Genomic DNA, 72,089 nt, shown 5'->3' on the forward strand with positions numbered 1-72,089 from the left:
GGATCCAGTTGTTCTCTGCCTTGTCTCAGTTTTTCATTAACTTCTTCCACAAACAATAAATGTCTCTGGGCTTTCTTGTTGTGACAAGAGGGGTAGAATTCCAACACTCCCATAGGAGTGCTTTGCTGCCCCACCCTTCACTTAGGCACCCAATCGATGCCCCTCATCTTCCATTCTCCTTAGCTTCATTTCCACTCTGTACCGTCAAAAAGCCTAGAGACCTGGCTGGACTGTGTTATGTTTATCTGATTTGTTTCTGATCTCCCACGAAGACATCTTATACTTCTGTGAGGACCTAAGCAATCACCTGCACCGTAAAGTGTGGTCCATGCAACCTGGTAAGACCTTCCATGTCTGAACTCCCTCCCATAGCTTCTCCACTCAATGGAGAAGGAAGGGAGTGTAACTCTATCTTTGTTCCTCAGTACACAAACAGCTGGAGTGGTCCTACATTCTAGTCCTTCACAACAGTGGTTGTGAATCAATGTGAATACTGTGCATTGCTCATAACCTCACACAGCGGCTGCATCTCACGCAGGAAAAACAGACAGTACCTTAATAAATGTCCTTCAGTAGCTGCTGTGGCATCACCAATTAGCATGCTTTCAGTGCCTGTTCCATTGGTTGACAGACAATGTTGCTTCAGCCGCTGTTTCATACAGGCTATGGGGCTGAGTAATCCTCACAGCCACCGGCCAGTGCTCCACTCCTGGGGCGCTCCTCCTCATGACCCTCCCCATGCGTGGAGGGCTAGCCACCTCTCTTCTAGCCTCTGGTCATTCCTCCTTCTCTTGCCACTGACTAAAAGCATCCAGCAGGACCCGCTGCTTCCTCCATGTGCCCCAGTGATTTACTTGATCCAATGGCACCTCTTCACTGGGACTAGAACAGGGGACCAGGATTGACACTCTGGGTTCTAGTGAGTGGCAGCTACCTGGCTTGCAGCCACTTCCTACCTTCATGCATTGCATAGTTATGATTGTGAAGTACCATTTGGGTAGATAAAAACAAAGTAGCACACACCACACAATCAATATTTTAAGTATTTACAGACTATGCACTACTATCGAGACCCCAAGAAATGATCACTGGTCAAATCATTATCACTTGTTTATAAGCTCCTGCTGGAGCAACATGTTCTGTTGACCCTAACATGGGATGTTGTAGCTGGGGATTCCCATCCAAGAAGTGACATTTGTCCAATCAACTACCCATCTATTATGATTCCCTTATTCTACAAAAGAGTCTATGATTACACATTGATTCTCTGGGCACCAGTAGTAATCCCTGAGGCCATTACTTTAGAAGAACATTCTCTAAGTGCACTCAGATTTCTAGCTTCTGGACTGGCATATTAAAACAAGGTCTGGGGGAAATCTAAATTACCCTGGAGTAATTAGCGTAACTTTGGGAATTTCATGTTACAATTGTCACACGAAGGGGCATATTTACGAGAAAATGGCGCATCACTATGATCATGAGAGGCTCTTTAATGGAATGGTCTAAGAAACTATTGTTCTTTGCAATCACCAAGCACTGGAAAGACGGCTGTCTGCCACCTACTTAGAAATGCTGCAGGCTTTTTTGCAGACCAAGCTCTACCTGGACCCTAATTCAGAATGCATGCCCTGCCAGGACTTTGTACCATGGCTTTTAAGAAATTGACTCTTTTGCTGCTTCAGTGCTGAAACAAATGCTGTATAAATGGATCTGTGCAACTACGCTGGTGCTGTAGTAGTGCTGTAGTATGTTTTTCTGGACAGTCCTCCCCTTTGCAACACAGGCGTGTTTAGCAGTACTATACTTGTTGGATTTCCATTACCCCAACCAGAGTATCGTGCCTAAGGCTATCCACTTGCTCTCTCTGTCCTGTGATGGGAACAACATAGTGGAAATACCATGTGGGACAGAAGGAGTGCCTCTTCTCCGGCCAAACCTTGACAAACTGTAGTGCTTCAGTGTTTGTTTACTTCTGACTGCCCTCCGGTGTGCAGCATGCTCACAGTAAATTGCCGGACCAACCTGGAATGAATTGTGTACGTGGCAATAGAGCTTATGCTAGGTTGCCTACTGGCTGGTCTGGATCCTGCTACATAGCCTATGGCCCATATTTAAGTAAAAGTGGCGCATCAGAGCTGATGCGCAACTTTTCCTTTACCCCTCTACTGGCACCTAATGACACCATGGATGCGCTGTATTTATAATACGGCGCGCCATGGAGGCCGTTAGCACAATAGACTCAAAATGTTATCGTGGCCCTTTGCTACTCAAGGGTCACAAAAATGTTTTGCTAGTGTAACAAAGTGCAATGAGGCCAATAGATTTCTATAGGAGCGTCATTTTGAAAAAATGATGCCAAAAATGGCATAGTGAAATCTGTTGAATTTCACTGTGCCGTATTTGCGGGGCCTCCTAGCGCCGGAACGCCCCCCTTGCATACATTATGTCTGGTGCAGGCATAATTTGGCGCAAGGGTTTACAAAGTGGCGCAATGCATGCATCGTGCCACTTTGTAAATGTAGCGTGTGGAAAAATCCACTTTAGCGCCGCCTTAGCGTAAAAAAAAAATACCGCTATGGCGGCGCTAGGAGCTCTTAAATATGCCTATACATATATATATATATATATATATATATATATAAAAGACCACACGTCATGTTTGGAAGAGTAGAGGAATAGAAGAATGAAGAATAGATGAAGGAGGCCATGTTTGGCTGCAGCTTGCATAGAGAATCTCCTGGCAGCCCCCATCAAGAAGAAAATAATGATCTCGCCCAGTCACCTGTGGCTCTTAAGGAAATTCAGGAGCATGAGGGAAGAGGACCAGAGCACAACCTTGTGCTTGTCTGCCTCAGAGGTGCAGGATCAGGCACCCCCACCCCTGCAAACTCTTGCCACTACCCAACAGGAAAAACAGCAGCGCAGTATTGGGTGTGGCACGTGCAGCACACATTCCTCAGGTAAGATTGGCATGGCACCAGCATCCCCTCCCCCTTGCCGCCACAAGGAGTGTCAGCATTTGTTTGGATACACGACTGTGATGGAAGTGAAAGTAACAAGAATTTGCAATGCAATTGGTCTTGCATTTGCTCGAGTTAGAGCTATTAGTGTTGTAAATTCCTAACTGGACTTTTCTTCCCACATAAATTGAAAATGTAAAGTAAATCAGTTGACATAAGGAAGCCGATTCAAAGCACCACAGCCGCCATGAGCAAGAGCGAGAGACACAAAAGGAAAAAGAAGTTCACTCACAGTCAAACGTGTCAGAAATCAACAGGGTCGATGGCCAAGGCAGCAACAAAACTGCCCCAAAGAGGGACAAACGTAAAGCATTTACCAACGGATTTTATATACTGTAGGCTGTCCCATGAACGAGTGATAGTGTTGGGCGTGCGGTGGACGTGGTTAAAAGCCCACAGATACATTACAACAGGCGAGAGTGCTTGCGCGCTCGACCTAAAAAATGGCTGATGATGTCAAATTTGACAGATTGGACAATCTACACTATAACAATGCCACTTCCGTTTATGAATGCAAAAAACTGCACAGAAGCATGCTAAAAGAATCAGATTTCATATATTTAAGAATAAAAGAATACCAAATAATCTGGTACAAGTTAGTCTATTAACAGTTTCGCAAAGTACCATTTTGTGGACAACGGTGCTCATCGCTACACACTGTATAATAATTAGGAGATCAGGTGAAATACCTCCAATTGGGCGCAAGCATTGGCATCCCGCATAATATGTGTTAAACTATGCTTTTCGCTAGAGTAGAAAACCCTGGCAAATCACCTCCGGAATCTGGAAAAAAGTAAATATTGAAAACAGGAAACCCTAAATATAACGTACTCCCTGACTGCATTCACGTCTCATCTCTACCTCTTTAAATTAATAATTACAGAATGTTTCAGGGGACTAGTACAATCGAGCATACCTCCGTGACATGGATACCATAGGTTGAACGTCTGGGTTTTCACAGAATATATTAACAAACATAATTGAAAGAGATGTATACAATGGCATAAATGGTGGGGGGGGCAGATCTGGTACAGGGGTGTTGGACAGACGGAGTAGAACACTAGAAAACCCACTAAAGCAGGAATAATGGGATCTCTGCTGTGAACTCCCGGGTAGGGTGACTGCCGATTGGAATCTGCGAATTATTCATTTTAAATTTCTACAGCAGGTTTACTATACACGTACACAACTTTTTAAGTATGGCTTGCGGCAGATGGAGGCCTGTGACTGATGTGTCAGGCCAGGGGCAGATTTCATGCATCTAGCCTGGGGCTATAGCAAGATATATCAATACTGGGAATCGATAATGAGGACATTAATGCAAGTTGTATCAGAAACGGTGCAAAGTGAACCCAAGGGACGCCTACTGGGGTATGTCAGCCCTCTGAAGTCGCGAGATGGTAGCAGTTGCCTCGTTACTAGCAAAGAGAAGGGTCGCCATTCACTGGGGGAAAAACAAGTCCGACTATAATGCAATGGGTTCAAGATACAGCTCACTGGAGGGACCAGTTGGAGATATATGCGGAAGAACTCCCCCAGTCTTCCCCACCTAAGAATAATTGGGCCCCCATAACAGCTTATCTTTTGGCGATACCAGATGAGGGGTACGAATGATGACAGTAACGGGCTCCAAAGTATGATTAATGCACGGATAATACATATATATGTTGGGAATTATTATATGAAGAAGAAATGTGTAAAATGGTCATGAGATCCTGGGATGCATTATGGGCAATGGTTGTAAGTTGTGTTAAGATGTTGTAACATGAAAATGTTCAATAAAAAAAAAAACATTATTCAAAGGATACATGCCTTAAACTGTGCTTTTTTATTTTTTAGCATCTGCTGCAGAACTACATATATTCAGGTGACAATACAAGAAGTTTCTGGCATGCAGCAGTGTTTGATGGATTACCTGATAGCCGAGCAGAAGAGAAGATACTGTCAGAATATATTTCCAGGTGCAGGAGGTAATACAAGCAAGCAGGTGTCATTGTTTCAATGATTAAGCTCAGGCAGGGAGCAGATAGGACTTTCAACTTGGTGATGAATACAACCGGGACTTCTTAAACCCAGTAGGGACCCCCAATCATAGATCTTAGAATCTGGCATTTGAAAAATCTCAGCTGGCATTAAAAGTGATGGTTTGCCTCCAGGCCTCCCAGGAATGATTTAAAAATGTAAATTCAACTCTAAAGTGAAACTGAGATTGGAGTACAGACGTGGTATTTATGGTCTATGCTGGCTGGAAGAAGGGATGTCTTGCCTACGCTTTGTCGAATTAAAATCTGTGAAACTAAAAAAGTATCTCCACACATTTGCTGTTCCTGTTTACACCATGGCACACCTTTAAACAGGTATACTGGGCACAAACAGGGACAGGCACCCTATTACAATTACAGTAATGTTCTGCTTTCAGGGCACCAGCGAATCATTCAGTTAAATATGGAGCAGCTGTTTACCAGCCACTCCGTGTTTCAAAATGCATGCGGTAACCCCCCTGCGCTTTAAAAACGGGAGAGAGATCCCCTAGCAGACGGGTGAGGTGAGTGGCTGCAACTGCCAGCAAGGGGATGTTCGGGGGGTCCACAGGACATCTTTTATCCCCTCTAGAGGACTAGCTAAAGAAGGCCCACTGACAGTGAACCATTCTTTTGTGGCACACTGCAAGTGCGCCTCCTCTGCGCCAGCGTCCATAATATGGTGCATGTCCAGCGGCGGGCTGTCTTCCTCATTTGCATAGGGCCACGCCCTCATTCAAACAAGGGAACACCCTCTTAAGATAGCGCTAGTGCTGTGTGTGTGCCAGTGCTAACAGTATTACAGAAGGGGCTGCACAAGCATCTGCGGCACTGTCAGTGAAACCGTAGTCCCTGGTGGCACACAAAGCAGATCCCGGGGCACTATGCGTAATACGGCCCTTGTGGTACTCTTCTACATAACCATAAATGCCTTTGTGAATTGGCCCTAAAATGTCTGGAACAGGGAAAAACGACATATACACTGAATAGTGGTTTGCAAGGGTGCAAATAGAAAGGGCTGCGTCCTCTTTGCACTTTTAGTAATAGGGCTTTGGATATTTTGCAGCAGATTCACAAAGGCATGTAAGAACACGTAAACCAGTACTCCAGTAGTACTACTTCGCATACTCATAAATGTTTTTCTGAATCCGCCCACTCGTTTCTGCTGTACGAGACTCATAAAAACAAAACTAAAACAAGCACATCTGGGAAAGGAAATACTCCTGGTGAACGGGGACAAATATACAGTGCATGTCGTAAACATGTGAAATATATGCAGCACCGCATCACTAATTAGCATTGACTTCAGGGTTCCTAAACACAGTGAAGCTGATTAACAAAAGCAGCGTGACAAAATGGGGAAAATGATGCTACTAAAAGTAAGCAAGCAACCAACACTGGAAAGTAGTCTTGCAGCCCCTCAAACTACATCCTCAGCATGTGTGCCATACGGGTCTTTGATCACAGGTCAGAAACATCTAGGGAACGAAAGGAGTGGGCTGCCAAAGATGAGAATATATATTTTTCTACTGAGTTTTAATACTCGTGACACTTCAATAATCATGCCACTTTCTACTGAGTTGCAATACTCAGAACACTCAAATTTCTCTGTGGTCTGGTTTGTGTTTTCCAAGAAAAAGGAAGTGAGCCCTCACCCGCCACCCTAGGAGGCATGCTTCATCATTGGCTTGCTTGAGTTGAGGAATACTGTGTAAGTATCCAGGCAGAAGACTCTTTTGATAAAGGTGTGACTACAGAGGTCTCCCATGATATTGCCTCTATGGGGCTCCAGTGGAAACCCGCTAGGGAATCCTACATCACAAGCACTATAAACACTGTTGTACCTATAACACTGTTATGAGTGGGCATGCATAGGTATGGGTTTGATTGGGCCTCCTGCACCAACACCCGCCTTGGCCCTATAAAATCTTGATTCACCAACAGGTGTTGAGATGTTCTGGAAGGAAGGCAGGGATCCAGGTCCTTAGGAAAGCCGATAGCCTCAGTATAAGGCCAATGAAACACAGCTGAACATGTCGACTGGGGAGTTGAAGACCACTAATTATCCTCATTATTGAAACTTGCTATGATTTTAATATTATCATAGATCACCCTAATAAAATAATTGAGGGTTTTTTTATACACAGTATTAAATTCTATTGCTGGATCCCCATATTATCAGAAAAGTCCTCCGCCTAAGACCTCCTGCGATCCCAGACCCCACCGGTACCACCAGAGATGTGGCCTGTATGAGGAGCAAAGCAATGATGAAGCGTTCCACCTAGACTGGTCAGAGAGGGTTGGCTTTCTTTTTCTTTGCGAAACACAAATCAGACTGCAGAGAACCTTCAAATTCTTCTAAGCAGTATTGAAACTCAGTAGAAAAATATTTAATTTCATATCCTGATTGTTCATTTTTGTATCTTTATATTTGATCAGAGGAATCTGTTTTTCTGAAAGTTGCCATATTCTCTGGCTATCACTTTTCCCTTATAAAACAACCAAGATTCTATGCAACCATTGGAGCCTCAGGTAGGCATAAGGTGAGCATCCATCAGGCTTTTGCACTGCATTGCAAATCATTAGCTCTGAATCCAGTGCAGTATGCCAGCACCTATGCCAGTTTGCTGCAGGAGACTCTGTGTTAGATTCTGGCTGTTACATTCCTGGTTCTACCAGATAGTCTACTGTACCGGTAACACTAGGACACCTCCCTTCGTTTCATAACGCAGGTTCCGCCAGTTGAGGACATTGCCTGTCACACCAGGGCTATTATCGTAGGACAGATATATAACTTGAGGATGCTGGACAGAATTCCACATGTGCACATCACCTATTTCCCCCACAAAAGACGGATTACTGTAAAAATAAGCCCCGAAAAGGTGCTTTTTCTGCCCAAGTGTAATTTGGAGAGGACCTTCAATGGTGTAGCCCTGGTTCACAACTTTCCTAGCTAATTTTTCTGCATTGAGAAATACTTGCGTCACCCCTGTGTCAGAGTCCCAGGTGACACATATGTGCTGCCTCCTCACTGATCCATACCCTAAGTCCTTGAACTGCAGTCCTTTGCCCCCCACAAAGACAGAGAATGGAAATTCGCCCTGATTCACGGAGAGCTGGATATAGACGCCGTGAGTTGAGTTGTTCACAGAAAAGAGTCCATGGTGGCGCGTGTGCTCCGTGAATGCGCGGAGGCAGACGGTGAAGCTTTTCAAGGGAGCGGTCATTTCTGGCTCCAGAGTCACGTAGGCCGATTCACTTGGGAAGAGGAATAACGAGCCGCCTAAGTCTGGGGAGGAAGGAAACAAGGTATGAAAACTGTGCATAACCATGGGGGGGAGAAAGAGAATACATGTAAGTTATGGGTGTACACAAATTTTTTTATTTATAAAGGGATTCATTCTTGACTTTATATACATTGACAAAGGCAAAAAGACCAGCCCTTGTATGAGGCCTATAGGGCATAGAGATAACACAGCCGAGAGTCTGGGCGCCATTTTGTATGGGTGCAAAGTAACCCCACTTAAAGACATCCTGGCCTTACATGGGCAGGGCCAGCAGCATGGGTGCAGACACACGTCAGCACTAAGCTGCCCAGAGGAGGCAGTGCTGGGAAATGCCGCCCTTCGGCTCAAAAACAGAATGTCTCCTTTGGCCCTTAGCATTTGAAAGGACCAATCAGGGCAACAATCCAAGGTTAAAACGTGCACAATGCCTGCTGCAGGGGACAATGGACCGATGAATCACCCCTGCTGCATGAGTTGAATTCTATTTCCCAGAAGGCCTAGGGCTATTGTCATGAAAATATGTGTACATTTTGGTCAGTTTCCCCGATCTGACCCAAATGTCGCTCTGTTGTATCCCGAACGACCTACGGGGTGGAGGCCTGGATACAAGTTTAGGAAACAAAGGTTGTCCAGTGCTGCACTTGGTCAGCAAAGGCTCTCAGGAAAGTGGGATTCTTTGAGGAGACACCACTTCATCAGTACATCTCACAGCAGATACTGAGATGAATCTTGTTTGTCCTAAAAAGTAGGCATCATCTGTTCCTATCACACTAATCAGTGGACCAGAGGGGGCATCGAAATGCACGAGAAGGTGGCGTTCCCATTGCAGCGTCTTGTACGCCATATGTCGAATCACTGCAAGAGCACTGCACCATCTGCGTTTCTTTTCACTTTTATCACTGTGTTTCATACTGTACTTCACATGATTTGTTGTGGCACGATTGAGACAGGAATCCAGATTTGTTTTCTTTCTTACAATTCAGATGGGATGGAACTGCATTTTTAATTTGTTTTTAGGTTCCTCTTAAGTTCAGGTGAAGCCTCCTTATGCGAATGAGTCCCACATGACTGTTTGGAATATATACTTTGTTCCATATTTAAGAAAAAGTGGCTCATCAGCTCTGATGCGACACTTTTCTTGCGCCCCCCCTTGCTGGCACCTAACGATACCACGGTTGCACCGTATTTACAATTCGGCACACTATGGCAGTTGTTAGTACAATGGCGTCAACATTTTTGATGCTACTGTGGCGCTTTGCTACACTAGCGTAAAAAAAAAATACGCTAGTGCAGCAAAGTGCAAGGAGGCCCACGTGTTACTGTGGGAGCGTCATTTTAACGCCTACTCTGAGCAGGCATTAAAAATGACACCAAAAATGAAGCAGTGACATCTTTTCAATTTCACTGATCCATTTTTGTGGGCCTCCTAGCACCAGAACACCCCCCTTGCATACATAATGCCCCTCATTCTAACTTCGGCAGGCGGCGGGCGCCGCCCGCCGGGCGGGAACCGCCACTTGGCCGCTCCGCGGTCAAAAGACCGCGGGGGCCATTTCGACTTTCCCGCTGGGCCGGCGGGCGACCACCAAAAGGGCGCCCGCCGGCCCAGCGGGAAAGGCCCTGCAACATAGAAGCCGGCTCCGAATGGAGCCGGCGGTGTTGCAGGGGTGCGACGGGTGCAGTTGCATCCGTTGCGATTTTCACTGTCTGCAAAGCAGACAGTGAAAATCCTGCTGGGGCCCTGTTAGGGGGCCCCTGCACTGCCCATGCCAGTGGCATGGGCAGTGCAGGGGCCCCCAGGGGCCCCACGACACCCGTTCCCGCCATCCTGTTTCTGGCGGTGAAAACCGCCAGAAACAGGCTGGCGGGAAGGGGGTCGGAATCCCCATGGCGGCGCTGCATGGAGGATTCCCCCAGCCGGGGGAAATCCGGCGGAAAACCGCCGGGCCCGGCTGGGCAACCGCGGCTTCACAGCCGCGGTCGGAATACAAAATGAAGCACCGCCAGCCTGTTGGCGGTGCTTCAGCCGGCCTCCACCCTGGCGGTCATAGACCGCCAGGGTCAGAATGAGGCCCAATGTCTGGCACAAGCATAATGTGGCGCAAGGGGTTACAAGGTTGCGCAATGCATGCGTTGCGCCCCTTTGTAAATATGGTGCAGCAGAAAAGCGACTCGAGCGCCGCCTTAGCGTAAAAAAAATGACGCTGTGGCGGCGCTACAGTGGAGCTAGGTGCTCTTAAACATGCCCCTTTGTCCCTCTGTCTGGTGGACATCTCATTGTCAAATATTTACAGGTATGGAGAGAAGCCTAATTTACTTTATCAGGTGCTTTGCAAATGTGTCTCCTTTAAAAGGGGGATTTGGCTGACTGTTCCCTATAAGTGTAATGCCTTTGGATAGGCTTATCTTTTTTAAATTCTGAACTTTATGTTACTTTAAGAAACAGAGACAATCTTAGCCCGCTCCTGTGTTGATAACACATGTGATGGTGTCCTCCAACAGATGTGTGTCCCTTCCATAAATACACTTAGGGCAACTTGCTGTAGCAGCAATAGAAAACATTTCAGACAAGGGAAAGTCGCAAAGAGGTGGAAAACCCTTAATTGGGATGGCAGTAACCTAGCAGTCATGCACATTTTAGCCACACCCAGGTCATAAGGATGACCAGAGAAGGCAGCCTTCATCACAGCAAGCTTTGTGATGCCAAACAACAGGGCCAGGTGGAGAAGAGAAAGGAAGGAAATACACCCAAGGATAGAGGTGACACTCACCACCCACTCTTGGTAGGAGGCACGCGAAATAGAGAGTCAATAGCAAGCTAAGCATCAAATCAGTAGATGGTGTCCCCCACCAGGTCTGAGGCCTTTAAGGCTTATAAACGATTATTTGAGAATTACTGAACATTAACAATAAATATTTTGCATAAATGTTTGACTATATTCAAAATATTTTGATAATCGCCATTATGTCCACCTACAAGCGGAACATATCCGTTTTTGTAAATAAAACTGTGGCTGTTGAACTCCAAACACTGTGTGGAATCTTTCAAAATGGAGGCCTGGGTTTAACTGGATGAGTGCCTGAGGTGGTTTAATAGTTGTCGCCAGTCGGTCGCTTCAGATTGCTGCGAATCATAAGAAAGAGCAGAAGGACAGCAAAGAGTGCACATGTTTGGGGCAGAATGAGGAAGTCATGAATGCATGAGAAGATGGGTGCCATGGAAGCAAAGACAGTGTCCAGGGAAGGGAGGAGATTAAATATGGGATATGTGGGAGAGGATTCATGGGCATAAGAAAGTAAAAAGGGGGAGCAAGCATGCAGAATTAATGTAAATAAAGAGCAGAACAGTGAAAAGTAGGTAAAACATGAGGGGGGGAGGACTGAAGCAGATGGGCGAATGGAAGTAGAGATGGAGCGAGCAGAAGAAACATTGAATATAAGAGTTGTTGAAGTCACAAAATTGGGAAGATTAAAGATTAGTAGAGTGAGATGAGGGGGGTACATGACCAATCAAAGTAGAATTCCGGATAATGGGAGCAGAAGGGAACATAAGGACCATGGGAGATACTAAAGTGAAAGTGGGAAGAGGAAAATAGTGATGTAAGAGAAATTTAATTTATGTAGCACTAGCATGTTGCTTTTAGCCACAAGTTATATGAAGTGGGGGGCGTGGCTAAACAGGCCAAGATGGCGGGCGCATAATTCGTCGGCTCCGGAGGGGCCTACCACTAATCCGATGAATCGAGCCCAACCCTGGGGCCACCGGCGAAGGTGCTGCGAGCGGAGGCCGTTGGAGTTGACGGCGGAAAGTGGTGCCTGGTTTCCGGACCTCCGAGGCGATCCCAGGCGATGACGGCGGGGTGGCCCTGACGCGACGGAGGGAGTGGTGGCGACTTCGGACTCGGAGACTCCTGCTGTTGGAAGCACGGGTTGTCTGCTCTGGACCCCGTGGGTGCTGTGGACCCGACCTGCTCCGGTGGCGTGGGCGAGAGAACGCGTGGTGTCCTCCACGCGGCGTTCCCGGAGGGACGGGGTTGCAGGCTGGAGCTTGGACGCGCGGTCGGCGCTGGGCTCGGGGCCCTGGGTTGAACAGCCTTAGCGGCGGAGTGGAGAGGGCCGGGGGCCGTTCCGGTCTCCTTGGTGGTGTGGGGGCACCGCAGGCGGGCAAGGCGGGTCGCCCATCTGCTAGCGGCACCGTTTGCGGGTCCGGATCCCTCACGGAGTCCGGTGTGAGGAGGCTGCTACCACCGGCTGCGCTGGGCTGCCGAGAATACAGCGGCCACCGGTGGTGCCCTGAAGAGAGTCTGAGCCCAATAGCCGACAGACTCGAGGAGCCCCTGGAGGCAGTGCGAGGCCGACTGGCCCTGTGAACTTGGGGGGGGGCCCTGCGGACCCTGATTCATGCCCTGCGGCGCTGAGTGAGACCTCACGTTGATCCCATAACTGGCCTTGGAGGTTAGGCATAGCCAGGCCCAGGCAGTCTTATATAAGCGCAACGGGCACACAAAGAATCTGCTACTCTATGACGGCCGAAGGAATGGGCCGCTAATGGACCAGGACACTGCCGCTCAAACATAGTAACTTAGGCTGGGCGCACTCGAATCTGGGACAGCGGGTGTCTGCGGTGTCGCAGTAAAGGGCCGCAAGCCACATTGACAACCCTGGTATAAAGCCCTCCAGCGCCGATGACCTCCAGGAACCGGCGCAGAGGTAAAGCTATGGATCGCACAATATCTGCCGACCGCAGTGGGGGGGGCCTGCAAGACCTCACGCAGTCTAAAGTCCAGGACACTCTGGACAAAATTTTGGGTGCAATCGAGGATACAAAAGCAACTCTACAGTATGACATTAACCAGGTCGCAGTGGAAGTAGGCCTCCTACGGGCGGACCACCAAAACCTGACGGACAGAGTTAAGGAGGCGGAGGTCACTCTAGCGGATCTCACACCGAAACGAAAGGATCTAGCGGCCACAGTGATGAATCTAACGGATAGAGTGACGCGGCTGGAACAGAGGGCAGAGGATGCGGAGGGGAGAAACCGAAGGAACAATGTACGAGTGGTAGGCCTCCTGCAAGGTGCGGAAGGCACGAATATGGTAGAATTCCTTGAAGAGTGGTTGCATACAGTTGTAGCGTCGGGACGACTGACACCGTTCTTCACACTGGAATGAGCGCATTGAGTGCCCTCAAGACCCCTAGCACCTGGGAGGCCACCCTGAGTGGTGGTAGCCAGGTTACTGCACTACAAGGACAGAGATATCCTGCTCCAGAGGGCTAGAGAGGTGGGTCCCTTTAGAGTGGCGAATGGAGAGGTGACACTGTTTCCGGATTTTACAATCAATGTCCAAATTAAAAGAGCTTCGTTTTTGGCAGTGAAGAGGGCCCTTAGGGACGAAGGGATCCAGTACTTGCTTCTCTTCCCTGCAAGACTGAGAGTGATCGTGGAGGACAAGACCACATTCTTCCAGAACCCTGAGGAGGCATGGGAGTGGTTGGAGGCCCGTGGAGGGCAGGGAGGGCAGAGAGGGCAGCACGCGAGACCAAGCAACACTGAGCGCGGGTTTCACGGGGGCCCAAGGAGGCAGCGGAACAGAACCCGCCCTTGTGCCGAACCAACACATACCCAAAAGGAGTTGGGAAAGATAGAGGCCCTGGAGGCGGAGGCCTCCATGAGTAGAAAGGCATCCCCACTGGAAGGTAATGGGGGAGACTCTGATGGCACAACCGTCTCCTCAGTGCAGGGTTCCGGCTATTCCGGGCCGCCCCCGAGGGTGACTCCGCAGACAGCGGATGAACTGGGATAACTGTGCCCATAAACTGGTCCTGTGTGGATAGTAGGCCCCGACTGGCATGGATCTACCCCCCTACCGGCTTCTCGTCCACTCAGTTAGACTGGCGAGAACTATATTTACTCTGTTGACAAAGTTGCACTGTTGCACTGTTTATTTGGGCAGCCTACTGTTGGCGAGGCGCTCTGCGGATGGGGAGTTGGGTCTTTCTATTCATTTTGAATTTTGATGGTGCTTTGGGTGTTGTGGATTGTTTATTTGAGGCATTTGAAAATGGACAAGGGGGAGTGGGATACAGAGGGAGGTGGTGTGGTCCGCAATTTTCTTGATATATCTATATGACAGATTACAATTTCCTAACATGGAACATACGGGGGATGGGGTCACCAGCTAAAAGACACAGAATATTGTCCCACCTAAAGAGGAGAGGTATACATGTAGCAATGCTGCAGGAGACCCACTTGACCGCAGGTGAGGCAGAGAAACTGAGGCGTAGATGGAGAGGGCAGGTATTCGCCAGTAAGTATTCCGCTTACTCCAGAGGAGCACTGGTCTGGGTTCGTGCTGGAGTCCCTTTTGAGGTAGTATCTACTGACATAGATCAGGAGGGCAGGTTCGTGATAGTGGAGGGGAAACTTCAAGGAGTTCCAATTGTTCTGGGTAGTATTTACGCCCCTAACCAGGATCAGATCCCCTTCCTATAGCGTTTATCGAGCCACCTTACTCGCCAGCAGCATGGGGAGTTGTTAATTGGGGGAGACTTCAATAGCATACTGGATATAGACCTGGACCGCTCTACTCCACCGCTGCCAGGAGCAGTAACGCATAAAGTAGCTAAAAAACTGAGAGAGTGGGTGCACGCCTGGGGCTAGATTGATGTTTGGCGCGAGCAGCACCCTGACAACAAGGACTACTCATATTACTCAGCCCTTGATCGGGTACAAACCAGGATAGACAGGGTGGTATGCTCAGCCAACCTAGCGCAGGGAATGACCCATTCCGAATATTTGGACGCACCTTATCTGATCACAATCCCCTGTTGCTCACCTGGAGGGTGACTGAAGACAGACCCCCCATACCGCTGTGGAGATTGTCACCAGCTGCACTGGAAGACCAGGCATACAGAGAGGCGCTCCTCTTATATCTGACAGACCACATTAATATTAATAAGGGATCTGCCTCCTCCAGATACATGGAGTGGGAAACACTTAAAGTAGCAACGAGAGGTTACAGTATAGGACAGACGGCCGGGACAAGACGCACACTGGAACGGGAGCTGATTAGACTAGAGAAGATCATATACGAGGGGGGAAAGAGAGGGAGCAGTGGGGCGCCAGAACAGGAGGAGTATGAGCAAGCGAGGAGTTCCCACTCTCAGGTTGAAGAACAGCTCCGATGCCATTGCATGCAGAAATACTTAGCCTCGGTGCAGGCTGAGGAGGGCAGGTCTGGTAAGATGTTGGCCTGGTTGGTGAGGCCGGGAGGGGATGGGGCGCCCATTGTGAGTGTACGTGATATGGAAGGGGAGCGCAGATTCAGGCCGGGCCCCATAAATGACGCTTTTAGAGATTACTATACCTTCCTGTATAGGAATCCGGACAAGCACGGGACAGACAGCCTAGATAGTTTTTTACACCCGCTCCCATTGCCTACCCTGACGCACGAGGAAAGGGATAGGCTGGGGTGGGGGGCGGTGACAGTGGAAGAGGTACAGGAAGCCATTTCGCAGCTAGCTCCAGGGAAGACACCGGGTACGGACAGTCTCCCAATGGACTTTTACAAGAAGTATGCAGCGCGGTTAGTCCCCCAGTTGGTGGAACTGTACGCAGAGGCATTACACCGTGGCCTGCTACCAGATCCGCTTAGGGAGGCCTTGGAGGTCCACCTGCCCAAGTTGAAATCGGGTGAAGCATCCGTCACCGATTTTCGTCCACTATCAATGTTGAACAGTGATTTCAAAATTCTCAGCAAGATCCTGGCCAATCGCTTGCTTCAATCTATACACACATTAGTACACACAGACCAAAATGGGTTTGTCCCGAACCGCAGTACTTCGCTGAATCTCAGACGCCTCTTTGCCATCTTACAAATGCCGAGGGCGGAGAGACCCCCATTGGGGATGTTACTTGCAATAGATTTCGAGAAAGCCTTTGACTCGGTTCAATGGGACTACTTGAGGACAGTGATGCTTAGGATGGGTTTGGGGGAAGGATGGGTAACGTGGGTGGACCTGCTATATGCAACCCCACTAGCGAGAGTGAGAACGGGTAGGACGATCTCATAGGCTTACCCTATATGCAGGGGTACCAGGCAGGGATGCCCATTATCACCATTAGTATTCGCCCTGGCTATTGAGCCCCTGGCGGCCCAGCTACGGACAGATGGCGTGGGTAGGGGAGAGGAGTGGGGACAGAATGAACACATTATCTCACTCTATGCTGACAATATTCTAATCTGTCTCAGAGATGGGGAGTCTGGGCTCCCCTGGGCCCTGCAAACTCTAGACTATTTTGGAGGTCTTTCGGGACTACACCTCAATAGGGGCAAGACATTCGTCTTACCCATGACGGTGGGTTGTGACCGCCCCTCCTCGTGCCCGGGGGACGTGGTATGGGCACCGCACACTTTTAAGTACCTGGGTATACAGGTGTTCCATGACATGAACGACCTCCGTGATGGGAACGTCAGTAGAACGCTCTGCTCTCTTCGGGCGTCTGTTGGGTTCTGGCGGTCACTGAAGCTATCCATAATGGACAGAATATCATTGTCTAAAATGATTATGTTACCTTGCCTACTTTATTACTTCGCTAATCTGCCAGTGCTGATCCCCTCGTCGTGGTTCCGAGAGTTGAATACCCTGCTCAGGGACCTTATCTGGGATGGAGGTCGAAGGCGCACAGCGCTCTCAATTCTCCGTAGGCCGACCCTTGAGGGAGGACTTGGTGCCCCAGATTTTGAATTCTATTACCTGGCATGCCAGTTACAATGGACCTCCAGGTGGTTTGCAGGAAAGGGTCACCTGGATAGATGTACTGCCAATTGCGAGAAGAGTAACGATTGGATCATAGCACAAATTATAAACCGGAGGGTGGAACCCCAGGAAAAAAGTGCAATGACAAAGATAGCCTTAGCCTGTTCGAAGAGATGCTCGTGGCAGGTGGGGGTGGGCCTGGCTTACTCCCCTGCCTTACCATTATCGGTACTAACGTTAGATACGGTGGAAAGGAACCTGATGGGCACTGGATTGGGAGTATGGACGAAGGCGGGGTGGAGACAATTGGAGGCCTCTTCTGTGATGGGGTGTTGAGACCTTTTCCCGACCTGATAGACAGTAGCAGGGTTCCACGTGGACAGTTCCTTTTATATCATAGGTTGATACACATTTTAAGGGAACATTGGGACACGGTTAATGCGGAGCCCGCCACACACTGGGTCTTGCACCTCTTGCTAACATCGGGAGAAGATACTCATTTAATCACTAAACTGTACAGGGCTCAAACTGAAGGTATATTAGACCCATTACAATCCCAGAGCGAGAGATGGGAAAAGACACTGGGCAGGGACTTGTCGGACACGGAATGGCGGAAAGTACTAGCATATCCACCGGTGGTCTCGAGGAACACGCAACTACGATACATCCAATACAATTATATCCACAGGACGTACCTCACTCCACATCGTTTGACTCTTATATATGGAGGTGTCCCTAAGGTGTGCCCCAAATGTGATGACATAGATGCAGATTTTGAACACATGATGTGGTGCTGCCCTGAGCTCCAGCGGGGCTGGGTGGCGGTGATGGTCGACCTGAATGGCCTGTTAGGCGTGGAACTGACCTTGGCCCCGGATGTGTGTCTATTGGGTCTGAAAGCGGGATTACCAATTGGGAAGGTAAATGACCGCTTTCTGGATTTAGCCCTAGTGCTATTCAGGAGGTTAATTGCTTTGGGTTGGAGGTCACCCAGGTGCCCTTCTTTGACTGAATGGAGACGAGACGTGTCGAGATGGGCTAGGGCTGAATTGCAAGTGCAAGGAGGCACGGGGCCTGCGCCAGACTCCCATTGCCCTGGCGTGGGAGGAAGTGTTGACAAAATGGGAGCGCATGGTGAGAGGTGAGGGAGCTACTGCAGAGGGGGCGGAATGACATACAAGATAAGGAATGAAGACAGCAGAGGTGTGAAGGCACATTGTATATCATAATGAGCTGCATGGAAGGGAGCAGAGTCCAATATTAAGCGAGTGAAGGGGGTAGTTGGCTACCGGTCTGGGATGTAGGTCCTCGAAGATACTGAACAAGGAGGTGTGGCATAGTGGTAAAGTATCGAACTGAGTGACCTCTGATGCACAAAACAAACTGACAGAGATTGAGCGAGGGACTAGACCCCACCTTGGTAAAGATACATTGAGGCATTCTCCAGCAACTAGAATTTACCCGCTCAAAAGTGCAACATCATGTGAATATGTTGTTTCGAGTTCGACAAAGAGTGTTATGTGCGCAAAAGAATGATAATATGGTATATGACAGACATGATTATGTATGTGCAGCACCAACAAGTACAGTACCGGGGACATACAAACGAGAAATAATGATATAGTAACAATGTGATGTAAATGTTAGATCGAGGAATATGTCCAGAAGTTGTAATCACTGATACCCAAGGGTAAGGTAAGAGTCTGTAATGCCATACATTGATTTGAGTCTGTACAACAGCAAAATGTTAATAAGAACAATTAAAAAAAAAAAGTTATATGAAGTGCTGCAAACAAAAATTGAGAATCTATAGCAGGATTCAGAAAAGGCAAACACAGTCAGTGCCATTGTCATTTCTGTATAGATGATCACTTCCTCTAATGGTACCTTGAAGCACTGCTACGTTGCAGCCAGTCAACCAGGGTCATGCATGAGTGGATGAGGAGGAGGTTGGTTCACGTGCCATGTAAGTACTGCAGAGTGTGTTCTTTGATTGACTTCTGGAAAGATACCTCAATTGCATTGCAAGCAGTGCAGCAGATGCATGTGACTATGACGGTGTGGAGAGCTACCGGATAGCCCGTTTTAGCACAGCACTGAGGAAGGGGTGTGGAGTCTAGTTGCACATAAGTGTGGGTTTTGGAGTTGGGCTTCATGTATGTGATGCATGTCAAGCTCAGGGATCTGTTCTGATCATGGCACACTGTGTGGAATCCAGCTAAGATAGAGGGTGGCTGGTCAGGGTTTACCCATACTAGATCCACATGCCTGAGGACTGTGGAAAAGGGTCTATTGAATGTTGTAGGAGGGTTCTGTGTATTTGAGCCAGAGATATGTGAGGGCAGAATGCACTCTGACTATAACCCAATGAGCCATACTCTGAAAAAAGGCAGCTTGTATCCAGATACATTCCCTTTGTTTAACAAGAGGTCAGATTTGGCTGATCAAAGTCTTGTTACAGTGAGCGTCTCAGGCGCATAAAAACAGCCATCTCTTCTGATTAGGTTCCATTTGTTGTGAGCATCATGCACTTGGGGGAAAGAGGTGGCAATTCACAGGTGGTGTCTGCAGTAGAAGACTACAATCCACATCCATTCTACCCCTCTGCCCACTTATTAAATACCTTCGACCCTACATAGTCTACCGATTCTTCCATCTGGCCTCCCAACTCTTACTTATGATGCCATGCAAAGCCACTTTGCGTGGCTCTGAATGGGCTCACAGATTTGGAGTAAGGCAAGGCAGTCCAAATAGCTGCATTGCATTACTCTAGGCAAAGGATGCATTCTGTGGGCATTGCGGTGGGTGTTCCTAAGCAGCACCCATCAATTTTGATGCTTCCCCAGATTCACCAACCCTAGTAAACCTGAGGATGCACCAAAATGTTACGCCTCCTTCTATGTGTAAATGTTAACCATGGTGCAAGGGTGCCTGTGTTGGTGCTAGGCAGCCCATTGTGCACTAGCACAGGAGGAAAAGACAAGAATGCACTGTGTTCCTTAAATACAACGCATTCTTCCCTTTCCAAGTAACGCAGCGCAGCAAGGTGACTTGTGGTGCTACGCCACTTTTTGTAAATCTGGGTCTATGTCTTCTTGTTTACGTCTCTGTACCTGATATCAATCAATCAATCAGTAATTTGTTAAGCGCGCTACTCACCCGGAAGGGTCTCAAGGCGCATGGGGAGGGGGGTGCTACTGCTCGAAGAGCCAGGTCTTGAGGCGCTTCCTGAAGGTCAGGAGGTCCTGGATCATACGTAGATTGGCGGGGAGGGAGTTCCAGGTTTTGGTGGCAAGGTGGGAGAAGGATCTACCGCCAGTGTGGTACGGTGTATGCGGGGTACCCTTGCGAGGGCGAGGTTGGCAGAGTGGAGCTGGCGTGTCGGAATGTGGAAGTTGAGATGCTCGTTGAGGTATGCCGGTCCGGCGTCCTGGAGAGCTTTGTGAGTGTGGATTAGGAGTTTGAAGACGATCCTTTTGTTGACGGGTAGCCAGTGGAGGTCTCTGAGGTGGGCTGAGATGTGTTTGTGGCAAGGAAGGTTGAGGATGAGTCGAGCTGAGGTGTTCTGGATGCGCTGGAGTTTCTTCTAGAGCTTGGCCGTTGTTCCCGCGTAGAGGGGGTTGCTGTAGTCCAGTCTGCTGATGACAAGGGCGTGGGTGACCGTTCTTCTGGTTTCCACGGGAATATATCTTACAATGTAACAACAGGGTTTTGGCCTATGTTCTTTGATAAAGTGATGTAATTCTGAAGTAACTGATAACATACACCTCCCTTCAACTGATAAAGAGACCCTCTGAATCACAAAGCCATTTCTGCTCCTAATTCTGATTTATAAGTGCAAATAGCAGGATCTTAGCAACAACTGCCTACAATTACACAGTAGTAAACCCCTTTCAGGGGTGTGAAGTGCACATTTCAAGGCGCAGTTTCACTTTTAAGTTTGTGAAGGCCCACATACTTGTGAGTTTTTGAACATTCACAAACTCTTAGGTGGTCTTTTCCCACCCTGGAGACACCTGGAGTTTTAATCCGGCAAACATCTGGAGTAACTCACCTTCTAAGAATAGAAGAGAAATGGATTTCACCCAAATCTGGTGGGGTTCTAGGAAAGGGGTTTTCTGCAGGGGAAACGTTTTTTGCATCTCCCTCTTGATTGAGTAAACCTTCCTTGATGAATTCCTCAATGTGACTTCCATTGAGACCACCATGAACCCTTCAAACTCTAGGGGATGCACTGGAAAAATTGTTGTCTTCTTATAGTTGATGATAAGTCGCAAGTCTTGTAGAGGGTCCACTGCCATTGTGACCTGCTTGGACACCACGTCCTATTAGTGTACTATGAAAAGGATGAAGTGTTGTTATGAACATGTGTTTGGATGTTATTGTTAGTTCATTTTGACAAACTCTTTGTTCATTAGAATTTATCGTTTTATATATAAGATATTTGCTGCCCTTGAATAACTGACTGGGAATGGGTCAAACATTAACCTTAATCCATGGCACTCCTCCTCAAATGTGCTCTATATGTATCAGCTTCCTATTTAAAGGTCCCTAGCGAAGTAAATAACCTAAAATATTAGCACCCATTGCAATCTTGTTTTACGCTACTTTGCTCTTTTATATTTTTACTCTTATAATATTTTAGGACTACAAATTCTGAAGAACCCCTCAAATGCCTCCAATGCTTCCACGATACCCAGTTTTTACTGGTTTATTGTCTCTGCGCACTATACCACTGGTAATCAGTGCTAAAGTGCAAGTGCTCCCTATATAAATTGTACTGTTGATAGGTTCATCCATGATTGGCATATTTGATTTACTGGTAAGTCCCTAGTAAAGTGCACTAGAGTTGCCCAGGGCCTGTAAATCAAATACTACTAGTGGGCCTGCAGCACTAGTTGTGCCACCCACATGAGTAGCCTTGTAACATGGCTCGGACCTACCACTGCAGTCTGTGTGTGCAGTTTTAAACTGCCAATTTGGCCTGGCAAGTGTACCCACTTGCCAGGCCCAAACCTTCCCTTTTATTACATGTAGGGCACCCCTAACGTAGGCCCTAGGTAGCCCCATGGGCAGGGTGCAGTGTATTTAGAAGGTAGGACATGTGCTGGTGTGTTTTACATGTCCTAACAGTGAAATACTGCCAAATTTGTTTTTCACTGTGCAAGGCCTATCTCTCTCATAGGTTAACATGGGGGCTGCCTTTAAATATTATTAAAGTGCAGATTCCCTTTAACAGCAGATAGAGACATGGAGTTTGGGAACTCACAATTTAAAAATACATCTTTTAGTGAAGTTGGTTTTTAGATTGTTAGTTTGAAAATGCCACTTTTAGAAAGTAGGCATTTTCTTGCTTAAACCATTCTGTGACTCTGGCTGTTTGTGGATTCCCCATCTGGGTCAGTTTGGTGGTTGGGCTATTGTGAATTCCCTCTAGACAGTGTGTAGGAAGTTGGCTCTGTATGTGCTATTTCAAAGTAAGGAATAGCATGCACAGAGTCCAAGGGTTCCCCTTAGAGGTAAAATAGTGGTAAAAATAGATAATACTAATGCTCTATTTTGTGGTAGTGTGGTCGAGCAATAGGCTTATCCAAGGAGTAGTGTTAAGCATTTGTTGTACATACACATAGACAATAAATGAGGTACACACACTCAGAGACAAATCCAGCCAATAGGTTTTTATATAGAAAAATATCTTTTCTTAGTTTATTTTAAGAACCACAGGTTCAAATTCTACATGTAATATCTCATTCGAAAGGTATTGCAGGTAAGTACTTTAGGAACTTCAAATCATCAAAATTGCATGTATACTTTTCAAGTTATTCACAAATAGCTGTTTTAAAAGTGGACACAGTGCAATTTTCACAGTTCCTAGGGGAGGTAAGTATTTGTTAGGTTAACCAGGTAAGTAAGACACTTACAGGGCTTAGTTCTTGGTCCAAGGTAGCCCACCATTGGGGGTTCAGAGCAACCCCAAAGTCACCACACCAGCAGCTCAGGGCCGGTCAGGTGCAGAGTTCAAAGTGGTGCCCAAAACGCATAGGCTAGAATGGAGAGAAGGGGGTGCCCCGGTTCCGGTCTGCTTGCAGGTAAGTACCCGCGTCTTCGGAGGGCAGACCAGGGGGGTTTTGTAGGGCACCGGGGGGGACACAAGCCCACACAGAAATTTCACCCTCAGCAGCGCGGGGGCGGCCGGGTGCAGTGTAGAAACAAGCGTCGGGTTTGTAATGGAAGTCAATGGGAGATCTAGGGATCTCTTCAGCGCTGCAGGCAGGCAAGGGGGGGATTCCTCGGGGAAACCTCCACTTGGTCAAGGGAGAGGGACTCCTGGGGGTCACTCCTCCAGTGAAAGTCCGGTCCTTCAGGTCCTGGGGGCTGCGGGTGCAGGGTCTCTCCCAGGTGTCGGGACTTAGGATTCAAAGAGTCGCGGTCAGGGGAAGCCTCGGGATTCCCTCTGCAGGCGGCGCTGTGGGGGCTCAGGGGGGACAGGTTTTTGTACTCACAGTCTTAGAGTAGTCCTGGGGTCCCTCCTGAGGTGTTGGATCGCCACCAGCCGAGTCGGGGTCGCCGGGTGCAGTGTTGCAAGTCTCATGCTTCTTGCGGGGAGCTTGCAGGGTTCTTAAAAGCTGCTGGAAACAAAGTTGCAGCTTTTCTTGGAGCAGGTCCGCTGTCCTCGGGAGTTTCTTGTCTTTTCGAAGCAGGGGCAGTCCTCAGAGGATGTCGAGGTCGCTGGTCCCTTTGGAAGGCGTCGCTGGAGCAGGATCTTTGGAAGGCAGGAGACAGGCCGGTGAGTTTCTGGAGCCAAGGCAGTTGTCGTCTTCTGGTCTTCCTCTGCAGGGGTTTTCAGCTAGGCAGTCCTTCTTCTTGTAGTTGCAGGAATCTAATTTTCTAGGGTTCAGGGTAGCCCTTAAATACTGAATTTAAGGGCGTGTTTAGGTCTGGGGGGTTAGTAGCCAATGGCTACTAGCCCTGAGGGTGGGTACACCCTCTTTGTGCCTCCTCCCAAGGGGAGGGGGTCACAATCCTAACCCTATTGGGGGAATCCTCCATCTGCAAGATGGAGGATTTCTAAAAGTTAGAGTCACTTCAGCTCAGGACACCTTAGGGGCTGTCCTGACTGGCCAGTGACTCCTCCTTGTTGCTTTCTTTGTTCCCTCCAGCCTTGCCGCCAAAAGTGGGGGCCGTGGCCGGAGGGGGCGGGCAACTCCACTAAGCTGGAGTGCCCTGCTGGGCTGTGACAAAGGGGTGAGCCTTTGAGGCTCACCGCCAGGTGTCACAGCTCCTGCCTGGGGGAGGTGTTAGCATCCCCACCCAGTGCAGGCTTTGTTACTGGCCTCAGAGTGACAAAGGCACTCTCCCCATGGGGCCAGCAACATGTCTCTGGTGTGGCAGGCTGCTGGAACTAGTCAGCCTACACAGACAGTCGGTTAAGTTTCAGGGGGCACCTCTAAGGTGCCCTCTGGGGTGTATTTTACAATAAAATGTACACTGGCATCAGTGTGCATTTATTGTGCTGAGAAGTTTGATACCAAACTTCCCAGTTTTCAGTGTAGCCATTATGGTGCTGTGGAGTTCGTGTTTGACAGACTCCCAGACCATATACTCTTATGGCTACCCTGCACTTACAATGTCTAAGGTTTTGCTTAGACACTGTAGGGGTACCATGCTCATGCACTGGTACCCTCACCTATGGTATAGTGCACCCTGCCTTAGGGCTGTAAGGCCTGCTAGAGGGGTGTCTTACCTATACTGCATAGGCAGTGAGAGGCTGGCATGGCACCCTGAGGGGAGTGCCATGTCGACTTACTCGTTTTGTCCTCACTAGCACACACAAGCTGGCAAGCAGTGTGTCTGTGCTGAGTGAGAGGTCTCCAGGGTGGCATAAGACATGCTGCAGCCCTTAGAGACCTTCCTTGGCATCAGGGCCCTTGGTACTAGAAGTACCAGTTACAAGGGACTTATCTGGATGCCAGGGTCTGCCAATTGTGGATACAAAAGTACAGGTTAGGGAAAGAACACTGGTGCTGGGGCCTGGTTAGCAGGCCTCAGCACACTTTCAATTGTAAACATAGCATCAGCAAAGGCAAAAAGTCAGGGGGCAACCATGCCAAGGAGGCATTTCCTTACACAGTGGCACAAAGGGAGCTGGGGTGTAGCTTGCATATCCTGATGAGCCATCTGAGCTAGAGTGGAGGGAGGAGTGGTCACTCACACCTTGAAGGGCGGTGCCTGCCCTCACACAATGCAGTTTCCAACCCCCTGGTGTGTGTCTAGGGCCTGGCTTGGACAAGGAAGGATCTTGCAAACAAGTGAGACTTTCCGTTGAAGTTTGCGAGCTTCAAAGGCAGAAAGATGTATAAGTATTGGACCCAAAACCCTAGACTGTTAGAATCTTTCTGGAATCAAGAGGGACCTCTGCCAAGGAGAAGAACTGAAGAGCTTGAGGAGGGGTTCTGCCCTTTTGCTGTAATGTTTTGCTGGGTTGGCCTGCAGTTGCTGTTTCTGCCTTAAAAGAGAGCAAAGGGTGAACTTTGGTGTGTATCCTGCTTGAGAAAGTTCTCCAAGGGCTTGGAGTAGAGCTTGCCTCTTGTTGGAAGTCTCAGGGATATCAAAGACTTCAGTTTCATCTGTCTACAGCAATGGGAACTGTGTGTTTTGTGCTGTTCAAGGAGAAGAATCACTTTGACGCCGTCAACGATGCCGCTGGCCTGCACCGTGACCTGCCACTGCCACCACCACACAGAGCCACACTGCACCGCTTCGCACCACGACCCTGGTTTCATTGACGCCGTCATTTGACGCTGCCACCGAGCCACTGATTGCACCGTGACCTGTGGACCCCGCATCCCGACATCGCCGTGCTCACACTCACACTGCAGCCTGGGTATCCCAGACAAAGCTGCTCCTGCTGACACCGCTGCCTGAACTGTGGCCTGTGGACACCGCTTGTGAAGAACACAAAGCACCGTCCCATCCTGCTCCACAGCCCCGGCCCACCGACACCAGCACCATCGACTCCAGTGTCGTCAACCGACGTCCCTGTCTGCACCACGACTCATGAACGCTGCACGGAGCCCGTCCCGCGCCGCACCGCCGACTTGGGCCTACTGACGGCAGCGCTTCAGCAATGATGCACCGCTGCCTGCACCGTGACCTAGTGACACCACACGTCTCACGCCCCGCTTCACACCGAAGCCCTGGTCTCACCAACACCGCTAGAACACCGTCACTGAGCCACTGCCTGCACCGTGACGTGTGGGCACTGCACATCACACTGTCCCACTTCGCACGGCAGCCCTGACGCAATCCACACCAGCGCTCCTGACTTCATCAGCCCTGAGTTCAATACGCAACACGTGTGACTTCAAGGGCCCGATGACCCCCGCACTGACTCAGGAACCGACACCGCAACACCAGCAACACCGCTCTCTGGATCTCATTGCGAGGATCACAATGCCCTGCAATTCTATGGTACTGTTTGCAGGTCTTCCCGACATCGTAGTTGGCCTGCGATGACGCGTCCTGCATGAACTGTTGGTTTTGTTGGTCACGACACCATGATAGCACCAGGTGGAGCTATCGACTTCAAGGAACTGCATGTTTAAGTTAATTCTTGCAAAATTCATATCTTTATTACTGTATGTTGAAATTTTCCCCTTTTGGCCTTGTTTTACACAGATAGATATTGGCTATTTTTCTAAAACTGGTGTGGTGTCCTTTTGTAGTGTTTTCACTTTGTTACTGTGTGTTACGTGCAAATGCTTTACACCAAGCTACCAAGGGGGTGAGCAGGGGTTATCTGAGCGGGTATCTCCCTTATCCTGACTAGAGTGAGGGTCCCTACTTAGACAAGGTGCAAACCTACTGCCAACTAAAGACCCCATTTCTAACATTGGTTGTCAGCGGTGAGGATAGGGCTTGCATTTGCACTTGACCTACAGTGATTGGTGTACACTACTACCATATCACAGAACACAACATGCCACATACAGATTTTTGGTTTTGATTTTTCCTCTTGACCTATTTTTGATCTTAAGTTCAAGGCCAACTTCCAACAACATCATGTCTCAGTCAAGAGCATCATCAGTTGCATTCCAGGATTTGGTTTTTGAGGAGGATAGGGTAGAAACCTATACCATGAAGGAACTAAACGCAGTTTGCAAAAACCTCAAAGTCCAGGTCAGGGGCCTCACCAAGAAGGAGGAGCTACAAAAGGCGCTGAGGGCATGCGGAGCAGCCAGAGCTGCCAGTGGGCACTCCGAGGAGCCAATTGGAGTGGCCGTGGAGCCAAGGGAGAATGTGTTGGGGATGCAGGAGCTGCAAGGGGGGGTACCCCCCAGGTCAGACAGCAGTGGTGGTTCTAAGGGCCTGACTCTAGAGGAACTGGAAGACAGGAGAGAAGCCAGGCGGCACCAGATAGAGTTGGAGAGGTTAAAATTGGAGGATCAAAAAGAGAAGCGAGCCATGGAAGAAAGGAAGATGCTTTTAGACCATGAGCTCAGAATGAAGGAGCTGGGTCAGAGGAGCAGATCCAGCAATTATGGTGGCAGCAATACATCACTACAGTCAGAGAGAATAGTACACATTCCTAAGAATGTAGGAAGAGAGTACAAGAAGGGAGACAACATCCAGAGGTGGTTTCAGGGATATGAGACATCCACCCATATGAATGGGGTCCCTGAGAAGAATTGGGGAGCAGGATTGTGGAACCAGTTCACAGAGAATGGAAGGGAGACTTTGCTAGCTTTGGGTAAGGGGTACAACCTCACCTACGCTGACCTCTTCTCACCAGTTGTGGCCTCACTACTGACCAGTACAGGTATCAATTTAGAGGGAGTAAGAAAACTGACTCCTAGACCTAGTTGGAATGTGTAGATTTGCTTTGCGGAGCACTGGATGGTTGGGTGAAGGTCATTAATGTGACAGATTTTCAGGGGATGTACAACTTGATCGCATGGGAGCACTTGTCTAGTCTGTGTTTTGCAGAGCTGCGCCAGCACTTGACTGACCCCAAGAAACGTGCTCTGGAGACGGACCGCTGGGTGAGTATCAGGTCCACAAAAAGGTTTATGGGGGACTCCATCAAAGGTGGGCAGGGTTCCCAGCAGCAGAGTGGGGGGACAAGGGTAAACAAAAGGAGTTCTCCAAAGGGCCCAATCTAGTAACCCGGGTAAAAATTCCCACCCCCCAGGAGATCAGAAGCAATGGGCCTCTTCAGGAAAGCCTGAAGAGGCGGGACCCTGTAAGTGCTTCGCTTGTGACCAGGTGGGTCACATGAAGGGGGATCCCAAATGTCCAGAGTGGACACAACCACAACCAAGGGGCTGGCCAGTGTAGCGCTTGGGGAGGAGTTGGTCCCAGGTGGGTGGGCGCAGCCCATCGAGATGACCCTTGTCTCACTAGGGGATGGTGAGATGGTCCAGTGAAACCTAATGCCTGATAACACTAAGAAATACAGGCAGTGGGTGACCATCAATGGGCAGAGGGTAGAGGCTCTCAGAGATATTGGAGCCAGTGTGACTACGGTCCGGTTTCACCTGGTGTCTGAAGAGCAGATAGTCCCCAGTGCATTCCACCAAGTAGTTGCAGTGGACAACTCGGCGTGCCAGTGTAGGGTGGCACAGCAGGTTCCCTGAGGGTAGCTGTGTATACCGCCATGCCTGTTGACTGTTGGGGAACGACCTGGAGACTTCCGCATGGATGGAGGTGGAGCTTAGGTCAAACTTGGGGATGTTGGGGTTTCCAGAGTGGGCGTGTATGACCCCTCAGTCCATGGCAGCCACTCAGGGTGATCGGACAGACCTGGAGCCTGAAACAGTGACCAAGGTGACTGCCAAGAGAAAGGGCAAGGGGCACGGGAAACCCGCCCCAGGAGGTCCCATGGTCTGGGAAGAGGCTGGCCTTGAGGGGGAAGCCCTGGCACCTACAGGGGAACAAGTGGCCAAACTGGGCGACCTACCTGAGCTGATCCATTGACAGCAAGAAAGGGGTCCCACCAGGGAGGAGTTCTGCACAGAGCAGAAGGTATGTCCTACTCTTGTAGGTCTTAGGACGCAGGCCGAGGACCAGGCAGCTGGCGCTGAGCCCAAGGATCATCTGATCTACTGCGAGAATGGTCTACTGTATAGTGAGCCTAAGGCTGCTGAGCCTGGGGCAGCCTGTGTGCTGGTGGCACCCCAGCGCTTCAGAGCTTTTCTACTGGGTTTGGCTCATGATGTGCCTCTGGCAGGACAGAGCAAAACCTTTTACAGGCTTATAACTCACTTCTATTGGCCCCAAATGAGAAGAAATTCAGATACATTCTGTAGAACCTGTCAGGTTTGCCAAGCAAGTGGCAAATGTGGAGGGAAATGCAAAGCCCCCCCTCCAACACTTTCGAGCGGGTTGACATTGACATAATAGGGCCTCTGGACCCCAAGACAGCCCTAGGCAGCAGGTTCATCCTGGTCTCGGTCGACGATGCCACCCAGTACCCAGAAGCTATCCCACTGAGGACTGTGACGGCACCTGTTGTGGCCCGGGCACTGATAGGGATCTTTACCCAAGTGGGTTTCCCCAAGAAGGTGGGATCTGACCAGGGTACCAACTTTATGTCCGTGTACACAAAAGCAATATGTAAGGAGTATGGTGTCAACTACAAGTTCACCACTCCTTACCACCCCCAAAGTAACAGGTTGGTTGAGAGTTTCACCAGAACCCTTAAAGGCATTATTGGGCATGATTGGGCATCTGTCAGACTCTGTTAGACACAAGTGGGACGTCCTCTTGCCATGCCTTCTGTTTGCTTACCGGGAAGTACCACAGAAGGGGGTTGGCTTTAGCCCCTTTGAGCTGTTGTATGGGCACCCGGTCAGAGGACCTCTGAGTCTGGTGAAAGAGGGCTAGAAGCAAGCTCCTAGGATGTATGTAGCTACATGCTGGCCTTCAGAAACCAGACCTCCCGCTTCAGGAAGCTCGCACAAAGGAACCTAGAGGCAAGCCAGGAATACATGAAATGCTGGGATGACCAGAATACCACTCTGGTTTAGTTTCAGCCTGGCCAGAAAGTGTGGGTCATGGCCCCAGTAGAGCAGTGTGCCCTACAGGACAAATGGACAGGGCCCTTTGAGGAGGAGTGCAAGGGTGATACCACTTACTTAGTGGACTTGCAAACTCCAAGGAACCCCTTGAGGGTCCTACATGTGAACCGCCTCAAGCCCCACTTCGAAAGGTCTGAGTTGACTATGCTTCTGGCTACTGATGATGGGGTGGAAGAGGAGAGTGAACCTCTTCCTGATCTCCTGTTTGTCCAGGAGCAGGATGGGTCAGTAGAAGGTGTGGTCCCCTCCCTTTCTCTGACTCTAGAACAGCAGAGTAACTGTCACCAGTTACTGGGACAGTTTGCAGCTCTATTCTCACTCATCCCAGTTGTCACCCATCTATGCATGCATGATGTGGACACTGGGAACAGCCTGCCTGTGAAACACAATGTTTACAGGTTAGCTGACAGAGTGAAGGCCAGCATCAAGGATGAGGTGTCCAAGATGTTGGCTTTAGGGGTAATTGAGCACTCCAGCAGCCCTTGGTCCAGCCCAGTGGTTTTGGTACCCAAGGCTGCTGCACCTGGTGCCACACCAGAACTCCGTTTCTGCATGGACTACCGAGGGCTCAATGCAGTCACCAAGACTAACCCCCACCCCAACCCCAGAGCAGATGAGCTCATTGATCGGTTGGGGGCTGTCAGGTTCCTCAGTATGTTTGATTTAAAGACTGGGTACTGGCAGATCGCCTTAACCGAGGAGGCCAAGGAGAGGTCCGTGTTCTTAACGCCAGAGGGGCATTTCCAGTTCTGGGTCATGCCCTTTGGATTAAAGAACCCCCCTGCCACCTTCTAGAGGTTGGTCAATCAGGTGCTGGCTGGGCTTGAAAACTTCAGTGCTGCCTACCTTGACGACATTGCTGTTTTCAGTTCCAGTTGGGAGGACCCCCTGCACCACCCCTGGGAAGTGTTGAAGGTGCTGCAAGCCGGAGGCCTCACTATCAAGGCCACTAAGTGCCAGATAGGGCAGGGATCCATGGTGTACTTGGGGCACCACGTACGGAGCGGCAGGGTGGCACCCATACAACCCAAGAACAATGCCATTCGGGCTTGGGCACAACCCAAGACCCAGACAGAGGTGAGAGCCTTCTTGGGCCTCACCGGGTTCTACAGGAGATTTGTCAGGGAAGTTGGCACCATTGCTGCCCCCTTGACAGAGATGACTTCTAAGAAGCATCCTACACAGGTGATCTGGACTGAAGCGTGCCAAATGGTGTTTGACACCCTGAAGGAGGCCATGTGCACGGCGCCCGTACTGCTGGCCCCAGACTTCTCCAAGGAGCTTGTGGTACAGACGGATGCTTCAGAGCATGGTTTGTGAGCAGTACTGTCACAGCTGAACGAAGAGGGCCTACACCAGCCTGTAGGTTTCCTTAGCAGGAGACTACTCCCCAGGGAACAGAGATGGATTGCAATTGAAAGGGAAGCTTTTGCTGTGGTTTGGGCACTGAAGAAGTTAAGACCCTATTGGTTTGGGTCTTACTTCCGAGTTCAGACTGACCACAGGCCCCTCAGATGGTTAATGCAGATGAAGGGTGAGACCCCAAAACTGTTGAGGTGGTCCATTTCCCTAGAGGGGATGGACAATGCATGTGACTTCAAGGGCCCGACGACCCCGGCACTGACTCCTGAACAGACACCACGATGCCAGCGACACCGCTCTCCAGATCTCATCACGAGGATCATGAAGCCCTGAAATTCCAAGGTACTGTTTGTGGGTCTTCCTGACACTGTAGTTGGCCCACGACACCGCAGCCGGCCTGAACTGTTGGTTTTGTTGATCACGACGCCATAATAGCCCCAGGTGGAGCTATTGACTTCAAGGAACTGTATTTTTAAGTTAATTCTTGGAAACTTCTTTTCTTTATTACTGTATGTTGGACTTTCTCGTTTTGGTCTTGTTTCACACATCTAAATATTGGCTATCTTTCTAAAGCTGGTGTGGTGTCCTTTTGTAGTGTTTTCATTGTGTTACTGTGTGTTATGTGCAAATGCTTTACACATTGCTTCTGAGTTAAGCCTGGGGGCTCGTGCCAAGCTACCAAGGGGGTGAGCAGGGGTTATCTGAGTGGATATCTCCCTTATCCTGACTAGAGTGAGGGTCCCTACTTGGACAGGATGCAAACCAACTGCCAATTATAGACCCCATTTTTAACACCCTTCAACTAGATATTGATCCAAGTGCTATGTATTACATTTTGGTCTCAGTTTTAAGTTGGCATCACTGGTTTACAACCTGGGTGTGTTTGTCATAGTGGCCTTGGACTGTTTTACATTTGCATCAGGAGCTATGGCATTGGGCTGGATCATGTCTTTTATAATCAACCGACAGAGGTCAGAGAATGATTTTGCCCCTTAGCCCCCCAACTCAATCTTCTCCTCAGAAAACTATTGGTTGATTTACCAGAAGGTTCTATCAGGTTTCCTATTTAATTTAACTTGAACCTCCTTTCTCTACCGCTTGTGCCCCATTCAGCCATTCAGCTGTTGACTCTAGGGATGTGCCCATGACACATACTTTGACTAGGATGGAACCAAAGGTTTTTGTTTTTTAGATAGTCTCCTAAATATTTACTTTCAGCCATTCATATGTGGATGAAAAACAATCTGGTAGAAGGTCAATCCTACACAGGGTTCCTATTTAAGTAATAGTGGTGAGAAATCTGAGAATCCTTTCTATCTCAAAGAAGTTACTTCAACATCAGTGACCCCCAATTGTAGGTGTCTAAGCTTTCCAGCTCAATATAGTGAAAATTGTTGGGTTGTGTTTTTTTTTCTATCATACCGGGAGTTCCACTGGTCTCAGCAGATTTAATCCCGGTTAGAACAATGTAATGTCAAAAACCTATGGGGGAGATAGGGGACCGTCCCTGATTATATCCCCCTCCTAAACTCACACTACAAACAACAAGATACTCAGGGTAGGGAAAAGAACCCTGACATATTGTAGGTGACCATCTGGAACACAGTGAGGTATTGACTGTCACCAATCGCCAGGGATGGGTGTCACAACTCGGCTATTAAAAAGAAACACCCGCAATCCTCACCCCCCGAAAGGTGGCATGCGTTATCATGTGGCCGCTCTTCATTTGTGACATGATGTGAAAGCATGTGGGGGTCCCATTTCATAGTAAGGGAGCTCTTATAGGTTTGTATCTATTACCTATTAGTTAGTATGTTGATGTTTCTATTGCAAGGATTCCCTTATATCGAGTAATACAACATAAAAAATGAGGGGTGGGCAAAAAAGGTGACTAAAATTAAGCAAACACCTTGAAACAATTTGGTTTTGCGAGTGCGCTAAACAACTGAGTAACTATGTCCCACTGTGTATTTCTTTTTCCTGACATTGCAGATGGATTGATCTATTTATTTAAAAAATAAACAAATCTAAAAGGCCACAGATTGTTCAGTTTTGCTGAGGGTTTCTTGTAGAACAGTTCCTTGTCGGTGTAGTATCCACTAATACCAGTCTACAGTACCTGATGTGACTGGGTCCAGAGGCTAGGGTATGTCATTGGAACATGAAGTTGGACTGTTGTATTTTTGTAATATTTGCCTCTTTACACATAATTACACTTTGAGGTGATATGGTAACTTTCTGACAATTACCCATTTTTTTTCACCAGTTGAGAATCTGGAACTGTAACAGGATCATAACCAGATCATAATAAAATCATAACACATCTGTGCAGGTTACAAGATCTAGATCATAGGGGGTTATTCTAACTTTGGAGGAGGTGTTAATCCGTCCCAAAAGTGACGGAAAAGTGACGGATTTACCACCAGCCGTATTACGAGTCCAATATATCCTATGGAACTCGTAATACGGCTGGTGGTATATCCGTCACTTTACCGTCACTTTTGGGACGGATTAACACTCCTCCAAAGTTAGAATAACCCCCATAGTGTCTTATTTAGAGTTGGGTGGTAATGAAAAATCTTCCAATTTCTTAGGGGAGTGCTAAATCTCCAGAAAAACGCACCAGTGGAATATTCTTCAAAGCATGGTGGTGAAGGAACTTCACTGCTGGTGTCTACTGCTACCAACAGTGGATATTTTACAGGGGGGGGCACGCACGTACACATACACACTCACTCACACTCATGGATTCACACACGCACACATTCACAGCCCATTAACAACACTCACTCACAAATTGATTCATACAAACATGAATGCACGCATCAAATGTATTAAAAAAATACATAAAACGTACCTTTCACTGGAGCTCTCCTAGAGGGAAGCCTGAGAGGTACCAAGAGGGTTAGGACTTCTGCCTTCCCTCATTGGCTGATCTTAGGTCAGTCGATGAGGGAAGGCGGCAGTCCCTCACCTGTCACAGAGTGGGATGGGGTCAGTGAGACTGCTGACCCCACCCCACTCTAAGGAGAGGTGTCACTGATTAACACTCGGCCCTGAGCTCTTTCAGGGCTTAAAACTGAAGTGCCCAGGTCTAAGGAAATCAGTGACACTCCCCTCTGCATGAAGTGGAAGGCCTCAAGGCACTTATGCTAGACTGAGGAGGTCACACCCACAGGGCTGTGAAAGCCTCAGCCTGGCAAAGTTCAGTTCAGACAGTCAAGAGCCTGTTCATTTAGTGCATGTCTAGCTCCTGGCTGCCTGACTTGAAAATGCAGTGTTTGCCAGGCTGACCTTTGTTCAGCCTGAGACACTCTTCTTTCTGGGAAAATGTATGGAGGGGCCACGGCTGGCTGTCACAAGAAATTGGATTGTTTTCCATTGCCACCAACTCCATGCCAGACCTAGATCACTTTACCACTTTACCTAGATCATGCCTTCCCAGGTGCAGCTGTAAATTAGATGCACCATGTATCAAATGGCCTTCGAAACAATGTTCTATGTTTCCACTAAATCACCCTCTGACCACTCTTTCTCACTGGCAACAATCTTAAAGGTAGTTGCTTTGAGTCAAGCATTGAAGGCATGCATTACTTCCACGTACCTACGGCGTGGGTAGCAGCTCCCAGGATACCGATCATGAGAGGAAAGCTCAGCTCCATGGTCCCTTAGGTATCTAAAACATAGAGCACATGAGTAATGAAAAAAGGTCCTTCTTCAGGTGAATTACAGTATGAGCTTGTGCTGGCAGAATGATTTTATCACAGATTCTAAAGAAAGGACATTAGTGAAATTCCTTTATTTGATGCTCTATCGCCCCATAGCCTGCATTGGATCTACAGGTGATGTATGCAATCCTTGTCCATCAGACTTCACAGTCACAGAGAGAAAAACAAGCCTGTTTGATTAAAAGGTAATATGAGAGGATGGAGGAAGCCTACAGGTACTTTCTCCCCTAAGGAAGTTTTGGTGAAAGCAGAGAAAAAGAAAATACAATTTACAGTTGGTGCTTAACTTTAAACATTTTGTTAAATTAAATTTGATTGAGAAAATGCAATAGAATGCAGTGGAATGCTACAGATCCAATACAAATTGTACAGTCTAGTCCTTTCGCAAAATGTATTTCCCAGTATTACATGTTTAGCTTTTATTAAACTGATTTTGCAATCAACTGCGTTGCAGTAAGAAAAATAGTTTCATCACCTTTATTACCAATTGGGGCTCTCATTGTAAGCATTGGTTGGTCCATGGATGGCATATTATAATTGCTTCCTCCAGGAGGCAATAATGGCTGATAATTACCTGCCCTCACAGTATGGCCCTGAGCTTAGGGTGAGGATCCATAAAGAAGAGGCATGTAATTTACAGTTGTCATTGGCCCACTTCTTAGCACAATAGAGATATTAGTGTCTGTGTGCACCAACAAAAACAAAATATGGTGCAGCAATGTAGAAGTAGAAGGGGTATCACTAGAAGCCACAAGGGGAGGCCAGTAAAACAGCGGTTTATGGGAAAAAGGTTACTATAGTGATAGGGACCGAGCATGAGTCCAACAGAGGTGAGTACACAAGAAAGACAGTTAATTGACACCTACAGAATCTTTCCTGAGTGGAGCATCATTGGCTGTTATTGCCTTCAAATGAGCCGTTGTGATTGGCTGACCAGCTCCAACATTCTAAAGGGCATAAATAAGGATAGTACAATTTGGTGCCCAGAGCCAAAGGTTAGTTTGCTGCCACCGTGTCAGTGCTTGATTGTTAAATTTTCAGATGTTTAATAAACAATGCCTTTCTAGTTTGCATGAACGTATTTTCAATGCAGAACTGCAAAACCCTTAGAACCCATGGGGTGCATATTTACAAGCCACGTGGCCCAGGGCAGCGCAGCAAGTGACCTTGCTACGCTCCCCTGAGCCACAGAGGAAGGGCAGATATGCACCGTATTTACAAGATACAACGAATGCATTTCTGTCGTTTCCCCCTGCTCTGGCACACAAATTGCCGCCTAGCGCCATTGCCGGCTCACTTGCGTTGTTGGCAGGATTAGTTTTGTGCAGGAAGGGGCACCTTCCTGCACAAAAAGAATCCCAGGTGGCTTTATCCTTTTCCTATGTGTGCTGCAGAATGAACGAAGCATCCGACGTCCACTCACGGTCATCCGACTGCCACTCAAGGTCATCTGACTGGCACTTATGGTCATCTGACTGCCACTCAAGGTCATCTGACTGCCACTCATGGTCATCTGACTGCCACTCAAGGTCATCTTACTGCCACTCGTGGTCATCTGACCGCCACACAAGGTCACCTGCCTGCCACTCATGGTCATCTGACTGCCACTCATGGTCATCTGACTGCCATGCAAGGTCATCTGCCTGCCTCTCATGGCCATCTGACTGCGACTCATGGTCATCTGACTGCCACGCAAGGTCATCTGACTGCCACGCAAGGTCATCTGCCTGCCACTTATGGTCATCTGACTGCCCCTTATGGTCATCTGACTGCCACTCAAGGTCATCTTACTGCCACTCGTGGTCATCTGACCGCCACACAAGGTCATCTGCCTGCCACTCATGGTCATCTGACTGCCACTCATGGTCATCTGACTGCCACTCAAGGTCCTCTTACTGCCACTCGTGGTCATCTGACCGCCACACAAGGTCATCTGCCTGCCACTCATGGTCATCTGACTGCCACTCATGGTCATCTGACTGCCACGCAAGGTCATCTAACTGCCTCTCAATGTCTTTTTCCGGTGTTTCCGTCAATTGAACTTCAGTCCCAATTAGTTGTCTCAGATTTGACCATAAATTTGGGAAAGACTCCGTTTTTCAAAAGAGGATTAATCTAGAGCTTAGTAGCCTTTTTAATAGAGGTGGGCGCATAAAATATTCCAATTTTGGGGCCGCCGCCACTAGATTCTTTTAAGTTGGGATAAAACCATTTCTTCCAAAAAAGCCAAAGAACAGCACAGACCCTCGTAAAACAGGCAGAGACAGATTGCACCTGACGTATGTAGACTTTTGAGACTATAACAGGGAGAAGTTGAAATAAAAATTGGTTTATGGTATGACATTTAACCCCAGTATGCGCGTAATTGTAAACTAACAGGGCCCTGTTTTTTTAATTCTCGCTCGGCTAAGTTTGTCACACGTGTGGTCACATATTCGAAATCTAGAAGTGGTTGTGGTGCTATTTGCTATCATTTGTGTGTAAATATACTGAAAGTTGGTGACAGTTATTTGTGGTAATTTGCATAAAACCAAATGGGATGATGACCAATCAGCTTGGTGGATTCAGTAGAAAGACGTTTGTAATAGTTGTTGGTTCAAGTCCGGGTATTTGTAAAGCGTTTTACGGTCTTCTTTTATTTTAAGCTAAACCTAATGAATTAAGTGATTACATAATGTTTCACGTCGTTTTGTAAAAGCTTTGTAGTTTCCTGAGTGTAAACGATTAGCAGACGGATGCCCAAACACCTCAACATTTATCTCAGAGTGCACTTGGGAATAAATGCGTGAATTTTTAGCCAGCATATTGAACTGTTTGTTTTCAAAACCTTTATTGGTGTGAACTTGGGAGGTTTTTATCGGTACTAGTGTGTGATAACGACAATGGTATAAGCAGTGCTTAATTTGAGCCGGTGGTTGAGGGCCAGCACTTATTTTTCTGCATCAGGCATTTACTGCGAGCTAAATACCCATATGGGACTGACAGAGGTAGAGAAAAACGAAAAAACGTCGCAAAGGGAGAAATCAGAACGCTGCAAGAGTGAGCTGAAGGGGCAGGCAGGGAGTGGCTGTAAATGGATTAAAGGGGCCCGAGATGTCTTTAGGATTACGCTGCTTTAGTATTCTGTGCTCGCACATTTCAATGCAGCAACCGTGTGTTTCAAAGGAGAGTTTTGGACACCGGCACTTTTTTATTTACAAATTAAGCACTGGGCATAACCAGTTTATGACACAACTATAGCGTGCATCAAGTACATGTTTCTCTCTCTGCCTTTTACCCTCCTTCCTCTTCTGCTGAGAAGTTACTTGTGCATCCCTAGTCATTCTAACGTATTTTCCAATGCTACTCCTGAGCCCGCACTCATTCCTCCTTCATCCAAAGCCGCCTCTCCTTTCTACCTGCTCTCCATCAACAAATATACCCACTTCCTAGGAGGTTGTCAGAAAATATTTGGAGTTACTGTTCCAAAAACAGACATTTCCATAAATGGCCGACAGGAGGCACCCTTAGCCCAACTTTCATAAGAACCGGCACAAAAGACTGATTGCATGTTCCTATTAAATGGATGAGTTTGCTTTGTTGTTGCAACGACCCTGTAAAACCATATTTTTGGTAAATACATCTCAGTCGACTACCATGCTCATGTTCAAAGCGCTCATCAAATGTGCCTCAAATCAAAGTATATGAGAGTGTGCTTGGGGTGGGGGGTTCGGGGTGTAGGGGCGTGTTGGATACAAATTTTGTACCGGTGGCAGATGTTTTTGCACTGCTCAGGCGGCGAAAGTGCTATTCCCGAACTGGGCGAGTGGTGCAATTAACTGTGCAAACTAGAAGCAGTGTAATCACTGGTGCAATTGACAGTGCACACTAGAGCCAATGTAATCTATTTAATCCGCCCCTGTTGCTAATTAATGTGCCCTATGGCCCCAATGCCCCAATGCAAAGTACCTTTTCAAGCAAGGACTTGATTATATTAATTATGTCAAAGACTAGAATGTAACGTGAAAACTTACCTTTCAGAGGCGCCTAGAGGCTCTCTCTTCAGTAACAGCCGACAGTATCAGAGTGTGCACTGCACACCAGGGAGTTCTGTTTTATAACCCCCCTGCGCGAGTTACATGCAACGCGCCAACCAATCAGCCTATAAGGCATCAGAGGTGAAGTGATGCCCTGTCCAGTTCACTTACTAATTCTTCTAAGGATGAGGACTTTTTAGGGAGGTTCTCGTAGATAAGAAGAGGGAAGTAAACAGAGCAATTTGTCTTGTTCTTAGTTTATTCTACTGGCAGCCCAAAATAACATTTCCTAGAGGCCTGGAATATCTTTGGCTGGGCTGGGATGTGGCACATCACCAAGGGTGCATATATCTGATAGCGTATTAAAGAGAACAGCATAATGGGCCAGAATTACAAGGCCCTAGCGCCACTGGGTGGCACTATGCAATGCACCGTATTTACCAGGTGGTGTTAAGACACTTTTTGTGGCTTACGCCACCTTGTAAATACGGCCCCTTCACACGCACCAGTTTGCGTGGAAGGGGCGTGCAATGGGTGTTGCTGTGGGTGTTCATTGCATTTTGACGCTGCCCCAGATTTACAAGTTTTCGTTAACCTGAGGCAGCGCTAAAATCTAACCCCACCCCAGGGGTGGCGTTAGCATGGGACAACAAGGAGAAATGCTTTAATTTCTTCTTGTTTTTTGCTCTTTCTATGTGTGCTGCATTCTGCAGCACGCATAGAAGGAGCAAATCGCCATTAAAGATTGTTTTTGTGCAGGAAGGTGTCCCTTTAGTGCTGGCGCAGGGGGCAATATAGGGGTGCGCCGTATTATACTAAATAGGGAGCATCCTTGCATTTTGAAAATGACAGAGCATGGAGCTGCGAAATTTGCCACTGAATCGCGCTCCATCATTTTCTCATAAATCTGGTCCAATATATGTCTGGACACGGGACTGGGGAAGGGGCTATTTTCACCTCCTGGTTTTGAAACAGTGGTGTAACATAGCAATATCTAAAATCCTCTTTTTCTTCTCTTTTTCCTTCTGTTTTTTTAATTATGTTAGTGGCATTGTTATTCCTGTAAAGATACTTTTATCTGGTGCATAGTAATTACTTTGTTCATAATTTCTAAATTCTAGAGTTGTTCATGAGCAAGAATGGGAGCAATTCATTGCCAGCCTTCTTTTTCTGGCCATCTCAGTAGGTGATCTTCTAGACTGGTAAAGTCAGTTCTCAGACCTTTATCAAACCATCAGATGCTGAAAAATCCTTGGATAGTGTTGGAGTAGCGTGGATTTGCTGCCACCCCTGACATCACAATTATGGTCTATATGTGACCATGAAATATCTTATATTGCGTGCTTCAATAATGTACTAATGGAAAGTGGTGCACTTGAATTCAATACTGAAGTGCATTCACTGTAGTATGAGGAGAAGTGTATTCAGAGTGCCTTAACTTTATTAAGTGAAATATAATCATTGAATGTAATTTCATAACCATCCTCACGTCGAGTGTATTTGTACTAGAAATGATAATTTATGTAACGGGTGCACTAATGTTTTATAGTTACCGTGGATAAATATAGATCTCAACAACATTTTAATACATGTTTACAATTGCACTTCATTTTGATTAACTGTAATATGACATTTAAAATGAATAAGTATAATCAACATTATGTACATGAAGAAACTAAAATGTGCGCAGTATAAAGTGAAACTAAACATGCATTAGTGAATATTACTCTTAGCATTGACCTGACAGGTCAGAATTTCTTTAACATGAGAAACTGCTCTTCGTTTTCTGGTAATATGTCACTTCATTGCCTGTGCATTCAAATGAAATGTTAGTTTGGAAATAGATGTGCTATTGTTTTATTCATAGATAGTCTGGGAGCAAAACCTTAAAAAGTACATGAGGACACCAAAGGACTGATTACGATTTTGACAGAGGGGTTTCCTCCTTTACAAATGTGACAGATATCCCATCCGCCATACTACGATCTCAATAAAATATAATGGGATCATAATACGGTGGATGGGATATCCATCACATTTGTAATGGAGGAAACCCCTCCATCAAAATCGTAATCAGGCTCCAAGTATGAAGATGGGGGTCTCTTATTCATATGTGTTGCAAATGAAGTCTAGAGGACTAAGGACCAGAGGCGTAGCTCCAGGGGGGGTATTTGGGGTTTTACACCCCTTGAATAAATGTATTCTGTACTAAACAGTTGGGTACAAATGCTTTCAGTTGGATAATGTGAAGTGCCTGTCAGATTTCCACTATGAATTTTATATGCCCACACTGAGAGAGACACACACACACTTTGTATGAAGGCCTTGATAATGTTGATTAGTTTGAAAAATATTGGGCCTGATTACAACTTTGGAGGAGGTGTTAATCCGTCCCAAAATTGACGGTAAAGTGACGGATATACCACCAGCCGTATTACGAGTCCATTATATCCTATGGAACTCATAATACGGCTGGTGGGGACGGATTAACACCTCCTCCAAAGTTGTAATCAGGCCCATTGTGTTTCAAGTGCCCCTAAAAATCCGCTCTCCTCCCTCTTTCCACTGCCCCTTAATCCCTTGCATGTCATGCTTTTCATATGTGTTTTAACAAGATGTTCAAGTGTGATTGTCGGTAAATCTTAAACTCCCTCTCCCCACCTCCCAGTCATACTACCCAAGCTATGCCCCTCCTAAGGACAACCACAATTTCAGGACTGCTGTAGGATCAAGAGCTGATGTTGCAAGGTACATCATGGGACAGGAGAACACAATAGAGCACATGATGGCTTGATAGAGGGTGTTACCTGATATTCTTTTGCAGTATGAACTAGGACTTACACTGAGGCCTTCATTAGGAGTTTGGTGGGCAGAAAAGGCCACCCGTCAAACTCCTGCAGGTCAGGAGACCACCAGCGCAGCCGCCTTCCCGCTGGTCCTATTATGTGTTTCCCGCTGGGCCAAAGGCAAACGCACAACAACACTGCCGCCGGCTCATAATAGAGTCGGCGGCAATGCTGTTGTGCGTCGGGTGCACCAGCAGCAGACAGTGATTTGCGCAACGGGGCAGGCCAGAGGGGCTCCCGGCACCCCGTCTCCACCAGCATTTACATGGCAGTGAAACCGCCATGTTAATACCGGCAGAGGGAGGGGTTGTAATCCCCAGGGCAGCGCTGCCTGAGGCACTGCCCTGGCGGATTGGGACCGCCGGCACCGCCAGGCCGTCTGGTGGTTGAAAAGTGGTGGTGCTGGCGGTCCGTCCGTGACGCTTTCGCCACAGTCATAATGTTGCAGTCGGACTGCCACTTTGACGGCAGTCCTAACGCAACCGTGACGATGCCAGGGTCATAATGAGGCCGTGAATGACTGTAGCACAAATTTTCTTGGACTTTGAGAGGTACAGACTTCTGACTTTCCCCTCTGTCCCCATGCTTTGCTGAGTGTGGCTTAGGCTTAGGCTTACACTTAACTCTCTCTGAGAAGACTCTTGACCAGGCTTCTGAAACACTGGCACCTTCACCACCCATTCCTGATTTTTGTCCCTATGCCTTTTTTTATAATTTTCCTTTTTGTCTTAGCATTCGACTTTGAGATATTGTTCTTTTTATGTTAACTTAGCTATATGATTCTAATCGCACTTGTGTAAGATCGAAAACTGTTCTCAGAGCACCAGATTGTCTTGTGAATCTTTTGTATTGCTGTCACTAAATGATTGGTTCGCCTTATGTTAACTCGTCTAAAAATCTTCAGGAGATTTGGCTACCAGGTGGTTATTCTGCATCTCTACAGTATATTTCTGAGATTTGTCTACATTAACCTAACTGTTAATTTGTAATAAAACCTTTTAACTTCATTTTCGATTTGGGTTTTCATTGCCTGGCCAAATTGGTTGCACTATAAATTTTGATGATCGATATATTACTTAACTTCTTTGTTAATCCTTTCACAGGAAAAAGAACCGTCAGCCTCGAGTTAAGAGCATAAAAGAAATGTTCCATCAATGTGAATTGCAGTTTCATTTGGGAGGTGACATCTCGGGTGACCTTCCATCCCATGTTTCTCAACAGGATCAATAATTTGCATAGGGCAGCGCAGGTGGTGGCAACTCAAGCTGGCTTTTTTTCATCCATATTTTCTGACAGCATGTCTCATCTGTGAGAAGGTTGAGTAAAACTCCTGCAAACCCTTCACAGAAATAGAGATTTGTAGGCAAAGTCGAGCGAAGCCAATCTCTATAACCTCTCAAGACTTCATGCTTTAAAGAGGAGCCTATCTTCCCCATCCATTCTGTTTTATGACAACAATGACATCTTGGTCTTGCTATCATTTAGGCAGATCATGGCAAAGTAGAACGCACAACGACTAACATTTTTTAAGTATTTGGCACTACTTCCTTCTCACTTAAAGCCCCAAGTGGGAGGCCCATCCCCATTTTGCAGTAGTTAATTCTTATGTCATTCATCAAATATCACAATGTTATCATTCTTAATGAGCACTAAGTCCAACAAATGAACTGCTGGCCGTATCAGTGGATCTTGTGGCGGAGCGCACCTATGCTGGAGGGACGTTGGCGTAGTCAAAGGCTCATACTCATTATATTATGATTCCCTCACACTACAACACTCTGTTTGAGTTTTACTTAATCCCACAGAATGTATGATCTTGGAAAGTTGGTGCTTATGGTTCTCCACTATGTGCATTCCTTACATGGTGCACTAATCCTCTAAATGCACTTTTATTTCTGGCCCCAGACTAAGATATTTAAGGCAATGGTTCAATTCGGATATCTCCTCCACAGTGGACATCACTGGAAATATGCTAGGCTGCTTGATGGAACTGTCTAATAAATGATTGTATTTAGAAGTCACCAGGCATTGGAAGGGTGACTGCATGCCACCAGCTGTGGAATGGAAGGCAGATATGAAACAGACCTCTCCAAGGCCATGGTTTACAAGATTTCAATTTATCACTTTGAAGACCCATGCTCTGCCAAGATTTTTAACGCTTTTTTGCAGCTTAGCTGGTGACTTAGTACATTTCCTATAGAATCCTCTATTTTGCCGCCCAATCCTTTTTATCTGAACATCTTTGAGAAGACCGCCTAATAGCTTTGAAGGAATGTTTATTCATAACTCGGGACCTTCACTTTCATCTTGTCTGGGGTATGTATGAAGAATGTCTGTTGTTTATTTAGGCCTTTCCAAGCTGCACAAGGTCTGTTGACTGTTGGTGTCCATTGAACTCTGTTTGTGTGTGTTGCACTCAATGGCTGTCTTCTATGTGCTGGTGGCGCTACTCTTGGCCCACCAACCCTGCAGGTGCACTCTCTCTGCCCGCTTTCTGAAACCTGCCCATCTTGTGTTCAGTTGATACTTGAGGTGTGGGGGCCGCATACCCATTTCTAATGACTTAGAATATGTTTCCCCTGCCTGGGTGAGCCTAAGTTGGAGGCTGATGTATATCTACCTTACCATTAACAAACTTCTCTTTCGTTGTGTTAACTCCAAATGAGGCGAGTGCCACCATCTCAAACCAAAACCCCTTAGCTAGATTACTTATGATCCCTATCTAGATAACATCACAAACTCATGGACTGTATGTTAGTGCTCACATGTGTGCTTCCTTCTGTAGTGTGCCTTTTTATATAAATAATTTTCTTTTCATACTCACTTGACATTTTGGGAAAGTTAAGTGACTTTATGCATAATTACGCAGCAAATCTGTCATGTCGTGCTATATTTTAACACGGAGTGCAACCTTGCTAAAGAATGTTTTGCTAGGGCCCATCTTCCACCAAAATAAATAGTGCAAAGAAAAGCACTGCAAACAGCAGCCATTCATATTTTGTTGTTCCCTGCATTTTCAGTACATTTTTAGCATGGAAGGCACATTTGAGGTACATTTTTACACTGATGGTGCATAATAACGCTTGGCACCATAATGATATAAGCTCTAGAATTTCACATAACAAGCGTTAAGCAAAATGTCCGAAACTACGCGATTTATGATGGCATAACTTAAATTTTGCCCAAGTTTACACACCTCACGTTTGTATTGATGGCCAAATTTGCACATGGAAATGGGGTAGGTTCTTTACATATTGTATGAAACTAATTACTAATCTGATTGTGCTTCATTTTTTTATATATTGAAAATGCAGCCTTAAGAAAGCCCCGCCCAACTTGTGTGCTGCATGAGTTGAAACATCAATGTGTACAATCATCCCTATTGTTAGAACTGGAGTCTTTAGTTGGCAGTGGCTTGCAATCTGTCCAAGTAGGGACCCTCTCTCTAGTCAGGGTAAGGGAGTCCCACACCTAAGAAAACCCCTGCTCACCCATTGGTAGCTTGGCTCAAGCAGTCAAGCGTATCTCAGAAGCAATGTGTAAAGTATTTTTACACACACAGTAACACAGTGAAGACACCACATAAGTACTCCACACCAGTTTAGACAAATAGCCAATATTCTAAGTAAAACAAGACCAAAATGACAAAAAACCAACATACAAAAGCAAAGATATCACTTTTTATAAGTTTAAATGAGTCTTAATTCATAGGAATCAAGGGTTGTTGTATCTTTTCAGCACAGTGTACCTGGGATGCGTAAAAAAAACCAAAAAAACGATACAGGCCAAAGGAGAGGTAAGGCGCCGGAAAGGCAAAGCAATGCATTGGTTCCTTACTGTGCAGGGGAGGTTATGCGTCAATTCTTTCCTTGCAGGAAAGACAATGGTCATCATTATGAGTTCGGTGGACGGTTTAGGCCGTCTGCCGAACTTCCAACGGGAAGACTGCTGCCCACAGTGGCTACTTCCCTGCCGGGCCCTAAAAGAGTTTCCCGCTAGGAACAGTCGACAGCATTGTCTCTGGCTCGTAATGGAGCTAACAGCAATGCTGTAGGATTCAGGATGCACCAGTACCATTGCAAAGCAGACAGTGAACATTGTGATGGTGCTGGCCAGGCCGACCCCTGCACTGCCCATGCCAAGTGCATGGGCAGTTGAGGGTCCCCCCAGGGCCACCTGCACCTGGTCTCCACCAGCCTTTTCATGGCGGTGTTACCGCCATGAGATCGCTGGCGAAGAACAAGGTCGTAATCTCCAAGGCAGCGCTGCTTGCAGCGCCCTGGTGGATTAGGACCGCTGCAACCACCAGGCCACCGAGATCTCTGATCCTGGCCATGCTGGCGGTCAGACCGTGGCACAACCGCAGTGGTCATAATGTGGTGCGTGGACTGCCGCATTGGCGGTGGTCTGACCCCCAACGCGAGTCTTGCGTTCAAGTAACTGCCAGACTCGTAATGACCCCCAATGTGCCAATTTCCAGGCACGCAGCCTCGGTTCCTTACTGCGGTGCGGGATCGATGAAAAATTGATGCCCAGGGATGATGCATGGAAAATCCAGACGTGCTGTGTTGGTGGATCCGTGCTGAAACAGGCGCTGCATCGATTTTGAAGCCATGAGACCGGCGCTGCATCGATTCTCAAGCCGCAGGACAGGTGCTGCGTGAATTTTCTCCTTCAAGTCACCAGTTCTGTTACGACTCTGTTGTCCCATTTCTAGGGGGCGCTGTAAGGAGACTCTCGGTAGCCTGGGAATCACCTTGAACACTTATCTAGAATCCCTTGCTGACTCCTGTTTGTTTCTCTTTTCGCCATGGTATACTTGTGTAGTACTACATTTGCTTCCTGGGACTGCAAATCCCATAATGCACAGCCTGGTAGTCAGGAAAGCCTGGATTCTGTTTCCCATTGTTTTCTATGGGAGAAGTCCAGTTGCTCCTTTTCACCAGATCCTCTCCTCCAGGACTTGCAAGTGTCTGAAACTACACACACCTGAGACCTCTCCTGTGCAGCCCAGCTTGGAACTGCTTATAAGCAGCCATTTCCTCAAGATCCTTGTCGTGCATTGGAGTTTGATTCCTTTGTGTTACAGACCCTTTATCGGATGGTGTTCCAGTTTTGTTCCTGTTCTGTTCCAGCTTGATCCTGTTTCCTGTTTCTCTGCCCTGCTCCTGATTGTTCCAGCCAGAGTCTGCTCCCTACCTCTTAGCCTTGTACCTGTGTGTTTCTTCCAGAGCCTGCTCCCTGTTTCTCTGTCCTGCTCCTGCCTTGTTTCAGCCTGATCCTGCTCTCTGTTTCCCAGCCCCGTTTTCTGCTTATACCTACTCCCTGTATTCCAGCCCTGTCTTTGCCTTTTCCAGCCAGAGTCTGCTCTCAGTTTCCCAGTCCTGTCGCTGTTTGTTCCAGCCAGAAGTTTGCGCCCTGCTTGCCAGTCCTAGTCCTGCCTTTGCTTCAGCTTGAGTCTGTTCCCAGTTCTTGCCTCTGCCTCTTAGTTTGTTTCCTTCTGTTTCCGTTTCCTCTCGGTATTTGTGTCTGGTAAGTGTTCTATTAGTCTTCACCAGTGTATAAGTGTCCTCCTTTGTACTGGGGTTGGCTCCTGGTTTCCAGGAGGCAATTCCAACTCCCATCCTTGTCTAGTGTTATACGTTGTCTTTCATGCCTAACAGTGACAGTGTGCTATTTCTGTTGTTCCAGGAATCGCCACTGTGTTTCCAGCTGGACCCCCAAGAGCTTGTCTTGTGTATGTAAGTACTATCTATAAGAGCAAACTGCACAGAGGCATTGACATTCCCTGTCACTGTGGGAGGTTCTGCACCTTACTCTGTGTACAACCCCAGCGTGTTTGTCCATTAGTAATCTGTTTCCTGTTTGTTCACACAAGGGTTGCTCTGCTTTTACTTTCCTGTGCCTGTCCATCGCTGTCCTTTCCGTGTATGCCTTTAGCTGCTCTTCTGCCCCAGTATACTACCTCTTTAGGATATTCGGTGACCTCAAGGGGTGTCCCAACCAAAGTCCTGATCAGACCCGCGCGAAACCGGGACGAGTTCACACTTACAAGGGTCCAGGGATTGGAGTAGGCACCACTTGGCAAGTCAATACTCTCAGCAGTAGAGCCCAGGCACTACAGATAAAGTCTTTGATGTCCCAGAGACTTCTTAACAGGAGGCAAGCTCAAGTTAAGCCCCTTGGTGAACCTTTGAAAACAGGTCGTAGAAAGCAAAGTCCAGTCCTTTCACTCCCAGGACAGAAACAGTAGGCAGAGGCCAGCACAACAAAGCAACAGGCAGAGTCGCAGTCCCTCCTACAGCATCCGACTCTTTTTCCTGGCAGAATGTCCTCAGTCCAAAAGTGTTCTAACTATATGGGGTCAGGGGTGCAGTACTTTTACCCATTTCTGTCTATGAAGTAAGCAAACTTCAAAGAGAAGTCTTTGTAGTGCACAAGACCCTGCCTTTCCTTGGCCTGGCCCCAGACACACTCCAGGGGGTTGGAGGCTGCATTGTGTGTGGACAGGCACAGCCCTATTCAGGTGCAGGTGTCAGCTCCTCTCACCCTCTAGCCCAGGAAGACCCATCAGGATATGCAGGGCACATATCCACTCCCTTTGTGTCACTGTGTAGTGTGAATACCCAAACAGCCCAACAGCCACCCTGACCCAGGGTTCTATTCTACAGACAGGCAGCAGCACAGAATGGATAAGCAATTTGAAAACCAACCTCACCAAAAGATGTGTTTTTAAATTGTGAGTTCAGAGACCCCTCATCTCTGTCTGTTCCCAATGGGACATTACACTTAAAGGATATTTCAAAGCAATCCCCATGTTACCCTATTAGAGAGATAGTCCTTGCAATAGTGAAAAACGACATTGACAGTATTTCACTATTAGGACATGTAAAACACACCAGTACATGTCCTACCTTTTAATTACATTGCAACCTGCCCATGGGACTGCCTTCAGCCTACTTTAGGGGTGATCTGCATGTATTAAAAGGGAAGATTTGGTCCTGGCAAGTGGGTGCACTTGCCAGGTCGAAATGGCAATTTAAACCCACACACCCAGACAGGGCAGTGGCAGGTCTGAGACATGTTTACAGGGCTACTCTTGTGGGTGGCACAATCAGTGCTGCAGGCCCACTAGTAGCGTTCAATTTACAGGCTCTGGGCACACCTGGCGCACTATCCTAGGGACTTACTAGTAAATCAAATATGTCAATCATGGAGAAACTAATCACCAATACAATTTAGACAGAGAGCATATGCACTTTAGCACTGGTTAGCAATGGTAAAGTGCCCAGAGTCCTAAAGCCAACAAAAAAATGATCAGAAACAAATAGGAGGAAAAAGGCAAAACGTTTGGGATTAACCCTGCAAAAAGGGCCAGGTCCAACACCTATATATTGATCTCATTGTAAACAATGACCAGAAAGGCTGCGAAGTATGGCCATACAGCAAGTAACAGCACCAGGATACTCCTCAATGACTGATGTAACCTTTTCACTTACACATACAGCAAATTCTCTCATTGGTTCTGCTGCCCCGACTTGGCCATCAGAAGTAAGTACTAGCTCAGCCACTAGAGTTTTCTTCTTTATTGACCAGACACACCAAAGGGAGTCAAAAGGTCAGGAGTGGAATTTCTACTGGTTTCCAAATCTTCTCCCTCCAGACTCGGCCTAAGTATGAGAAAGCCTGGGGAGTTGTCCTGCTGCTGTGACATGAGGAGTGAAACAAGACCTCCCTGCCTACCGAGGACATGACTTGCACATGCGAGGTGGTATAAGTTGATTGCCAAGGAGAACATCACAAGGCCCACATGACTGAAACAACTGTTAGAGGACCTCTCAAGGAACTGTAAAGGTCATTTAAAGTTTGCCGACGAAGCACCTTTCTGCCAAATCAATGGTCCGACTGCTCTATTTATAGTTGGGCAAACTGTAAAGTTTCTGCTGGTGGGGCCCCCACCAGTTCCTCCGGTGGAAACCTTTCACCAACAGCCCAACGAACTTGGGGCTATGGTATAAGTACATCAGACCATCTCATGTATTTAGAGTGGATGGTCTGATGTACTGTTTTACTGTTCAATACTACCAGTCTTTCAGGACCACCAGGGAAATTCTTGTGGTCCCAAAAACATAAAAAGAAAAATGAACCTCCACACTTCACAGGAAAAAACTCTCGAGGTGTTAGGGTCATTAGAACTTTGTTTTACAAAAACAAACTCCCACTTTGGGAGCCGCAGAATGAAACATGGAGTCTGCTCAGCAAACGTTGAGCGCCACAGCAGCCCCATGCAAGGCATAGCGATCTTTGCTAAGCGAGCAGAGACCTCTAAATATGGCATGTGATAGCCCACCGCGGAGTGGAGATAATGGTCTCTGCCACCCTGGCGAATGGGTGGCCATCCCTCACTGATTGGCACTCTGAATCTGCTTAAGAGTCGCATAGTCATCCTAGCCCAACTTCCTGACCATCAGCCAACTCAAACACTGGCTCCATTATATTCATCATTGAGGGCTTTTGGTTCAACACCACCAGGCTTTCAGGACCCTCAGAGAAAGCCTGGTGGTCCCAAAACACAAAAACAAAAAAAGAATATTGATGTGTACACCCTGAGAAAAAACTCCCAGGGTGTTGCGGTCATTAGAATTTTGTTTTACAAAAACAAGGCCCTACTTTGAGAGTTTGTTCTTGTGAGATAAAAAAGTTTGCTGATCGACCATATGAAATATGATGTCTGCTCAGCAAACTTTTAGTGCCTTCAAAAGAGCTGCTGCTGTGACATTTCCTCTCAAAGCACAGATATATCTGCAAGGGTGTCAGAGGCATGTTAATATGGCAAGTTATAGTCCACAAAGGTGGTGAAGGTAATAGTCTAGGCCACCCTAGCGAATGGCAGGCCACCTGTCAAATCTTAAATGACAGCCTAAATCCTGCTTAAGAGTCACATGGTCACCCTAGCCCAGCTACCTAGGAGAAAGAAAGACCATCAACCACCAAGTCTAACACTGGCTTCATCACAATAATCATCATGAGAGATGAGACTACACCATCCCCAACCTGCTCCATACCCAAGTGGTCCGTGTACTTACCTTTATTTAACCCATATAGACCTGGCATATGGGCATCAAATCCCTGGCATAGAGGTTGGTCCTGCAGACTAGAGGAGGCTGTTCTGATTTTGGAATTGTTTTGTCTACTCTTAGTTTATTCAGCCATGGGGATAGTGCTGGTTATAGTTGTGCCCCATTTCAATTGTATTTATCAGTGGCCAGAAGCTACTGGTGTCACCTCGGCTTGATATGAGTGCCCCAGATCCATGTGTGCTCTAACACCAGAAAACCTGCACCACAATCAGTAAACCCGCAGATGTGTGATCCACAGAAAGAGGAACCTGATTTATACTTTTTTTGCGCTGTATTTGCATCATTTTTTTATGCAAAAGTGACGCAAACATACAAAATATAATGGAATTTTGTACGTTTGCGCCGTTTTTGGGTAGAAAAATGACGCAAATGTGGCGCTAAAAAAGTGTCAATCAGACCAGTGTGAATTGGCTCAATGTTTTCCGAGTCTCCCTATCTGCTGTTCAAGAATTGAATTGGGTCCTTAGAAGGTCTCTGTAATTAGGTAAATTGGATTGTTTTCCAAACTAAAAACTGATGCCTGACACGAGGTCACAAAGCAGACCTCTGGGGAACCCAAGACTTTTTCAGTGGATGTGGTCTTTGTTTGTCAAGACCAGAGCCAGTCTGCATGAGCAGTATGCTGCTTGTCCTTAGTGGTTAGTCTCCCCTCTGCCCACCTTGGATGAACTGCAGGATGGATGGGGAACATTGGGGGTAAGAGGAATGGGAATGAATCAGAAGGCAGCTTTGTAATCTATCAGGTATGTCTCACACAGTACGTTGGGTGTGGAAACTGACTCATAACTTAGGTTGTCTAACCTCCTAGATTTGCAATCATCTACGTTGCCTTTTCTTACTTCCTCACCACCCTCCAGGTTGTAACCTGTGTCTGGTATCAGAGAAGTTTCTACTAAATTTACAAAAACTAGTCCAAAACAATGTAAGCCTTGACAAAGCCAAAAGGCTATCTGTTTGCACTAGGCTGTTGGCTTTCCCAATGCTTGCGTACATTTGGGTGAACAGGGGAAATCTGCCAAAAGTGGTGGATTTCCTGCATGTGATATTATTAGCATATTGTTGTCAATGACACTAGATGGGACATCTGCCACTTTTTGGGGGTCCTCAACCTCAAAAAAGCACAAATAAGATTGAATACATAAAACAAAATAAGCATTTGCAATGCAACGGGTCTTGTGTTTGCTCAAGTTGGAGCTATTAGCATTGTTAATTTCTAACTGGAATTTTTTTGCCACATAAATTGAAAATGAAAAGAAAAACAATTGACATAAGCAAGCTGATTCTAAGCGCCACGTTCCCCATGAGCGCGAAGGAGAGACTCAAAAGTAAAAAGAAGTTCGCTCGAGGTCTAACATATTGGCAAATGTGCAACTATCTATGTAACGGTCGATGGCCAAGGCGTAACAAAACTGCCCCAAGGAGGGACAACCATAAAGCATTTACCAATGATAACAAAGAATTTGTGAAAGGCAAGCCCATGAACGAATGATAGTGATGGGTGTGCGGTGGGTGTGGTTAAAAGCCCACAGATAGATTACAACAGGCTAGAGCGCTTGCACGCTCGACCTAAAAAGGATAACGAATAGAAAGAAAAAAAAATCACTTGCAAAGCATTGGCTTACCAGCCCTAAAGGGCACTTCTTTTTAGCCAGATGTGCACTTGTGATCACACAAAACCAGTCAGTCTTTAGTGCAGGAGAGCAAATGGCTGAAGTGGGTTTAGCAGTCACCCAATCTGTGTGCTGTGGTTGTCAGAAGCAAAATGCTAACACTAGTGAACAAGATAATGGTTCAAAGTAGCTGAACTAACATCCTTCCTAGGCCCTCATTACGAGTCAGGCCAGTGCTTACTTTGTAAATAAAAATGTGCCGGAGCCCAAAGCTCTCCTTTTAAACATGCAGCTGCTGCAATTATATGTGCGAACATGGAATATTGAAACAGCGTAATCCTGAAGCCATCTCGGGCCTCTTCAATCCATTTACAGCCACTCCCTGCCCATTAGGCTCACTCTTGCAACTTTCTACTTTCTCCCATTGTGACGCTTTTTTGTTTTTCTCTTTCTCCGTCTATCCCATATGTATCTTTTGCTCGCAGTAAATGCTTGAGGCATAAAAATAAGTGCCGGCCCTCAAAAATAAGTGCTGGTGCTCCGCACCGGAAACGACAAGCACAAATTAAGCACTGAGTCAGGCAGAGTAGTATTCCTGGTTGGGATGCTTTATCACGCGCGGTCTGGTGTTCCCGAACCTGGTTTTCACAGTTGCAGACGATGTTCCCGGCTGGTAATTCATACAGGTACAATCAATTGAGCTCTTAGCCTCACCAGCTACCAAGCTTCTGTACCCGTACCTGCCTAAGCACTATTTTTTTTTTGCAAGGTTGCAGCATAAAACGTCCTGATAAAGCACTTTTCACGTGCGGAGTTTGCAACCCACGAGAGAGTGTGTGTGTGTGTGTATTTTATTTATGAATTTCTTTGATTACATGAAGCTGAGGACAAGCTTAAACTGCCTGTAGGCCAGACCTAAATAGAATTATCCTGCTCTGGTTGTTGCGTCCCCTTTTTCGACACGTGAGTAACATTTTCTACAGCAGGAGTTCTCTGAGTCGGTTCTGTCAGTATTTCACTTACTTAATCAAAAGCATTAAGGAGACCCGTAGCTCGTCACCCTCTCCCCGAGTAAATATTTATGCTGCCAGGGGCCTCGATCACTTACAGTTATGTCTGAAAATGTGCCTTTAATGATGATTTTGTAACAGCCGCCCTTTGAAGCAGGGAGGATATATTGCACTGTCAACTGAAACTGCCCCTTTATTGAGGTTTGCAAACGAAGCCGTGACGTTCTCTTTCGTGAGGCTACATTTCTGGTCTGTGAGCTGCGAGGAATGTAGAAATGGTGACGCACTTTTCGCCAACTACATTTTCCACCAAATGTCTTTTTCCATTTCTCTGAGCAACTGCACCTTTTTCTCTAATAAAAAATTCAGTGTTGGCCGGTAATTTTAGGAGGGAGCGGTAGGGGAGGTTACACACGCACAGATACACCTCACCCACACACCCATTCATTCACACATGCACTCACAGACCCATTCACAACCCTCACTAACAAATACACATACATTTATACATGCATGCGTGCACCAAACATTAAAAAAAAGTGAAACTTATCTCAGCAGCTCCGACTAGGAAGCTTCGAAGGTCCCAGGGGGGTTGGGACTGCTGCCTTGCCTCATTGGCTGACCTAGGGTTGGCCAATGAGGCAAGGCAGCAGTCCCAATTTCGTCACAGAGTGGGATGGGGTCAGTGGGGCTGATGACCCCTCCCTACTCTGTGACAAGGTGTCACTGATTGACATTCTGCCCTAGTCGCCAATGAGGCAAGGCAGCAGTCCCAATTTCGTCACAGAGTGGGATGGGGTCAGTGGGGCTGATGACCCCTCCCTACTCTGTGACAAGGTGTCACTGATTGACATTCTGCCCTAGTCGCCAATGAGGCAAGGCAGCAGTCCCAATTTCGTCACAGAGTGGGATGGGGTCAGTGGGGCTGATGACCCCACCCTACTCTGTGACAAGGTGTCACTGATTGACATTCTGCCCTAGTCGCTTCAGGGCTTAAAAACTCAGGTCCAAGGCATGCCCCAACTTGTCATGAGGGGGAGGGCCTCGAGGCACCTTTGCAAGGCTGAAGATGTCACGCCCACAGGACTGTGACCTCTTCAGCCCAGCAAAGTTTAGCTCAGGCAGCCAGGAGTCTGTGCATTTAGCGCATGTCCAACTCCTGGCTGCCTGACCTGAACCAGAAGAGTATCTGTCAGGCTGACATTTGTTCAGCCTGACAGACACTCTTCACGTCAGTAGTCAGGAAAATTGTAGGGGGGCGTGGCCCCTCAGCCCATATGGAAAGCAGCTGCTGCTATAATTTTCCCATACTAAAGTGTAATGTAGCTATTTGAAACTATGGGGCGTAAGTGGCCCATTGTGTATGTACCTGTCTCTCATTCCCCTAGTTACTAATAAATGGATGCTCGTGCGGTCTCCAGCCTTACTTTAGTTTAGTGCACAATCTCTAATTAGCTATGGACACCCCGTTTTAAGGCATTGGGCACTAGTTGTTTATTCATATTAATAGGGTGAAAAAACTCAGGCGCATATGTAAGGAAATGCCTCCTTGGCATGGTTACCCCCTGACTTTTGCCTTTGCTGATGCTAAGTTATGATTTGAAAGTGTGCTGGGACCCTGATAACCAGGCCCCAGCACCACTGTTCTTTCCCTAAACTGTACCTTTGTCTCCACAATTGGCACAACCCTGGCACCCAGGTAAGTCCCTTGTAACTGGTACCCCTGGTACCAAGGGCCCAGATGTCATGGAAGGTCTCTAAGGGCTGCAGCATGTCTTATGCCACCCTAGGGACCCCTCACTCAGTACATACACACTGCTTGCCAGCTTGTGTGTGCTGGTGGGGAGAAAATGACTAAGTCGACATGGCACTCCCCTCAGAGTGCCATGCCAAGCTCACACTGCCTGTGGCATAGGTAAGTCACCCCTCTAGCAGGCCTTACAGCCCTAAGGCAGGGTGCACTATACCACAGGTGAGGGCATATGTGCATGAGCACTATGCCCCTACAGTATCTAAACAAAACCTTAGACATTGTAAGTGCAGGGTAGCCATAAGAGTATATGGTCTGGGAGTCTGTCAAACACGAACTCCACAGCACCATAATGGCTACACTGAAAACTGGGAAGTTTGGTATCAAACTTCTCAGCACAATAAATGCACACTGGTGCCAGTGTGCGCTTTATTGCAAAATACACCCAGAGGGCATCTTAGAGATGCCCCCTGAAAAAAAAACGACTTCCAGTGTGGGCTGACTAGTTTCTGCCAGCTTGCCACACACCAGACATGGGGAGAATGCCTTTGTCACTCTGTGGCCAGGAACAAAGCCTGTGCTGGGTGGAGGTGCTTCTCACCTCCCCCTGCAGGAACTGTCACAACTGGCGGTGAGCCTCAAAGGCTCACCCCCTTTGTTACAGTGCCACAGGGCATCCCAGCTAGTGGAGATGCCCGCCCCTCCGACCACTGCCCCCACTTTTGACGGCAAGGCTGGAGGAGATAATGAGAAAAACAAGGAGGAGTCACCCCCCAGTCAGGACAGCCCGTAAGGTGTTCTGAGCTGAGGTGATTCTTACTTTTAGAAATCCTCCATCTAGTAGAAGGAGGATTCCCCCAATAGGATTAGGGATGTACCCCCCTCCCCATAGGGAGGAGGCACAAAGAGGGTGTAGCCACCCTCAAGAACAGTAGCCATTGGCTACTGCCCTCCTAGACCTAAACACACCCCTAAATTCAGTATTTAGGGGCTCCCAGAACCGAGGAAGATAGATTCCTGCAACCTAAAGAAGAAGAAGGACTGCTGACCTGAAGCCCTGCAGTGAAGACGGAGACGACAACTGATTTGGCCCCAGCCCCACCGGCCTGTCTCCCTACTTCGAAGAAAACTGCAACAGCGACGCATCCAACAGGGTCCAGCGACCTCTGAAGCCTCAGAGGACTACCCTGCATCTAAAGGACCAAGAAGCTCCCGAGAACAGCGGCCCTGTTCAAGAAACTGCAACTTTCTGCAACAAAGAAGCAACTTTTAAAGACCACACGTTTCCCGCTGGAATCGTGAGACTTTCCACTCTGCACCCGACGCCCCCGGCTCGACCTGCGGAAAACCAACACTACAGGGAGGACTCCCCGGCGACTGCGAGCCCGTGGGTATCCAGAGTTGGCCCCCCTGAGCCCGCACAGCGACGCCCGAAGAGGAAATCCAGAGGCTCCCCCTGACCGCGACCGCCTGCAACAAGGAACCCGACGCCTGGAACCAGCACTGCACCCGCAGCCCCCAGGACCTGAAGGAACCGAACTCCAGGGCAGGAGCGACCCCCAGGCGACCCTCTGCCTAGCCCAGGTGGTGGCTACCCCGAGGAGCCCCCATGTGCCTGCCTGCATCGTTAAAGAGACCCCGGGTCTCCCTATTGATTCCTATCAGAAACCCGACGCCTGTTTGCACTCTGCACCCGCCACCCCTGTGCCACTGAGGTTGTCCTTTCTGTGCCTACTTGTGTCCCCCCGGTGCCCTACAAAACCCTCCTGGTCTGCCTTCCGAGGACACGGGTACTTACCTGCTGGCAGACTGGAACCGGGGCACCCCTATTTCTATTGAAGCCTATGTGTTTTGGGCACCACTTTGACCCTGAGCTGCTGGTGTGGTAACTTTGGGGTTGCCTTGAACCCCCAACGGTGGGCTACCTTGGACCCAACTTTGAACCCTGTAAGTGTCTTACTTACCTGTGAACTTAACAAATACTTACCTGCCCCAGGAACTGTTGATTTTTGCACTGTCCACTTTTTAAATAACTTATTGCCATTTTTGTCAAAACTATACATGCTATTGTGATTATTCAAAGTTACTAGAATACCTGAGTGAAATACCTTTCCTTTGAAGTATTACTTGTAAATCTTGAACCTGTGGTTCTTAAAATAAACTAAGAAAATATATTTTTCTATATAAAAACCTATTGGCGTGGAGTAAGTCTTTGAGTGTGTGTTCCTCATTTATTGCCTGTGTGTGTACAACAAATGCTTAACGTTACCCTCTGATAAGCCTACTGCTCGACAACACTACCACAAAATAGAGCATTAGAATTATCTCTTTTTGCCACTATCTTACCTCTAAGGGGAACCCTTGGACTCTGTGCACACTATTTCTTACTTTGAAATAGTATATACAGAGCCAACTTCCTACATCATATTTATGATGCGTGTAGCGCCACGTTGCACCATATTTGCTTTTTTTTACGCAAATGTGGCGTTAAGGTGGCATTTCCCATGCGCCATGTAGGAAGTTGGCTCTGTATGTGCTATTTCAAAGTAAGGAATAGCATGCACAGAGTCCAAGGGTTCCCCTTAGAGGTAAAATAGTGGTAAAAATAGATAATACTAATGCTCTATTTTGTGGTAGTGTGGTCGAGCAGTAGGCTTATCCAAGGAGTAGTGTTAAGCATTTGTTGTACATACACATAGACAATAAATGAGGTACACACACTCAGAGACAAATCCAGCCAATAGGTTTTGTTATAGAAAAATATCTTTTCTTAGTTTATTTTAAGAACCACAGGTTCAAATTTAACATGTAATATCTTGTTTGAAAGGTATTGCAGGTAAGTACATTAGGAACTTTGAATCATTTCAATTGCATGTATACTTTTCAAGTTATTGACAAATAGCTACTTTAAAAGTGGACACAGTGCAATTTTCACAGTTCCTGGGGGAGGTAAGTTTTTGTTAGTTTTACCAGGTAAGTAAGACACTTACAGGGTTCAGTTCTTGGTCCAAGGTAGCCCACCGTTGGGGGCTCAGAGCAACCCCAAAGTCACCACACCAGCAGCTCAGGGCCGGTCAGGTGCAGAGTTCAAAGTGGTGCCCAAAACGCATAGGCTAGAATGGAGAGGAGGGGGTGCCCCGGTTCCGGTCTGCTTGCAGGTAAGTACCCGCGTCTTCGGAGGGCAGACCAGGGGGGTTTTGTAGGGCACCGGGGGGGACACAAGCCCACACAGAAATTTCACCCTCAGCGGCGGGGGGGCGGCCGGGTGCAGTGTAGAAACAAGCGTCGGGTTCGCAATGTTAGTCTATGAGAGATCTCGGGATCTCTTCAGCGCTGCAGGCAGGCAAGGGGGGGGTTCCTCGGGGAAACCTCCACTTGGGCAAGGGAGAGGGACTCCTGGGGGTCACTTCTCCAGTGAAAGTTCGGTCCTTCAGGTCCTGGGGGCTGCGGGTGCAGGGTCTCTCCCAGGCGTCGGGACTTAGGATTCAAAGAGTCGCGGTCAGGGGAAGCCTCGGGATTCCCTCTGCAGGCGGCGCTGTGGGGGCTCAGGGGAGACAGGTTTTGGTACTCACAGTCTTAGAGTAGTCCTGGGGTCCCTCCTGAGGTGTTGGATCTCCACCAGCCGAGTCGGGGTCGCCGGGTGCAGTGTTGCAAGTCTCACGCTTCTTGCGGGGAGCTTGCAGGGTTCTTTCAAAGCTGCTGGAAACAAAGTTGCAGCCTTTCTTGGAGCAGGTCCGCTGTCCTCGGGAGTTTCGTGTCTTTTCGAAGCCGGGGCAGTCCTCAGAGGATGTTGAGGTCGCTGGTCCCTTTGGAAGGCGTCGCTGGAGCAGGATCTTTGGAAGGCAGGAGACAGGCCGGTGAGTTTCTGGAGCCAAAGCAGTTGTTGTCTTCTGGTCTTCCTCTGCAGGGGTTTTTCAGCTAGGCAGTCCTTCTTCTTGTAGTTGCAGGAATCTAATTTTCTAGGGTTCAGGGTAGCCCTTAAATACTAAATTTAAGGGCGTGTTTAGGTCTGGGGGGTTAGTAGCCAATGGCTACTAGCCCTGAGGGTGGGTACACCCTCTTTGTGCCTCCTCCCAAGGGGAGGGGGTCACAATCCTAACCCTATTGGGGGAATCCTCCATCTGCAAGATGGAGGATTTCTAAAAGTTAGAGTCACTTCAGCTCAGGACACCTTAGGGGCTGTCCTGACTGGCCAGTGACTCCTCCTTGTTGCTTTCTTTGTTCCCTCCAGCCTTGCCGCCAAAAGTGGGGGCCGTGGCCGGAGGGGGCGGGCAACTCCACTAAGCTGGAGTGCCCTGCTGGGCTGTGACAAAGGGGTGAGCCTTTGAGGCTCACCGCCAGGTGTCACAGCTCCTGCCTGGGGGAGGTGTTAGCATCTCCACCCAGTGCAGGCTTTGTTACTGGCCTCAGAGTGACAAAGGCACTCTCCCCATGGGGCCAGCAACATGTCTCTGGTGTGGCAGGCTGCTGGAACTAGTCAGCCTACACAGACAGTCGGTTAAGTTTCAGGGGGCACCTCTAAGGTGCCCTCTGGGGTGTATTTTGCAATAAAATGTACACTGGCATCAGTGTGCATTTATTGTGCTGAGAAGTTTGATACCAAACTTCCCAGTTTTCAGTGTAGCCATTATGGTGCTGTGGAGTTCGTGTTTGACAAACTCCCAGACCATATACTCTTATGGCTACCCTGCACTTACAATGTCTAAGGTTTTGTTTAGACACTGTAGGGGTACCATGCTCATGCACTGGTACCCTCACCTATGGTATAGTGCACCCTGCCTTAGGGCTGTAAGGCCTGCTAGAGGGGTGTCTTACCTATACTGCATAGGCAGTGAGAGGCTGGCAGGGCACCCTGAGGGGAGTGCCATGTCGACTTACTCGTTTTGTCCTCACTAGCACACACAAGCTGGCAAGCAGTGTGTCTGTGCTGAGTGAGAGGTCTCCAGGGTGGCATAAGACATGCTGCAGCCCTTAGAGACCTTCCTTGGCATCAGGGCCCTTGGTACTAGAAGTACCAGTTACAAGGGACTTATCTGGATGCCAGGGTCTGCCAATTGTGGATACAAAAGTACAGGTTAGGGAAAGAACACTGGTGCTGGGGCCTGGTTAGCAGGCCTCAGCACACTTTCAATTGTAAACATAGCATCAGCAAAGGCAAAAAGTCAGGGGGCAACCATGCCAAGGAGGCATTTCCTTACACAACCCCCCCCCAAACGAAAGAGGATGAGACTAACCTTTCCCAAGAGAGTCTTCATTTTCTAAGTGGAAGAACCTGGAAAGGCCATCTGCATTGGCATGGGCAGTCCCAGGTCTGTGTTCCACTATAAAGTCCATTCCCTGTAGGGAGATGGACCACCTCAACAGTTTAGGATTTTCACCTTTCATTTGCATCAGCCATTTGAGAGGTCTGTGGTCAGTTTGAACTAGGAAGTGAGTCCCAAAGAGGTATGGTCTCAGCTTCTTCAGGGACCAAACCACAGCAAAGGCCTCCCTCTCAATGGCACTCCAACGCTGCTCCCTGGGGAGTAACCTCCTGCTAATGAAAGCAACAGGCTGGTCAAGGCCATCATCATTTGTTTGGGACAAAACTGCCCCTATCCCATGTTCAGAGGCATCAGTCTGCACAATGAACTGCTTAGAATAATCTGGAGCTTTTAGAACTGGTGCTGAGCACATTGCTTGTTTCAGGGTGTCAAAGGCCTGTTGGCATTCCACAGTCCAGTTCACTTTCTTGGGCATTTTCTTGGAGGTGAGTTCAGTGAGGGCTGTCACAATGGATCCATATCCCTTCACAAACCTCCTGTAGTACCCAGTCAAGCCAAGGAATGCCCTGACTTGAGTCTGGGTTTTTGGAGCTACCCAGTCCAGAATAGTCTGGATCTTGGGTTGGAGTGGCTGAACTTGGCCTCCACCTACAAGGTGGCCCAAGTAAACCACAGTTCCCTGCCCTATCTGGCATTTGGATGCCTTGATAGAGAGGCCTGCAGATTGCAGAGCCTTCAAAACCTTCTTCAGGTGGACCAGGTGATCCTGCCAGGTGGAGCTAAAGACAGCAATATCATCAAGATATGCTGTGCTAAAGGACTCCAAGCCAGCAAGGACTTGATTCACCAACCTTTGGAAGGTGGCAGGGGCATTCTTTAAACCAAAGGGCATAACAGTAAACTGATAATGCCCATCAGGTGTGGAGAATGCTGTTTTCTCTTTTGCTCCAGGTGCCATTTTTATTTGCCAGTACCCTGCTGTCAAGTCAAAGGTACTTAGGAATTTGGCAGCACCTAATTTGTCTATGAGCTCATCAGCTCTAGGAATTGGATGAGCATCTGTCTTGGTGACAGAATTGAGCCCTCTGTAGTCCACACAAAACCTCATCTCTTTCTTTCCATCTTTGGTGTGAGGTTTGGGGACTAAGACCACTGGGCTAGCCCAGGGGCTGTCAGAGCGCTCAATTACTCCCAATTCCAGCATCTTGTGGACTTCCACCTTGATGCTTTCCTTAACATGGTCAGACTGTCTAAAGATTTTGTTTTTGACAGGCATGCTGTCTCCTGTGTCCACATCATGGGTACACAGGTGTGTCTGACCAGGGGTTAAGGAGAAGAGTTCAGGAAACTGTTGTAGGACTCTCCTACAATCAGCTTGCTGTTGGCCAGAGAGGGTGTCTGAGTAGATCACTCCATCTACTGTGCCATCTTTTGGGTCTGATGACAGAAGATCAGGGAGAGGTTCACTCTCTGCCTCCTGATCCTCATCTGTTACCATCAACAGATTCACATCAGCCCTGTCATGGAAGAGCTTAAGGCGGTTCACATGGATCACCCTCTTGGGGCTCCTGCTTGTGCCCAGGTCCACCAGGTAGGTGACCTGACTCTTCCTTTCTAGCACTGGGTAAGGGCCACTCCATTTGTCCTGGAGTGCCCTGGGAGCCACAGGCTCCAGAACCCAGACTTTCTGCCCTGGTTGGAACTCAACCAGTGCAGCCTTTTGGTCATACCAAAACTTCTGGAGCTGTTGGCTGGCCTCAAGGTTTTTGGTTGCCTTTTCCATGTACTCTGCCATTCTAGAGCGAAGGCCAAGTACTTAGTCCACTATGTCCTGTTTAGGCTCATGGAGAGGTCTCTCCCAGCCTTTTTTAACAAGGGCAAGTGGTCCCCTTACAGGATGACCAAACAGAAGTTCAAAGGGTGAGAACCCTACTCCCTTCTGTGGTACCTCCCTGTAAGCGAAAAGCAGACATGGCAGGAGGACATCCCATCTCCTTTTGAGTTTTTCTGGGAGCCCCATGATCATGCCCTTTAATGTCTTGTTGAATCTCTCAACTAAGCCATTAGTTTGTGGATGGTAAGGTGTAGTGAATTTATAAGTCACTCCACACTCATTCCACATATGTTTCAGGTATGCTGACATGAAGTTGGTACCTCTGTCAGACACCACCTCCTTAGGGAAACCCACTCTGGTAAAGATACCAATGAGGGCCTTGGCTACTGCAGGGGCAGTAGTCGACCTAAGGGGAATAGCTTCAGGATACCTGGTAGCATGATCCACTACTACCAGGATATACATATTTCCTGAGGCTGTGGGAGGTTCTAGTGGACCAACTATGTCCACACCCACTCTTTCAAAGGGAACCCCCACCACTGGAAGTGGAATGAGGGGGGCCTTTGGATGCCCACCTGTCTTACCACTGGCTTGACAGGTGGGGCAGGAGAGGCAAAACTCCTTAACCATGTTGGACATATTGGGCCAGTAGAAGTGGTTGACTAGCCTCTCCCACGTCTTGGTTTGTCTCAAATGTCCAGCAAGGGGAATGTCATGGGCCAATGTTAGGATGAACTCTCTGAACAGCTGAGGCACTACCACTCTCCTAGTGGCACCAGGTTTGGGGTCTCTGGCCTCAGTGTACAGGAGTCCATCTTCCCAATAGACCCTATGTGTTCCATTTTTCTTGCCCTTGGACTCCTCAGCAGCTTGCTGCCTAAGGCCTTCAAGAGAGGGACAGGTTTCTTGTCCCTTACACAGCTCCTCCCTTGAGGGTCCCCCTGGGCCTAAGAGCTCAACCTGATAAGGTTCAAGCTCCAAAGGCTCAGTTCCCTCAGAGGGCAGAACTTCTCCCTGAGAAGAGAGGTTCCCTTTCTTTTGCTGTGTTGCAGTTGGTTTCCCAACTGACTTTCCTTTCCTCTTGGTAGGCTGGGCCATTCTTCCAGACTCCAGCTCTACTTGTTCACCCTGTGCCTTGCATTGTGCTCTTGTTTTCACACACACCAGTTCAGGGATACCCAGCATTGCTGCAGGGGTTCTTAGTTCTACCTCAGCCCATGCTGAGGACTCCAGGTCATTTCCAAGCAGACAGTCCACTGGGATATTTGAGGAGACCACCACCTGTTTCAGGCCATTGACCCCTCCCCATTCTAAAGTAACCATTGCCATGGGATGTACTTTTCTCTGATTGTCAGCGTTGGTGACTGTGTAAGTTTTTCCAGTCAGGTATTGGCCAGGGGAAACCAGTTTCTCTGTCACCATGGTGACACTGGCACCTGTATCCCTCAGGCCCTCTATTCTAGTCCCATTAATTAAGAGTTGCTGTCTGTATTTTTGCATGTTAGGCGGCCAGACAGCTAGTGTGGCTAAATCCACCCCACCCTCAGAAACTAGAGTAGCTTCAGTGTGGACCCTGATTTGCTCTGGGCACACTGTTGATCCCACTTGGAGACTAGCCATACCAGTGTTACCTGGATGGGAGTTTGGAGTGGAACCTTTCTTGGGACAGGCCTTGTCTCCAGTTTGGTGTCCATGCTGTTTACAGCTATGACACCAGGCCTTTTTGGGATCAAAGTTTTTACCCTTGTACCCATTGTTTTGTGAAGAGGCTCTGGGCCCACCCTCCTGTGCAGGTTTTTGGGGGCCTGTAGAAGACTCTTTACTATTTTTAGTTTTGGTAGTCTCATCACCCTTCCCCTGGGGAGTCTTTGTGACCCCTTTCTTTTGGTCACCCCCTGTTGAAGTCTTGGACACCCTTGTCTTGACCCAATGGTCCGCCTTCTTTCCAAATTCTTGGGGAGAAATTGGTCCTAGGTCCACCAGATGCTGATGCAGTTTATCATTGAAACAATTACTCAATAGGTGTTCTTTCACAAATAAATTGTACAGCCCATCATAATTACTTACACCACTGCCTTGAATCCAACCATCTAGTGTTTTCACTGAGTAGTCTACAAAGTCAACCCAGGTCTGGCTCGAGGATTTTTGAGCCCCCCTGAATCTAATCCTATACTCCTCAGTGGAGAATCCAAAGCCCTCAATCAGGGTACCCTTCATGAGGTCATAGGATTCTGCATCTTTTCCAGAGAGTGTGAGGAGTCTATCCCTACACTTTCCTGTGAACATTTCCCAAAGGAGAGCACCCCAGTGAGATCTGTTCACTTTTCTGGTTACACAAGCCCTCTCAAAAGCTGTGAACCATTTGGTGATGTCATCACCATCTTCATATTTAGTTACAATCCCTTTAGGGATTTTCAACATGTCAGGAGAATCTCTGACCCTATTTATGTTGCTGCCACCATTGATGGGTCCTAGGCCCATCTCTTGTCTTTCCCTCTCTATGGCTAGGATCTGCCTTTCCAAAGCCAATCTTTTGGCCATCCTGGCTAACTGGATGTCCTCTTCACTGGAGTTATCCTCAGTGATTTCAGAGGTGTTGGTCTCTCCTGTGAGGGAACCAGCATCTCTGACTATTATTTTTGGAGTCAGGGTTTGAGGGACCCTGTTCTCCCTAGATAGGACTGGTAGGGGGGAATTTTCCTCCAAGTCACTATCCTCTTCCTCTGAGTTGCCACCCTCAGAGGGGTTGGCCTTTTCAAACTCTGCCAAAAGCTCCTGGAGCTGTATTTTGGTAGGTTTGGGGCCCATTGTTATTTTCTTTATTTTACAGAGTGACCTTAGCTCCCTCATCTTAAGATGGAGGTAAGGTGTGGTGTCGAGTTCCACCACAGTCACATCTGTGCTAGACATTTTGCTTCTAAAAGTTGGAATACTTTTTAAGAATCTACAACTGGTTCTAGAATCTAATTCAAACTTTTACAAACTTTTAAACTCTAAAAGAAATGCTAAACAGGATCTAACACAAGGCCCTAGCAGGTCTTTTAAGAATTTAGAAAACTTTTCAAATTGCAAAAATCAATTTCTAATGACAATTTTGGAATTTGTCATGTGATCAGGTATTGGCTGAGTAGTCCAGCAAATGCAAAGTCTTGTACCCCACCGCTGATCCACCAATGTAGGAAGTTGGCTCTGTATGTGCTATTTCAAAGTAAGGAATAGCATGCACAGAGTCCAAGGGTTCCCCTTAGAGGTAAAATAGTGGTAAAAATAGATAATACTAATGCTCTATTTTGTGGTAGTGTGGTCGAGCAGTAGGCTTATCCAAGGAGTAGTGTTAAGCATTTGTTGTACATACACATAGACAATAAATGAGGTACACACACTCAGAGACAAATCCAGCCAATATGTTTTGTTATAGAAAAATATCTTTTCTTAGTTTATTTTAAGAACCACAGGTTCAAATTTAACATGTAATATCTTGTTTGAAAGGTATTGCAGGTAAGTACATTAGGAACTTTGAATCATTTCAATTGCATGTATACTTTTCAAGTTATTGACAAATAGCTACTTTAAAAGTGGACACTGCAATTTTCACAGTTCCTGGGGGAGGTAAGTTTTTGTTAGTTTTACCAGGTAAGTAAGACACTTACAGGGTTCAGTTCTTGGTCCAAGGTAGCCCACCGTTGGGGGTTCAGAGCAACCCCAAAGTCACCACACCAGCAGCTCAGGGCCGGTCAGGTGCAGAGTTCAAAGTGGTGCCCAAAACGCATAGGCTAGAATGGAGAGGAGGGGGTGCCCCGGTTCCGGTCTGCTTGCAGGTAAGTACCCGCGTCTTCGGAGGGCAGACCAGGGGGGTTTTGTAGGGCACCGGGGGGGACACAAGCCCACACAGAAATTTCACCCTCAGCGGCGGGGGGGCGGCCGGGTGCAGTGTAGAAACAAGCGTCGGGTTCGCAATGTTAGTCTATGAGAGATCTCGGGATCTCTTCAGCGCTGCAGGCAGGCAAGGGGGGGGTTCCTCGGGGAAACCTCCACTTGGGCAAGGGAGAGGGACTCCTGGGGGTCACTTCTCCAGTGAAAGTTCGGTCCTTCAGGTCCTGGGGGCTGCGGGTGCAGGGTCTCTCCCAGGCGTCGGGACTTAGGATTCAAAGAGTCGCGGTCAGGGGAAGCCTCGGGATTCCCTCTGCAGGCGGCGCTGTGGGGGCTCAGGGGAGACAGGTTTTGGTACTCACAGTCTTAGAGTAGTCCTGGGGTCCCTCCTGAGGTGTTGGATCTCCACCAGCCGAGTCGGGGTCGCCGGGTGCAGTGTTGCAAGTCTCACGCTTCTTGCGGGGAGCTTGCAGGGTTCTTTCAAAGCTGCTGGAAACAAAGTTGCAGCCTTTCTTGGAGCAGGTCCGCTGTCCTCGGGAGTTTCGTGTCTTTTCGAAGCCGGGGCAGTCCTCAGAGGATGTCGAGGTCGCTGGTCCCTTTGGAAGGCGTCGCTGGAGCAGGATCTTTGGAAGGCAGGAGACAGGCCGGTGAGTTTCTGGAGCCAAAGCAGTTGTTGTCTTCTGGTCTTCCTCTGCAGGGGTTTTTCAGCTAGGCAGTCCTTCTTCTTGTAGTTGCAGGAATCTAATTTTCTAGGGTTCAGGGTAGCCCTTAAATACTAAATTTAAGGGCGTGTTTAGGTCTGGGGGGTTAGTAGCCAATGGCTACTAGCCCTGAGGGTGGGTACACCCTCTTTGTGCCTCCTCCCAAGGGGAGGGGGTCACAATCCTAACCCTATTGGGGGAATCCTCCATCTGCAAGATGGAGGATTTCTAAAAGTTAGAGTCACTTCAGCTCAGGACACCTTAGGGGCTGTCCTGACTGGCCAGTGACTCCTCCTTGTTGCTTTCTTTGTTCCCTCCAGCCTTGCCGCCAAAAGTGGGGGCCGTGGCCGGAGGGGGCGGGCAACTCCACTAAGCTGGAGTGCCCTGCTGGGCTGTGACAAAGGGGTGAGCCTTTGAGGCTCACCGCCAGGTGTCACAGCTCCTGCCTGGGGGAGGTGTTAGCATCTCCACCCAGTGCAGGCTTTGTTACTGGCCTCAGAGTGACAAAGGCACTCTCCCCATGGGGCCAGCAACATGTCTCTGGTGTGGCAGGCTGCTGGAACTAGTCAGCCTACACAGACAGTCAGTTAAGTTTCAGGGGGCACCTCTAAGGTGCCCTCTGGGGTGTATTTTGCAATAAAATGTACACTGGCATCAGTGTGCATTTATTGTGCTGAGAAGTTTGATACCAAACTTCCCAGTTTTCAGTGTAGCCATTATGGTGCTGTGGAGTTCGTGTTTGACAAACTCCCAGACCATATACTCTTATGGCTACCCTGCACTTACAATGTCTAAGGTTTTGTTTAGACACTGTAGGGGTACCATGCTCATGCACTGGTACCCTCACCTATGGTATAGTGCGGCCTGCTAGAGGGGTGTCTTACCTATACTGCATAGGCAGTGAGAGGCTGGCATGGCACCCTGAGGGGAGTGCCATGTCGACTTACTCGTTTTGTCCTCACTAGCACACACAAGCTGGCAAGCAGTGTGTCTGTGCTGAGTGAGAGGTCTCCAGGGTGGCATAAGACATGCTGCAGCCCTTAGAGACCTTCCTTGGCATCAGGGCCCTTGGTACTAGAAGTACCAGTTACAAGGGACTTATCTGGATGCCAGGGTCTGCCAATTGTGGATACAAAAGTACAGGTTAGGGAAAGAACACTGGCGCTGGGGCCTGGTTAGCAGGCCTCAGCACACTTTCAATTGTAAACATAGCATCAGCAAAGGCAAAAAGTCAGGGGGCAACCATGCCAAGGAGGCATTTCCTTACACGCCATATTTACAAAGTGGCGCAATGCAAGCATTGCGCCACTTTGTAAACCCCTGCACCACATTATGCCTGCCCAGTCATAATGTATGCAAGGGGGGAGTTCCCACATAGGGAGGCCCAGAAAAATCATGCAGTGAAATTTACTAGATTTCATTGTGCCATTTGTAGCGTGGTTATTAACGCCTATGTGACGCTCCCATTGAAAACAATGGGCCTCCCTGTGCTTTGCTGCATTAGTGTTTTAATTGATGCCGTTAATTCAGCAAAGCGCCACTTTAGCGCCATAAATTATGACGCTAATGGGAACACAACCGCCACGGTGAGCCGTATTGTAAATACAGCACACACATGGTGTCATTAGGGGGACGCAATGGGGTGCTAGAAAATTGGTGCATAATGAACAATGCGGCACTTTTCCATAAATATGCCCCTCAGTTCCATACTCAGTGCATTGCCCTGAGGAATCCCCCTCCCCACATTCCAACTCTCACAGCCTTCGCTGAGAATAAGGGAGACATTCAAAATAGGAGGGTCCAGTATCTAGAACCCAATATGGATGGATACTTGCAAGTGGACCTAGATCACAGCAACATAGGATGCTCATAAAATACATTCTGCGTCACCTCTCAGACACACACACAGAAATCCTCAGTTGCTTCATTCACTCATTCATGCCTCTAAACATGACATGCGGATGCCTTTCCACCTCCTAATTGTGAGGGACCCACTGAACACTTTCATCTTGGTATGTGACCAACTCTGGAAATTGATAATTCTGATGGAAACAGGTGGAACCGGCTTGTAATAGATCTCTTCCTAGTCAGAGTCAGACTGGCCATTCTGTCACACTGGCATTTTCCCATTGGGCTGTAGACAAAGGGACAGTTTTCAGAGCAGGATAGGCTGCCATGACACAACTGCGACACCATGGGCTGAATCTAGTAGTCTCCTGCAGTGTTTGGCTGATTTGAACATTTTTGCCGGGGACAATTTTGTTTTCAAGTGTCACCCTATCTCCCACTGCTTGAGTGGGGACACTGGAGGGTATGGAAAGCTATATTCTACTGTATACAGCCTAAGACATGGAGAAGTCATCATCACACCTATGGGGACCTAGTACCTGACTAGAGATTCACACCTGTGGGGTCCTAGAACCTGAAGAGATATCCCTACCAAGCTAACAGTCTCTGCATCCTGCAACCCTCAGGTTTGCTACATTCTATGGCTTTCTTTACATGCTGTCTGCTCTTTGGTTCAGAAAATATCTGCTCAGTAGCTTCTCCGTTGTTCCTAGGTAGCGCTTTAGAACGAACTCTGTTGAAATGCCACAAACATGGAGGTCCCGCTGATTGGATCATGAACACTTACAATACTTTGATTAACCCACCATTATGGGTGAATCATCGACTCTGTTTAATAAATAATGGTCTCTAGGAATCTTCCTATCTAGAACGCTAAACTTTTGCCAGAACCATTTAGTGGGTCTCAGGGCACTCAGGGGTTACTGGGCCGATTCACTCTGGTCACTGAAAAATGAGTACCACGTACACCTTTCAGCACTTGACACTCCTGGTAGTGAGGCAAGCTGTCTCATGTAGGTAATTTGTGGGTGGTGATTCAGAACTCAACAATCACAAAATAGAATTCAATGACTGTCCAGCCCAGTGCTTTGGCTTTATGAAAAAGAGAAATTATGTTTTTATGCCCAATACGTAATACGACACAAATACATTATGCACTGAAACACAGGAATCCTACAAGGTGCTACAGGTAAAGCAGTAGTGGTCCATGAAGTTATGTTGCAGCTGCAGGCTCACTGTGGGATCTGTCTATGATCCGCAGGACTGTCTCTTTATGGTACTCTCTTCATGCTACCCTGTTTTTTAGATTCTCGAAACTAGACCCACGGTGTCAGTTTTAGTCCTGTGCATCTCTGGTTCACTTAGCGTTTACAGTCTCCATTGAGCCTCCAGCATGAGGCCCTCACTGAATGCATTGAATATAGCTCCACTTTCTCGCTCGATGATGCTGGTGGACCCGCAGATACCACTAACATTAAACATGGGCTGCTGCAATCTCTGGGGCTACAATTGAGACCCATACAAAAACCTCCACCTAAACCGTGAGAGGAGTTCACCCACATGTTGCTAGTCAGTTGGGGGACCAGGCGGGCCTAGGTCATAGGTAGCACCAGCACACACAGCAGTTCTCAAAGGCAGAGCCAGCCTTTGCTAAGATAATGCCCTGGGCCTGGGCGGAGAGAAATCTGGTGCCCTTGCTGATGCTAGAGAATTGAATAAGGCAGCAAGGGGTCCCCTTTGTGTTTACTGGTATGTACCTCTATGAGCAGCGACTGGCCCATGGATACCAACATCCCCGGACCTCCCACAGCTCACCTAAATCACTGATAGCTTAGCAGGTGTGAGAGGGTGAAGGGAGGGCAAAGAAGAGAGCTAAAGAGTTGTTAACAACATTGACTGCAATATGATAATGAAGGACTAAAACACTTTAAATTGACAAATCAGACAGAAACAAAGAGGCAGGAACAAGGACAAGGCTGGGGGAAGATGAGAAGGGTGCTGTTGATGGCATAACCTTAATGCACACTGCTCCATGTGCCCCTCAGAATAGTGGTGCCCTGGTCCGGGGTCCAGCTCGCCCATGCTAAAGGCCGGTCCTGCTCAGAGGCACAGTTTGCGGAAGACTGCAAGAGGTAGTCACGATTCTCTTCCTGAGTGCACCACTCCAGGTCCACAGGGGAGAAGCAAGAGGACCCACTCCAACACTCAGGTTGGCTCCTGCGCCGTCCCTCCTGAAAGGAGTGACCAAGGGTAGCAGTTATACTGGTGATGATCACTGCAGTCACAGTGTGCCAGGCACAAATGTGGGAATCCAAAGACACCCACTCCCGCACTTGAGTCGGCTCCTGTGATGCCCCCAGGTGTGTCCATGGGCAGTCAGCACGCTTAGACTCTTTGGGGCACCAGGTTCAAAGGGGAGGATGAAAGAAGACATGCTCCAACATTCAGGTCAGCTCCTGTGACGTCCCTCCAGCCAGTGCGCTCTTCTGACCAGTTCCATAAATTGAATGCATGCATGCGGCTACAAAGTGACGCAATGGCCTCGTCATCTCACCTTTTGTTTTTTAAGCAATGTTGCACAGCAGCCTTGATTCTGTATAACTAGGGTGACCAGGCGCCCACCCTGGTTTTTGATTACCTGTCCCGGGCTAATGCTGCACAGTACACAGGGGGGCACTGAAAGCAATGGTATGCCCCGTTTTTAAAGCCTGCTCTTAAATCTGGGCCTAAGTGTAAAGGTTTTATTTCATTTATTCCCCTTAGTGTCTCAGTGTCTGTGTTTTCTACCATGGTGGACTAGATCTTTTAGGTTAGTCTGTGCCTCTCGGTCGAAGTGACATTGTAGCCCTGCTTCTATTTCTGTGACATGTCCTGTTTTTTCATTTAAAAATCTGGTCACCCTAAGTGCACCATGGCTAAAAACGTTTGGTAAAGCCACTAATG

The 72,089-nt window shown here is 47.8% G+C and overlaps 1 protein-coding gene across 1 annotated transcript; it reads right to left on the reverse strand.

The window, feature by feature from the left end:
* Nucleotides 1-4,825: 4,825 nt before the first annotated feature.
* LOC138260402 (mucosal pentraxin-like) lies at nt 4,826-39,350 on the reverse strand. The gene is made up of 3 exons (XM_069208846.1): nt 39,271-39,350; nt 35,134-35,205; nt 4,826-8,330 (listed from the first exon to the last, which is right to left on the reverse strand). The coding sequence occupies exons 2-3, from the start codon at nt 35,189-35,191 to the stop codon at nt 7,726-7,728; spliced, it is 663 nt and encodes a 220-aa protein (XP_069064947.1). The 5' UTR covers nt 35,192-35,205; nt 39,271-39,350; the 3' UTR covers nt 4,826-7,725.
* Nucleotides 39,351-72,089: the final 32,739 nt, after the last annotated feature.

The sequence above is a fragment of the Pleurodeles waltl genome, chromosome 9 (assembly GCF_031143425.1).
Source record: "Pleurodeles waltl isolate 20211129_DDA chromosome 9, aPleWal1.hap1.20221129, whole genome shotgun sequence".
NCBI lineage: Eukaryota > Metazoa > Chordata > Amphibia > Caudata > Salamandridae > Pleurodeles > Pleurodeles waltl.

Excerpts from the sequence above, each read along its gene's own strand:
- LOC138260402 (XM_069208846.1), bottom strand. The coding sequence starts at position 35,191 with ATGGAGCTGAGCTTTCCTCTCATGATCGGTATCCTGGGAGCTGCTACC. Across the intron at positions 8,331-35,133 it reads AGCTGCTACCCACGCCGTAG|ACTTAGGCGGCTCGTTATTC; the intron begins GTACGTGGAAGT and ends CTTCCTCCCCAG.